Here is a 72,089-nt window from a genome sequence, read left to right as displayed (position 1 = left end):
TTTTACTATATGTATTGCATCATTTATGACAATGTTTTGCTTTATATGATTCTGCTTGTACTACTTTTCGGCAGAACGTTCTTAGCAGCAGAGTTCTTTGATGTTGCTCTCATCTGCGTGTGAGATTAAACTTGTTATCCTTACAAGATCGACTTGGACTTTCTTCCCTAGCGGGTTGTATTCTCTCTGGTGTGAGCGTTCAGGGGCGTGCCTTAATTCTTAATTTTAATTTCCACAGTTCAATAATTTCTGCTTGCAAATATTGATTTTTGTAGTTTGCACACAAGTTGGTATCAGTGTTCCTTTCTGTTATTTAAATTGTAAAGTTCAACTGTAAACAAGTCTCCACACCTTTGTTCTTTAAAAATATTTTTAAATTGCATTAACTCCAGAACTCCACATACTTTAATTTAATTGTTTTTTAAGGTTATATGCTTTCCTTCGAGTATTCTTTGAAGTTGTATTAATTTCAAAACTCAACATTTAGGGATTTGCTTAATTTTGATATTCTGTTCTTTTTTCAGCTTCACAATGTCTTAATTCAAGTTGTTCATAAAGATTTGTTTCAGTTAGGTATTTAATAATTACAGATTTAATTTGTAGTTCCATTTCGCGTTATCCATTGTTTAATATTTGTTCGTTTCACTTAAATTGACTTGCCTGGTCTTCAGAGACCTTCGAAAACATGTTTCTTGACACACGTGACCACTCCGATACAAAGTATTCTTAATAGCTTAGTAATTGACAACAAAAGGGCGAGAGACCTTTCAAAAACATGCTAGGTTGAGACATGTGACCATTCCGATACAAAGTATTCCTGATTAACAGACTTCACATTCTCACGCACCGGGTTTCACTTTCATTAGAAAATCACTGGTCGCTTTGGCTGCAGCACGGATCACACATCCTTCTGTCTTCAGTGTCAGAGCTCCACCTCCTGCCCCTCAGACACTCTGGTGTTGATCCTACAACAACAGGGAATGAGCACCTCGAGCAGAAAGGAAGGGGACAGCCTTCCTGCCTGACTCTCTTGAGCTTGCTCAGTCGGCTCTGGGGATTTGCAGCTTTCACGCTACGCTTCCATGAACAACCTTTCTCTGTGGTTCCCATGGTCTCGGCGTCCTGCTCTCATCTGGTTCCCCACTGCTTGCGCTAGCTTTCCTTGCTGCTTCTGCTCTCTCTCCTTGCACACCCTCTCTCTGTGTTGCTGTCTTCTTCTCCCTTTATACACCAGCAGCCCTCCAACAGGGTGCAGGTGTGCTTCAATTAAGTTTGGCTAACTCTGGTTTAGGGGACATGTAAAGAGCATAATGTTCATTGCTCTTGGTTGCCTCTTCTTCGTCCCAGTACTGTCAAATGTCATTTGGGGAGAACTGGCTTATAACAGCCCATAAATGTTGGGGAAGGGTTGGATTGGTTATTAATAGGGAAAGGGGGATACAATGTCTCGCCCATGGGCATCTCACCCTCCACCCAGATTATCCTCCCTCGTTTCTCTGCCCTCGGGATCAGCTATGGCCTTTCCCTGGCCACCTGCGCAGAGTATCCAAGTGGATTAGGATTGAGAATACCCTCACTTTTCCCACAATAAGATATAAGGTTTTCTTGGGTATGCCGTGTTTACTGTTATTTCATGTTGTACTTTTCTAAGATTGTACAGTCTATGATCAGTTAACTCAGAAAAAGGACAATCAAATGTGTTTCTAATGCCGAAAAATATTAAATCGAGTGCCAGCATAAAAACAGGCACATTCATGCATTTGACCTTGATCTAAAACTAAGAAAAACTCAATTGAGAAAAGATATACAACATTTATCCAAGGATCTGACACAAAAGAACATCGCTCTGATGAAATATCTGAAGTTGACATATAAAAATTGGCAACGAACTCGGAAGTCCGTAAAATACCAGCTCGATGGCGAGAGAATGATGAACCAAATTATATTGAAATCATCAGGTGGCATTTGGTCCTTACTCTGGTAACCTCTTTGCACGACTATTACTAGCAGCATTCAACACCTGGCTAACGGAAAGAAATGTAAGGGATGAGTTTCAAACTGGATTTATTGCGGGGCTAGGCACTACAATCGATTTGATAACCCTTAATGTAGTCATTGAGCTGAGTAAACAACGCAAACAGACGATTTAGGCAGCGTTTATTGACTTTCCTACTGTGTTTGATGCTGTGCCACGTGAATTATTGTACAAGAAATTCATAGGATTATAAACTTCACCCACCAGATCTGAGGTTACAACTGTTTGGAGACTCCCTGAGTCGATCAAGGCCCGGGTGGGCTTCCCATCTACTTCTTCATCACAGGTATATACGTATTGCGACTTATTCACAGAAGGTTGTTCTTGATATTCGCAGTTCAAAGACTCCAACATCCATCGGTTCAGGCTTCATTTTCTTTGGGCAGAGTCGGGCTAGGTGTCCCCACTCTCCGCACTCGAAGCACTGAGGGCCTCTTATTGCAGTCGGTACTGTCTGTAATTAGCAGGGCCTTCACTACTAGGTCGTGAGCGAATATTTTCAGACTCTGGTTTCCTTAATATGGAGTTTGGCCATCTTGTCTGACCGAAGGGTTTGCTCAAGCTGATATTGGGTCGCTGATTATTTACGTACGTTAGTAACCTGCCGTGTCCGGCTTTCTGGTAGGCTGAGGCGATGTCAACAGCCTCATTTAACGAGGGACGGTGATGCTGCTTGACCCATCGTTGTTCAAGACCGGGTAGTGCCTCAACAAATTGTTCCAAGACTATTTTCTCGGTTATTTCTTGTGGAGAGGACGTGGTGGACTGTAGCCACTTCTTAGCAAGCTCCTTCACTCTATAAAACAGTTGTCTAGGAGTTTCGTCCCCTGTTAATTTAACCTCTCTGAACTTCATTCTATAAGTCTCTTCATCATGTCCTAGCCTTTCTAAAACAACCCTCTTCATATCACTGTAGTTTGTATCACCAGCCGGGTTTGCAGCTTGATAAGCGCTTTGCATTTCGCTGGTCATTAATGGGGCAATATAGTGGCACCATCTCTTGGCTGGCCACTGGGCATTCCTGGCTACACGCTCGAAATTAACAAAGAAATGTGCAGGATCTTCGCCAGCCATATATTTCTATAATATGGAGGTTGGAACTTGTGGAATATTTCTTAGATTCGTGACTTCCAGCAGTTGAGCTTGTTGCACCTGTAGCGCTTGTTGGAAAGCCAGCCTATCCGATTGTGCCTGTTGGCTCTGGAGTTGTAGCGCTTGTTGAAGGAGTTGTTGACCCTCACTTAAAGTTTTGATAAGTTCTTCCATGGCGTACTCTTATCCCACTTCTGACACCAAATGTAAGGGACTCACTCGAGATAGGTATATTAACCACACTGAGACAGAGAGTAGGTTTTAGGTTTTGGTTTGATTCCCAACACTTTTATTAACAGCAACTTTTCTCTAACTTTTCTTTTGTGAAAAAAAAGGATAGGTCGTTGTGTCACTTTCTTTAGCCTTTCCGGCTTAACAGCTCCTTTGGACAGGTAAGATGTTCAGGTAAGTGTATTTGTCCTGTACAGTGTCTTATAAGTCTCTCTTTTATTTCCTTGATACTGTTTCATTACTCTTCCGTTTATAGAGAGTCTTTCTCTTCTTCTATTTTGCACTTGTCAATCTATGGCTTCTTGTCCATTTTATTCATCCTCTGTTTTCTCTCATTTACTCTTTAAAACATCCTTTCTCTTAAGACTTTATTCCCTTCTCTCTTCGGCACGGACATTACTGTAATATGGAATAGAATTTTTAATGTAACTTTCCCTCTTTAAACTTCTTATACGAGTAGTCAGCCTCCGACTCATAATCGTTGCTTACAAATGCCCCAGAGACACTCTGCTTTTCAGGTACCTGCATTTGAAAGGTTCCCCTTCATGCTTCGGTCCTCACTCAGCAACACTTGTTTGTATTGCACGTAGCAACTTTCAGAATCAGGTTTGTTTTCTCTCTATAGCTTACAGGTACCTGCATAGAGACTGTTGCTGCCCAATCTTTATTCGAGGGCTTCCGCGTCGTTGGCGTCCTTTCCGCTCCTCGTCCTCCGATCAGCTGCTTTCGTTGTTTTCCTTTGAGCTCCGGCTCCTTGACTCCGCCCCCTTTTCCTTGCAGTGGAGCTTATTTCTGGTACATCCTCCAGCTGGAAGTCAGCTGTCTGGGGAAGACGACGTTTCTTGCTGGAACGAATGAAAGGCAACACCTCTCTCTTTCCGGCACGCCTCTGAGACTGGAGCTCATATTCCGGCAAAACCCTGGTTCCATCTGGTATAACTTCACACGGCAACAAATGTTTGCTTATACAACAGGAACGTAATCTTTACATAGCGCAACGGCGCAACCTTTTTTAACAGTTCATTAATGCTTTCTCGTTATTTTCTCAATATGCCCATTCGTAACCACCAGTCACTGTTTCCTCTTGTACGTCCGCGGTCACCTAGCAATGAACAGCAATTCAGTTCACATATTAGAGAAAAGCACCTCATATAATCCTTCCTGATTAATTACATAAACATTCCCCTTCACGTGCTATTAAGGCATTTGTTTCCTTATAATTATAAGCATTTTAGGAACCAGGCACTAAGACTTCATCACACTCACCCGATATGTCGTTCAGCTTAAGGGTTTGTTTGGAGGCCGTGGGTGGATGACCAGGAACTGGTTGTAAATGAACGGTGAAAAGACAGATGTACTGGTTGTGGGCTCTGCTTTCCCTCTGTCTTCTGGTCCTCTAGTCATGGACCTTTTCCTCTCCCGGTTATTCTAGTGAAAGATCTGGGCGTTAAAATCTTAGCCTCATTGTCGATGTCTGAACAGGTGACATCTCTCTGTCAAGTTGGCCCCTTTGTGCTAAGGACCATTCATAAGGTCCTACCTTATATTCCTCCTCAATTTCATGTTCCCATTGTTTCTGCCCTGGTAATGAGTGATATTGATAACTGTAACGCGCTCTATCTGGCTCAACCTGCCCGTTTAATTCATTGACTTCAGCTCTTGCAGAATATTGCTATAAGAGCTTTGCTTCATCCTCCTTTTGGCTCTCACATGACCCCTTTTCTACGAAAACGTGTGGTGTTTAAATCCTTATGCATTGTTCATAGAGCCTTTTATAAACTGGGAGCTGAATATCTTCAGGCTAAATTCTGTCCCTACATCCCCTCCAGAGCACTTCACTCTTTATCATCTCTGATGATTCAAGTCTCCTGGATAAAATATTCCTGCATAGGCAGATGTCTGTTCTCCGTTGCTGCAGCAAGCCTTGGGAGTTCCCTTCCATATTTTGGATAACCATCTTTATTTTCGTTGTGCCCTTAAGAATCCCCTGTTCTAAAATTGTGGTTCTGCTTTGTGTTGGTCACTCGGCTTCTGCGCTTTACAAGTTTTATTAACATAATAATAACATAACATAACATAACATAACATAACATAACATAGGAAGCACTGGGAAAACCTGTGGAGGAATATTCCTAAACTAACAAGATCAATCCAGCTCAGAGAAGCCTGGTACAAGGTTATGGTGTAGTGCCATTACAACCTGGAGAGGTTGTATCGGATGTACTCTGCAACCCTGCAGGTGTGCTGGAGAGGATTAGCAGGGAGGGGAAAATGGAGACACATATGGTGGGAGTGCCCGGTATTGGGCATATTTTGGGCAGATGTCAGTGCTCAGATAAAGTCAGTGATCACGTGTGATACGGAACCAGCCCCCAGGAAGTGGATGTGTGGGCTGTTTGGCCCAGGGATTGATCTACCGTCTAAATCCCAGCGTAAAGCCTTTATGATGAGGTTGACAGCGGCCTGGTTGGTGATAGATAAGCGCTGGAAACAAAGACTGCCTCCAACGAGCCAACTGCAAAACAACTCGAAACCATCACCTTTTGGTCAAGTTAGAAAACAAATCCTTGCATGCCCAATAAGTCACATTTCTAGGGATTATTTTAACACCTGAATGTAACACAGTAGGCAATCGGAAAGAGATATCACCCAGTAGGCATCATGAATCACAGTGAATGAGTGTGACAGCATCATCAAGCAGGACACAGAAAACAGATTCAGAGTTCAAAATAAAATACTTTACTAATCTAACTGTCAGGATGGTTGAAAACCTAACTTGCTGTATAGTACAGTGGGATTTCCCTACCTAAAAGGGAAGTCTGAGTCAAAGAGTTAAACTTAAAAGTCTGTCTATGTCCAAACCTATACTTGCCCTCACAACTGCAGTTAACAAATGTGTAGGGATGTCAAAGTCAAAAGAAACAGTGTTCAACTTAAAATGCCGAGGTCCTTCCAGCTCACAGCTTACTTTCAGCCCCTTCCCCCAAGCATAAAACAGTTCCACAAAACAACTAATAGTTACCGTCTCTGGACTCAAGCTAATATAGTCTCAATCAAGATTTAGGGTACCCTTCCCCAAGCTTCAGGCACCACAGTTAAAACACAGGGGAAACTTGAGACTCCATTCTCACTCCAGCAAAATGTCTTCTCTGGACTCAAGGTAATATAGTCGCAATCAAGATTTAGGGTACCCTTCCCCAAGCTTCAGGCACAACAGTTAAAACACAAGCGAAACTTGATACTCCATTCTCACTCCAGCAAAATGTCTCAAATCTCAAGGGTTCCCTTCCCCACGGGTTAATTTTGTTGAGCACCACAATTCAAAAAGGAAATAATCTTTGTCTTCTTGTTGATAAGGGGGCAGCCACGCTCACTCACCCCAGGTGCTTTAAGGTAAGGCGAGATGCATTTGAGGCATTGTGATGAGCCACGGTGGAGGGGGGACAGTGAGAGGGACGTCTTCCCGTCCAGCAGGACCCCAGGTTAATATAACCAATTATAGTGTAACTGCATGGTGTGGCCCAAGGCATGGGCAGCATCGCTATTCTGCGTAGATAATAATTCCAGGTAGAAGGGAAGGCCTGCGCGGTAAATGCGGAATTACATGCACTATGCCCGAAACCACAAGGCCACAGAAATCCCCAGTCATGCCCAAGCTCCCATGAGGACAGTTTGCACCCCAACCGCCATGCTGTCTATTCATTGTTCCCGAAAGTGTTGCAAAGATGTGTTTTTCACCAAGAGGAATGTGCCCTAGAAGGCCGCAATCAGAGACCAGCGCCTGGTGTGTATGTTATCTCACACTGGCCAAAGCATGACCCAGCCCATTCCCGGGTGACCACGAGTTAAAACTCATATAACTGACTAAACCCTAAGATCCCTGAATTCCATGGCACCAGGTGTCCCTTGACCACCAACCCCAAAGTATCAAGTCCTGAAATGTTCAAAGAGGATGGACAGGGCATATAGTTGAAGCGACAGTCGTGTGATTTGTATTGCAAGGTGCTGGGAGGGATAAATTATAGTTCAAAATGAGGGTGGAGACGTTGGAGCCGGATGGCTGGGAGGGAGTGTGTGAAATGTGTGTTAAGGTTAAAGTGCCCCAGATCTTCCTGTGTGTTCGTGTTAAACCCTGCCAAGTGCACGGTATGAGTGATAAAACAAGCTGTATGGTAGGAGTATATTTAATTTGTTTTCTGACCTTCGACGTGAGAAGAAGATGAGCCCCGCAGCACCCACATGATGGAAGACGGACGGACTGTGCTGGGGCCAATAAACTGCCATCCCTTATGGATATAGGTGGTACCTGTATAGGGTCCGTCCAATCAGCCGTGCAGGTTTTTACTATATGTATTGCATCATTTATGACAATGTTTTGCTTTATATGATTCTGCTTGTACTACTTTTCGGCAGAACGTTCTTAGCAGCAGAGTTCTTTGATGTTGCTCTCATCTGTGTGTGAGATTAACATTGTTATCCTTACAAGATCGACTTGGACTTTCTTCCCTAGCGGGTTGTATTCTCTCTGGTGTGAGCGTTCAGGGGCGTGCCTTAATTCTTAATTTTAATTTCCACAGTTCAATAATTTCTGCTTGCAAATATTTCTTTTTGTAGTTTGCACACAAGTTGGTATCAGTGTTCCTTTCTGTTATTTAAATTGTGAAGTTCAACTGTAAACAAGTCTCCACACCTTTGTTCTTTAAAAATATGTTTAAGTTGCATTAACTCCAGAACTCCACATACTTTAATTTAATTATTTTTTAAGGTTATATACTTTCCTTCGAGTATTCTTTGAAGTTGTATTAATTTCAAAACTCAACATTTAGGGATTTGCTTAATTTTGATATTCTGTTCTTTTTTCAGCTTCACAATGTCTTAATTCAAGTTGTTCATAAAGATTTGTTTCAGTTAGGTATTTAATAATTACAGATTTAATTTCTAGTTCCATTTCGCGTTATCCATTGTTTAATATTCGTTCGTTTCACTTAAATTGACTTCAGAGACCTTCGAAAACATGTTTCTTGACACACGTGACCACTCCGATACAAAGTATTCTTAATAGCTTAGTAGTTGACAACAAAAGGGCGGGAGACCTTTCAAAAACATGCTAGGTTGAGACATGTGACCATTCCGATAGAAAGTATTCCTGATTAACAGACTTCACATTCTCACGCACCGGGATTCAATTTCATTAGAAAATCATTGGTCGCTTTGGCTGCAGCACGGATCACACATCCTTCTGTCTTCAGTGTCAGAGCTCCACCTCCTGCCCCTCAGACACTCTGGTGTTGATCCTACAACAACAGGGAATGAGCACCTCGAGCAGAAAGGAAGGGGACAGCCTTCCTGCCTGACTCTCTTGAGCTTGCTCAGTCGGCTCTGGAAATTTGCAGCTTTCACGCTACGCTTCCATGAACAACCTTTCTCTGTGGTTCCCATGGTCTCGGCGTCCTGCTCTCATCTGGTTCCGCACTGCTTGCGCTACCTTTCCTTGCTGCTTCTGCTCTCTCTCCTTGCACACCCTCTCTCTGTGTTGCTGTCTTCTTCTCCCTTTATACACCAGCAGCCCTCCAACAGGGTGCAGGTGTGCTTCAATTAAGTTTGGCTAACTCTGGTTTAGGGGACATTTAAAGAGCATAATGTTCATTGCTCTTGGTTGCCTCTTCTTCGTCCCAGTACTGTCAAATGTCATTTGGGGAGAACTGACTTATAACAGCCCAAAGTTGTTGGGGAAGGGTTGGATTGGTTCTTAATAGGGAAAGGGGGATACAATGTCTCACCCATGGGCATCTCACCCTCCACCCAGATTATCCTCCCTCGTTTCTCCGCCTCAGGATCAACTATGGCCTTTCCCTGGCCACCTGCGCAGAGTATCCAAGTGGATTAGGATTGAGAATACCCTCACGTTTCCCACAATAAGATATAAGGTTTTCTTGGGTATGCCGTGTTTTACTGTTATTTCATGTTGTACTTTTCTAAGATTGTACAGTCTATGATCAGTTAACTCAGAAAAAGGACAATCAAATGTGTTTCTAATGCCGAAAAATATTAAATCTAGTGCCAGCATAAAAACAGGCACATTCATGCATTTGACCTTGATCTAAAACTAAGAAAAACTCAATTGAGAAAACATATACAACATTTATCCTAGGATCTGACACAAAAGAACATCGCTCTGATGAAATATCTGAAGTTGACATATAAAAATTGGCAACGAACTCGGAAGTCCGTACAATACCAGCTCGATGGCGAGAGAATGATGAACCAAATTATATTGAAATCATCAGGTGGCATTTGGTCCTTACTCGGGTAAGATCTTTGCACGACTATTACTAGCAGCATTCAAAACCTGGCTAACGGAAAGAAATGTAAGGGATGAGTTTCAAACTGGATTTATTGCGGGGCTAGGCACTACAATCGACTTGATAACCCTTAATGTAGTCATTGAGCTGAGTAAACAACGCAAACAGACGATTTACGCAGCGTTTATCGACTTTCCTACTGTGTTTGATGCTGTGCCGCGTGAATTATTGTACAAGAAACTCATAGAATTATAAACTTCACCTACCAGATCTGAGGTTACCGCTGTTTGGAGACTCCCTGAGTCAATCAAGGCCCGGGTGGGCTTCCCATCTACTTCTTCATCACAGGTATATACGTATTGCGACTTATTCACAGAAGGTTGTTCTTGATATTCGCAGTTCAAAGACTCCAACATCAATCGGTTCAGGCTTCATTTTCTTTGGGCAGAGTCGGGCTAGGTGTCCCCACTCTCTGCACTCGAAGCACTGAGGGCCTCTTATTGCGGTCAGTACTGGTCTGTAATTAGCAGGGCCTTCACTTCTAGGTCGTGAGCGAATATTTTCAGACTCTGGTTTCCTTAACATGGAGTTTGGCCATCTTGTCTGACCGAAGGGTTTGCTCAAGCTGATATTGGGTCGCTGATTATTCATGCATGTTAGTAACCTGCCTGGTAGGCTGAGGCGATGTCAACAGCCTCATTTAACGAGGGATGGTGATGCTGCTTGACCCATCGTTGTTCGAGAGCGGGTAGTGCCTCAACAAATTGTTCCAAGACTATTTTCTCGGTTATTTCTTGTGGAGAAGACGTGGTGGACTGTAGCCACTTCTCAGCAAGCTCCTTCACTTTATAAAACAGTTGTCTAGGAGTTTCCTCCCCTGTTAATTTAACCTCTCTGAACTTTATTCTAGAAGTCTCTTCATCATGTCCGAGCCTTTCTAAAACAACCCTCTTCATATCACTGTAGTTTGTATCACCAGCCGAGTTTGCAGCTTGATAAGCGCTTTGCATTTCGCCGGTCATTAATGGGGCGATATAGTGGCACCATCTCTCGGCTGGCCACTGGGCATTCCTGGCTACACACTCAAAATTAACAAAGAAATGTGCAGGATCTTCGCCAGCCATATATTTCTATAATGTGGCGGTTGGAACTTGTGGAATATTTCGTTGATTCGTGACTTCCAGCAGTTGAGCTTGTTGCACCTGTAGTGCTTGTTGGAAAGCCAGCCTATCCGATTGTGCCTGTTGGCTCTGGAGTTGTAGCGCTTGTTGAAAGAGTTGTTGACCCTCACTTAAAGTTTTGATAAGTTCTTCCATGGCATGCTCTTATCCCACTCTGACACCAAATGTAAGGGACTCACTCGAGATAGGTATATTACCCACACTGAGACAGAGAGTAGGTTTTAGGTTTTGGTTTGATTCCCAACACTTTTATTAACAGCAACTTTTCTCTAACTTTTCTTTTGTGAAAAAAAAGGATACGTCGTTGTGTCCCTTTCTTTAGCCTTTCTGGCTTAACAGCTCCTTTGGACAGGTAAGATGTTCAGGTAAGTGTATTTGTCCTGTACAGTGTCTTATAAGTCTCTCTTTTATTTCCTTGATACTGTTTCTTTACTCTTCCTTTTATAGAGAGTCTTTCTCTATTTCGTTTTTGCACTTGTCAATCTATGGCTTCTTGTCCATTTTATTCATCCTCTGTTTTCTCTCATTTACTCTTTAAAACATCCTTTCTCTTAAGACTTTATTCCCTTCTCTCTTCGGCACGGACATTACTGTAATATGGAATAGGATTTTTAATGTAACTTTCCCTCTTTAAACTTCTTATACGAGTAGTCAGCCTCCGACTCGTAATCGTTGCTTACAAATGCCCCAGAGACACTCTGATTTTCAGGTACCTGCGTTTGAAAGGTTCCCCTTCATGCTTCGGTCCTCACTCAGCAACACTTGTTTGTATTGCACGTAGCAACTTTCAGATTCGGGTTTGTTTTCTCTCTATAGCTTACAGGTACCTGCATAGAGACTGTTGCTGCCCAATCTTTATTCGAGGGCTTCCGCGTCGTTGGCGTCCTTTCCGCTCCTCGTCCTCCGATCAGCTGCTTTCGTTGTTTTCCTTTGAGCTCCGGCTCCTTGACTCCGCCCCCTTTTCCTCGCAGTGGAGCTTATTTCTGGTACATCCTCCAGCTGGAAGTCAGCTGTCTGGGGAAGACGACGATTCTTGCTGGAACGAATGAAAGGCAACACCTCTCGCTCTCCGGCACGCCTCCGAGACTGGAGCTCCTATTCCGGCAAAACCCTGGTTCCCTCTGGTATACCTTCACACGGCAACAAATGGTTGCTTATACAACAGGAACGTAATCTTTACATAGCGCAACGGCGCAACCTTTTTTAACAGTTCATTAATGCTTTCTCGTTATTTTCTCAATATGCCCATTCGTAACTGCCAGTCTCCATTTCCTCTCGTACGTCCGCGGTCACCTAGCAACGAACAGCAATTTAGTTCACATATTAGAGAAAAGCACCTCATATAATCCTTCCTGATTAATTACATAAACATTCCCCTTCACGTGCTATTAAGGCATTTGTTTCCTTATAATTATAAGCATTTTAGGAACCAGGCACTAAGACTTCATCACACTCACCCGATATGTCTGTTCAGCTTAAGGGTTTGTTTGGAGGCCGTGGGTGGATGACCAGGAACTGGTTGAAAATGAACGGTGAAAAGACCGATGTACTGGTTGTGGGCTCTGCTTTCCCTCTGTCTTCTGGTCCTCTAGTCATGGACCTTTTCCTCTCCCGGTTATTCTAGTGAAAGATCTGGGCGTTAAAATCTCAGCCTCATTGTCGATGTCTGAACAGGTGACATCTCTCTGTCAAGTTGGCCCCTTTGTGCTAAGGACCATTCATAAGGTCCTACCTTATATTCCTCCTCAATTTCATGTTCCCATTGTTTCTGCCCTGGTAATGAGTGATATTGATAACTGTAACCCACTCTATCTGGCTCAACCTGCCCATTTAATTCATTGACTTCAGCTCTTGCAGAATATGGCTGTAAGAGCTTTGCTTCATCCTCCTTTTGGCTCTCACATGACCCCTTTTCTACGAAAACGTGTGGTGTTTAAATCCTTATGCATTGTTCATAGAGCCTTTTATAAACTGGGAGCTGAATATCTTCAGGCTAAATTCTGTCCCTACATCCCCTCCAGAGCACTTCACTCTTTATCATCTCTGATGATTCAAGTCTCCTGGATAAAATATTCCTGCATAGGCAGACGTGTGTTCTCCGTTGCTGCAGCAAGTCTTGGGAGTTCCCTCCCATTTTTTGGATTACCGTCTTTATTTTCGTTGTGCCCTTAAGACTCCCCTGTTCTAAAATTGTGGTTCTGCTTTGTGTTGGTCACTTATGGTTCCCCTAGCGCCAAGATGCCTCTGGGCGGCTTCTGCACTTTACAAGTTTTATTAACATAATAATAACATAACATAACATAACATAACATAACATAACATAACATAACATAACATAACATAGGAAGCACTGGGAAAACCTGTGGAGGAATATTCCTAAACTAACAAGATCAATCCAGCTTAGAGAAGCCTGGTACAAGGTTATGGTGTAGTGGCATTACAACCTGGAGAGGTAAAATTCTGCTAATCCCATAAAGGATCTTAATTGATCTTTGCCAACCGGTGCTGGGGCCTTACAAATGCTCTCCACCAATGTGCTCTTAGGTGATACACCATTACTGTAAATGTTATGTCCCAAATACTCAACTTCACTGACACCAATCTTGCATATACTCCTTTGTACTGTGAGCCCTGCCTCTCTCAATCTTCCCAACACGCATCTCAGCGCCCTGCCTCTCTCAATCTTCCCAACACACATCTCAGCACCCTGCCATGTTCATTCTCATCATCAGCGTATACTAAAATGTCATCCTGAAACACTGCCACACTCTCTATGCCTTTCATAACTTCTTCCATTACTTTTTGAAAGACCGAAGCGGCCGAAGCCAAACCAAAAGGCATGCAAAGAAACCTAAATGTCCCTTCAGGCGTAATAAACGTTGTTAAATGTTGGCATTTCTTTGACAGAGGTACTTGGTGGTACGCAGTGGACAAGTCAATCACAGAAAACCATTTAGGCTCTCCCAGTGTGGCCAATGTCTCTGCTATGATGGGGAGTGGGTGTCTTTCTACAAGAATGTTCTTGTTCAACCCCCTGAGATCCACACAAAGTCCCAATTTCCCATTACTCTTGGTCACAAGAACAATAGGAGAAAGCCATTCTGTACCACCAATGCATTCAATTACTCCTTCTCAGTCAGGTCACTCAATTCTTCACAAAGCTGCTGCCTCATGTTTAGAGGAACAGGTCTCACTTTATGTATTACAGGTTGGTCATTCATTTTTAGCTTGATGTTGTATTCAAAGTCCTTAAGCTTTCCTAGTTTATCTGTGAAGACCTCCGCAAACTCTCTTGTCCATCTGTCATCCATTTCTGCTACGGTTACTGGATCTAGAGCACTTGCTTGTATCCGCACTCCCAATTTTCTCTGCTCATCCCAGCCAAGTAGTGCGTTACCTTTTCTTGCTACAAGAATGTCCGCTGTGCACCTCCTGCCTTTGTATGATACTTGACCTAGGAATTGTCCCACCAATTCAATGGCAGATTCACCATACCCACACGGCTGTACCTTGGCTGTTTTCAGAACATTCAGTTCCTTTCCCAACTTGTTCTTCAAAGTATCGTCTGATATAATGGTCCATGGTTATGCCGAGTCGACCTTCATCTTTAAATAGCATCCATCAACTGTGAACTCATCCACTTTCCCCTCTGATCTCCTGACACAGCTGATATTTGAAAGACATGTCTCGGTGTTGCTTCCTGAATGGCTGCCACATTTAGCGTACATGTACTTGACCGGCTCATCACCTCGCCACTCTGTTCCCTCTGCTCTAACATATTAATTGAGGATTCCCTACACACCTTGGCAAAGTGACCTTTGCGTTTGCATTTAAAACAATCTGCAAACCTGGCTGGACATGTGGGAAAGTTGGGCCCATGCTTGAGACTACCACACTTGGTACATCTTTGGTTCCACCCTTCTTTTCTGTTTGTCGAAGCAGACGACTTCTTCATTGGTCCCACTGCACACACGGCTTGTGACTCCTGCTTGTCGACTTTCATCTCTTTTATATACTGTGTGGTCTGTTCAATGCTACGAGCGATTTCAATCGCCTGTTCTAGGGTAACATCTTTAGCCAATAATTTCTCTTGCACCCTCACACTGTTGGTACACCTCAGTAACTGGTCTCTTATCAAGGAATCAGTTAAAGTATCAAAATCACATGTTTGGCTCAATATTCTGCGGGATGCAATATATGACTCAACTGACTCTGATGTTTACTCCTGCACCCATTGAAAGAACTTGTGGCGTTCAAATGTGATGTTTTTCTTTGGCTCAAAATGTTCCTCTATCTGCTTGAGAGCAACTGAGGATTCATCTGTTTCTCCTGCAATCTCACCCTGACTTCTTGCGTGGCCATCAAATACGCTGCACCCTTATGGTCCCAAATTGTGCATCAATCAGGCTTTCTTTCTTGCTGCACTGAACCTGTCTCCCCCAATGGCCACAACATAATTCTCAAATATGCCCTTCCATCTGTCCCACCTGATGGGAGGATGGCCTGGATCGGCAAGTAAAGGCGCAGGAGGCGGGATGGCTGCAGCCATCACTTCTGTCTCACTAGCTGACAGGGTGTGTATCTCTAGTATTAAGTTTTTATGAACAGGAGTGGCGTGGTAGAAAGCAGGATTAAAATGCTTTTCAGCTTCTACAATGCAGAGTTGATTCCTTAAAATGACTGGCAATAATCACAGAATCAGGCAAGTGTTTGTGTCCTGCAGCCTTTCAGTGAATCACTGCCTTTATGAGGTCATCTACAACCTCCTTTAGCTGTACACAGGAGCCTTTTCACTTGTATATAATTGTTCCCAGGCAACCGATGTCACAATGCTCTAGCGCCGAGCGATGTCAGGCCACGCCCCTTTCACTCCTAGAGGCGTGGTACGCGGATAACATTGATGAAATCACACAAGCGGGCCTCGCACTGCTGTGCGCATGTGAGCGCGATCCCCTCCTCCCAAATGGCTCTTGAGCACCACGTCCGCTGTCCCCACAAGCACACCTCCTGACCTGGGACCTGGGGCCTCCTTCTCTCCGCTCCTCCTTCTCCTGTTCGCTCATATGAGATGCTTCTAAGGCAGTGGCACACAAAACAGGATGGCAGACCTCCGGATCGCCGCACGCCTGGACCTAAAAATCCTTGTTGCCAATGTTGAATTAATATTGGAGGCAAGGCAAGATTTAAAAGAAGTTTTATTAAGTAATATAACAGCAAGCAGCAGGCACTGCTTCTTAGATAACGCCAACTCCAACTGAACTAGAACCCCTGTCCGTTCTGGAATATCAGTCAGGAGTAAACATACATACACATAGGAACACTCTGACATCATAATGTCATGACATAGTACATAAGCAAACAGAAACTTAAATACTTCCAAACCTAACAGAAAGCCTGTCTGCCACAACCCACAGCTACTCAGGCTGTCTCCCATTGAGGTTTATTTGACAGATGGGTGGGGAAAGAGTGGAGCTCCAATCCCCAGCTTTCCAATCAGCAGCTGACAATGCTGGGGTAAGACTGGTGAGCCAGAGTGTCGCCAGCTTTCTGGAATGCATATTGTGTGTGGGAACTAGGAAGGGCGATGTGAGGACTTGAGCCAAGAAGGCCATATCCAACTGTGCTGCTGCTCTGCTGAAATAACGCACATATGTATTCTTGAAGAGGACTGATGGTACTGAATGGAAGTCTTGCATTTACCTCTTTGCCATTACGGTCCCTGAAAGGTGGGATGAAGAGGCATCTACCTGCATGGCCGTTCTGTGCAGCAGGGGCGCTCCCGCTCTATACAGTATGTTTGTGTCCTCCCAGTAAGGTGTCTGTGTGTCAATTTGTGGCCCAGGGATTAAAGTCAACACCTTCTGGCGGGTACTGAATCCCTTCATGCGGCGGTCTGCAGAGAGAAGCCTGAAGATTGAAGTAGATACTGTGTGTAAAGGTAAGGTTACAAAAGAAAGCATGATCCTCAACACCTAGGCCATCCCATCACCCCGTGCCACCTGACTCGCTAGATGCTGTCTGCCCCTCATCTCCCACCACCCTCTACAGCTGTACTCCTCCTCTGTACGCCTCTGTATCCTACCGACGCTGTATATCTGTTCTGTTGTTACCTCTGAAAAGTGCCACGTTATGCATCTGTACTGTTGTATACACCTATAAAGCGCTCTGTTGTGTATCTGTATTGTTGGATACCTCTGTAAAGAGCTCCATTATTTATCACAGCTAGGTGAGTGCTCAATAAAAACCATAATAATAATAATAATAACTATAAGAATAATAATCTGTTACATGCATGTTTGAATGTAATGTAATGTGTGAGCATGTGTGTTTTTTTGTGTGAGTGTGCACAAGCAGGCGGAAGAGCTTGAATGCACATGCATGAGTGTGTGCAAGCTTGTACCTTTGTGTATGTTTGTGTGAATATGTGATAGAATGAGTGTGTGTGTGCTTGTGCAAGCACTTGCATGTATGTTTGTTAAGCAGCTTCAGGAAAATAATGAACAGTGGCAACTAAAACTGGCATGTTCTAGTGGCTTGAAATCCCCGCATCATGCACACCATATGCAAAGGCAATCTGTGAGCGCATATGTGTACCTCTTTGTGAACGTGATCTATAGTCACGGCCACTTCGAGGGTTTGTGAAGTCCTGTGTGCAAAAGACATGTAGTGCCCCCTAATTTGCATTTTTATTGTCATCTCCAGGAGTGACAATGTAGAAAATAACATCACAGAGAATGACATTAGTCTTGGATAGTTAGTCTTGGATAGATGGCCACAAACATACCCAAATGCCTAAAACGAGTTCAAGGGTGCTTATTTTCTGTGCAGTCAATAGTATGAGGATGTGATGGCAGCAGGCTTAGCTGTGGTACACAAATAGCCGTCCCTCTCTTGTCTTCCTTGGGCATCCTTGCTCTTTAACTCAGAGGTCCCTGTATACTACAGGTTGTATACTAGTGATGAGTAACCCCTACTTTCTAAGGTTCCAGGGACTATCTAGGGATGCTCTGTCCTAGCACTTCCCTTCTCAAAAATTGGAATGAATGGTTTTAATTGTCAAATATGAAACACCTTAGTTGAGTTCCCCACCCCCCAATTTCTCCCTTTTTCTCCTTTCCCTGGTCTTACTAGCCACTCTGTTTTACTCTCCCTCTCCGGTCCTGCTCACTCTCTCTGATCATCCTCTTCTCTCTCTTCCGTCCATCTGATGACCACTTTCTCTCTCCGCTCTTCCTTCTCCACTTCACTCTCCTTTCCCTACACCTTTTCAAACTTCTACCTCCTCTCTGCTCTGCTTCCTTTTCTCACCTCTATTCACTGCTACCTTCTCCCACCCAACTCTCCTCTCCCTTTTCCACTCTACTCTCCTACCTCTCCTACCTCTGTCTAATGCTCTTCTTCTGCCCTCTCTGCTCTCCACTCTGTTCTGCTCTCTCCACTCTACTCTTCCATACACTTCTTTCTCTCTCTTAATCACTCTGCTTGCGCACAGTCACTTAGTCTACAGCACTAAACTACCACGCTCCACATTCTCCACCAACTATACACTAATTCAAAGCCACAGTCTTTCATTCTGGTACCTCTCTCTCTCACAACCAACACCTCACCTATAACACGCTCCACAACAATCTCTGAATCGCTATGCACCGCTGTCCTTCCTTCGCCTGGTCTCTAAGCCCACCTATGCGCCACCTGACATCACGAACCCCCTCAACACACTTGATTATTATTCCTCTCTCTTCTCTTGTTTTTGTTCTTCCTGGCTTAAGGACTCCATTCTCAGAATCTGGGAAATCTACTCCCCAAAACCAGATCTTCTGGGAGATTTGGGATCACAATGACTTTGCTGTTTCAGATAGTTTCTCCATTTGGATTTGAACCCATGCCATGCTGTAAGTTATCCATTCTCATTGTATACAACAAGAAGCCATTTTGTTTTCTCCCCGGGAGTTGTGGTGAACTTATTGCGCTGTTGGTGCTACTTGAGGCAAAGAAGGCCCAGACCGTCTCCCTCTGGGTCTGGACCGGCATCCGGAAGTTTTTTTCCAGTACGTCACCGGGGCATATAGATATCGACGGTGGGAGAAATATTTTCAGTGGGCCCCCTCACTCCACAGACAAGGCTTAATCTTTTCTCTGCCTTGCCGAAATCGGCGGTCCGTGTGCATTCCCAACAGCCGCCATGTACATTTTATGTTTATAAAGTACTAGTGATGTCTCACGCTAGAGAGCATGATGTCAGATGTTATATGTATCAGAGTTTCATGTGTAACCCACAGATACTAATGTATGTTGTGAAGGGTAATCTGACCCGTCCTAACTAAATCAATGTCTAACACTGGTTTATATTCTTGGGTCCCCACCTTCTCAATCCCTTCTCTAAGTGGGTGTCATCTTGCCTGTTGGTGACCTCTGTATCAGAGCCTGAATGATCCCACGATGACACCACGTGTAACAGAAGGCCTAAAAATGGTGCGTTCAAGGGTGTTTATTTTAAATTAGGTCACTAATATGAGGATGTGATGGCAGCAGGCTGAAGTGTGGCACACTAAGGGCCGTCCCTCTGTCGTCTCCCATGAGTGTCCCGCCTCCCTAACCCAGGTATCCCTGTACCACAGGTTGGAAGCTAGCGATGGGTAATCCCTACTGTCTATAGTTCTAGCTAAGGTAGGGGCCTAAAAGCAAAAGCATTGCCTGTCTAAACTCCCTCCAGGGATTTTCTAGAGGTGCCCTGACCTACCACTCCCCCAGGATTCTCAAATATAGGAATGAATGGTTTACTGGCACATATCAAACACCCTGGTTCAGCCTCTGGAACAATCGCTACCTTTCTTCACATTTCCTTGTCTTAGTGTCCTCCTCCTCCTCTACTCTCTCTTCTTCCTCTCCCTTTCCCGTCCTGTCTCACTCATTCCGATCGTCCTTCCACTCTCTCTCCTCTCGTCTGTCTCTCAGATGTCCCCAGTCTCTCTACTCTTCTTTCTTCACTCAACTCTCCTCTCCATTCTCCTGTTCAACCTTCTCTCCCCTTTCTACTGTGCTGTACTATCCTTTCTACACTCTATTCACCCCTGCCTTCTCCCACTTTTCTTTCCTCAGCCTTATCAACTATATTCTCCTTCCTTCACACTTCTCTCCCCTTCTGCTCTTCAGTCCCTTCTCTCCTTTCCGCTCTGTCCCTCCTCTCTCCTCCCCATTCTCCTCCCTCCACTCTACTCTTCCATATACTTCTTTCACTCTCTTACTCATTCTCTTTGCTCACACCCACTTATCCTACTGCACTAGCTTACCACTCTTAACACACTCTACCAATCATGCACTCATTCACAGCCACAGCCTTTTAATCAGTTACCACAAACTCTCTTACAGCCAACACCTAACCTCAAACATGTTCCACAACAATCTCTGAATTGCTCCACTCCACTTTCCTTCTTTTGCTTTGTTTCTCTGCCTGGTCTCACCCAAACACGCTCACCATGTTTGATTCTTGAGGGATTTTATTCTCTTCCCTTCTCTTTCCTCCTTTATTCTTCACCCATTGGTTCTCTTCAGCATATGGCTGCTGGATCCAATCTACCTCTCTGGTTTTCTGCAGTCTCTTTAATGTGGGCTTCTGAAGGTCTGCTGCCAACGCAAAGTTGCAGTGATTCTAGGAATAATGGGCTTCACTGGACCGGCATAGAGGATCTTATTTCTTCAGCCGAGCCAGTGGTCGTTTCCCATACCGTGTGCAAGCCCCCTCCACAGCCTTCTGGGACCGGTAGCCCTGGAAAAAGAACATGACTGGTAGCCCTGAAAAAGGAAAGAGAGAGCATGGGCAATAATGGGGTGCAGCAGGCATTGGGTGACACACTGGGATATCTTTTCTAACACACATGGCACACATGGCACGTAAGGGGGTTTTAGGGACTGGGACCCCCAAGACCCTTCGTCCCATTTCTGGGAGGCAGAATTTTTATGCTCCCTGATAGGGTCATGACCCTGACCCTAGGACAAAATCCACTGCATCATGGATAGTTATGTTACAAGAATGTAATAACAAGAGAGACTTTCTTTGTGATTAGCTTGTGACTGGTAACTATGATTGTAAATGCAGAAACAATATATAATTTTGGCCTTACCAAAAACCATACATTATAAACGGAACACTTTTTACAGACTCATTTTGGCAGATAATGCACAGTAAGATAAAAAGATTTTCCCAAGATCACACCTTTTTAATTAAGTGGTGAAGTCGAGCTCAGTCTGCAAAATAGGCCCTTGATTGACTACATCTTTCAGCTGTAATAAATACCTTAACCAGACACATACAAACTCAGAAATAAGTTAAACAAGTTTGACTGTAGCTTAATTTTTCCAATTCTGAATGGAAGTATACAAACGACAGAATGAAAAGAAACGAATTAGGCAGTTTTAAAATGGGCTAAAGGTTATTTTGTGGTTCTGCTTAATTGTTGTGAGAAAGAACACAGATTTCAGTAAGAAACTGGAGTTGCAAGGGGGCTCACAGATGAGGAAGTCCCCATCAGCTCTTATCATCCAAACATTAATGCTAATTGCAAGGTCCAAATGCTAGGTGCTGGGGCATTTATTTTTGGAACACATCATCCTCATATCACAGTTCTAGAAGTGGGCAGGGCCACCTGGAGAGCGAATCCCTGGGAAGCTGCACAGGGTGGCCCATTCTTTGTCCGGCCCTGTTTATAAATAAATAGATGAAGTTTACATTGGCACCGTGACAATGCTAGCCCATATTGTGGGTGAGCCATAAACACAGTGATTTACAGTTTGAATGCTGGAATGAATTGTGGGCACGTAATCATAAAAGTGATATAAATAGTCAATGTTATCGTATATTGTAGGCGCAACGTCATGACATTGTTATAAAATTCTCCTGTGTGCTGGGGATCTGGCATCAAATGGATTTTTCATTTGTTAGCCCTAGCGAGCAAATTATAAGTTATTTGACTTTTACCCCATTTTTCTCAAAACCTTTGCTGTACAATAAACCACTTCAATCCCATTATTTAAAAAATGTTCTCTGAGGAGAGACATCCCAAACTCCCCTATGTTGCTTGGGGTTCCCTCCCTATGCGCAATCACTCTCACTCATTACTGGCAAATATCAACCCCATCCTGTGAAAGCCACCAGTCCCCACTGGCGTTCTTAATTATTTGAACCATAAACTGTCCTTTTTATTAGTTCTAAAATGTTGTTGAGCTTTTCATTTAATATGAATGAATGCACCAGATGCATGTTTGATTCATGTATGATTTTGTGAGATTAGCAGTATTATGTAGCCCTTCTTCAAGAATATATTTCTGTAAACGTGTCACTTTGTCCATGATTTATGTCCCTATATTGGATGTTTGGTCCCAAATTATTATAGTGATGGTCCAGTATTTGTTTTGGTACCAGGTCACCATTGTAAAAAGCAACAAGGGGTTAATATTCGTCTACATCATAAAGAGAAAATGCAGACCTTTATCAAAGACAAATATATTTTGCACATAAACAAACCAGGATTCCTCACTAGCAATATATACATTATGCAGGCTTAGCCTCCAGCTCCTTATGGTGGCAGACATAACCTGTTTTATTCAAATAGTTGTAATAAAATAGGTATTGACAGGCATAGCCGCAACAGTACACATAGTTAGTGCATACATTGATGATTGGGCAATGCCACATTGAAATTAGTGTGTCATGTAATAATGTTTACTTTCATTTCACAGCCATAGCCTGTTTTAAATATTTCACTACATGTTTTCCTTTTTGAAGCTGTACCCTGGTTCACAGGGGGTTAATTCTCCTGACTTCCTGGACCTGGGCTGTGACATCACTGAGGTTTCATTGGTCAGCTGCCTGCACTGCGGTGAGGGACCTCAACCACAGAGGGCAGTGTTGTACTAGGAAATTGTGTAACAGGGGAGGACCCAGAATGAGTGACAGCTTTAGGAACCAATTACAGTTCGAAACTGACTGAATTTGACAGTTGGAGCTGAAAGATTCTCTGTGAGTTCAGTTGGTGGCTGAATCTGAACAGAATATGTCCTATGGCTAAGGTTTCTTCTGTGAAAGCCTCCTGGGGCTTCCTCCCCAGGGAGGAACTGAGCCTCTAGAATAGAATACAGATGTTTTATCTTGCTTAATGTTTGACTGGTAGGACAGAGGGCGAATGAGTGGGGTTTAGCCCATGCCTAGCCCCTGGTGAAGGCTTGAAACCAGTGAGCTGTAGGAGAGTCTGACTGGAAAGATGACTGTCTAGGATAGTATTTAGCTTTGATAAAAGGAGAACAGAGTGTCAATTTGTTTTTCTGAGAGAGTGTCGATTTCAGCAGCCCTCTAGCCCCCAAAGAGTATCCCCTCTTATGTTCTTAGAGGGGGGTATTTTAGCAATCCCCAAAACATCCCGTGGCTTTCAGTTTTTTCTTACCTCTTTGTAAATTATTTTGTCTCAGCAGTGGCCGTGTTTTTGATGTTTTCATGTTGAAAGCTTAGCAGCTTTTCCTATGTGCCCTGATAGCCAGCATTTCATCCTTGCAAGTACCCCCCACATGTGCACACTGATAGAACCAGTGAAGTGCTTGAAGCGCTATAATAGCGCCTCCTCACGCTTGCCACTCAGGAGTGTCTATGTAGGGTTGTGCTATCTCGACTACAGGAGGAAGGAATAACTCAGGAAATATTCATCAGTGCCCCATTTAGCGCTGTCAAGTGCTGGGGAGTGTTAAGCACTTTATGGTGCTGTGATGTTCCCTGCAGGCAATATCTGGGTAGACAGAGTGTAGACGAAAGTATTTGAGAATGCTCTTGCAAATTGTGTTAGCAAGTTGCAGATCTGGGATCCCATGTACATTGTTTGACATTAGATTACACGACGCTGTACCTCATGGCAACATTTAATGTGAAATAAAGCATCAATGGCACGCAGATCTGTTAGTTATTTCTCTGTGTAGTGGAATTGCTGTTCATTATTATATTGTACCCTCATGCTTTGCTGTACGGGTTAGTATTGGTGGTCTCATGCTTTAAGGTTTGCTTGCACCGCACCCAGTAACTTAACAGGTGGAGGAATTGTATTAATTTCATTGAGAACTCCAGTCACTTTTGTTCTGTTCCTCTTCTGGTCACCAGCTACTAATGCACCTTGAAAGCCCTGCCTGCCACATGGGCGCTATTAATACAATCTAAAAAGCCACTACCACAAATGTGTGCTCTCCTCATTTTATTTTGTAGAAGTCCCTGTGTGATTTTACTCATGTTACGCTTACCTTCTCATAAATGAACCCCCCCCCCCCCCCGGAATAAGCCCTAGGCGACTTCAACGCTTACAGGTTTATTCCTAGTCACTGTGCATGTAGCAGTATTTGTGGGATATCTGTATTTATATATTGAAATTCATAAACCACATCATCCATGCAGTCATTTTTCAATAAAAACTGCTATAGTCACAAAACGCAAAGCATGCCATTTAAGTGGATTTCCTTTTTTTTTTTAGCCCACCCAGTCTATTCTGACTTTTATTCCTCCATACATTACTGATGTCACATTGTTTTTTAGTAAGCAGAATAAACCTCACCAATGAGCCTTCACTAGCCACATGGGGCTCCCCATCATACCATTTAATTCCTCTGTTTTTCCACCTGATGTCTTTTCCTATAGCCTCTCTTCACAAACCATATTGCGCTGCAAAAAAAAACCTATTTTTTAAAATCTCATGAAACCTACAAGAAAAAGATAAGCCAACAATTTCGACATTACAGAAAATGACAATGTTTTAAAAATCCAAAGCAACATACATTATTGGGTCCCCACACTATGCTAAGAAATGTCCTGTTTACACATTAATATATGTGAAAGACACTATATTTATTTATTTATTTTAACATTTATATAGCGTACTGAACCCTACGGCATCTAGGCGCTTTAAGCTTAAGAAAGTGGTTACATCAAGCACAGAGTGCAGTAGTGTCCAAATACACAACTTTGAAAGCCAGACCTCATGTTGCAAGGCGCTTACTTCAATGCGTGCAGTTACATATGGAAAAGTCCAGGTAGAAAGACAGCTTACAGTGGCCAAGTAAATGCACATCGGAATCACATTCTGTGTGTGTACCAAAGATAATTGGATGAAAAGATCTGGGCGAGGGCAATACTGTGATCTTTCATTTCTCATCCAGACACACATGTTATAGGTCAGATTAACTCTATTGTTAGGGGTAAAACCAGATCCAACCCCTCAAAAGTCCACCAAAACCCATGGTATCCTCGGTACTGACGGGTCATCTTAAGCACTTTTGGTGCACTGACACCTTTGGGGCCTCACTCAACAGAATCAAAACATATAAGAGAGCTAGAGATCTAGAATATCTGGTCTTGGCCAGCCTCCCCCACCCCCAATTAAAATCACAACCCACAGCTTCATTTGCTGCCTCACAGCGATCAGAATAAGCATGGGTAACAAAATGATAGACAAGTAGCATTTAAAGGCCACCATTAGCAGTCTACGTCAAGGGTACTTCTGTTCTAGCATAGCTACAGGACACCTTTCATCAATAACAGCCACAGAGAAGGTATACCAGCCATAGTATAGACGCCGGTCACAGATGATATGAAAACAATTCACATATTCCACAATAGATAGATGACTCTAATTAGTGCTTAAGCATGGATTTAGGAAAACAATTGGAAGTCATGAGAAAGCTACACATACCAAAGCATACATAGTGGATGAAGAGTAAATGCTACCAAGAAGGTGTCAGTATCTAGATAGATTGAGATTTGAAAAGGGACATGGCTTTCATGTAGTGTTGACATTAGAGAGCAAAGAAACAAGGGGCTGTGGTGTTCCATTTATCAATGATCACTATTATAGAGGAAGCAACACTATATATAGCTAGTGAAACCATGAGTGGGACTCATTATCACAAATATGTTAATAGGTGACACTGGGATGTTCACCCACTCTGCAATCTCTGCAATTTCTGCACTTTACCACTTTGTTTTCTAGTTCTTACCATGAGCTAAATTAATCCCATTTTATAGAACGGATTTAGGAATTACACAAATAACATAACCTACCATGACCATTTTTTAAACAAAATGTTATAAAAGCGTATTGTGCAAAATAGGATGATTCTAGCTTTACTGTCTCCTTCATCAAGGGAAGTATATAAGTGCCAGCATACTAATTGATGTGATCTTAAAAGATTGTAAATGGGTTTCTCTTTTGTATTTTAAAGCTTTAAATATGCCCAAAAAAGGCTTGTGAAATTGTTATGTATAAATGTTCAGATAAGCTTTTAAATTGTATAAAAAAGCAAACCGTCATTTTGTGCCAAATAAGCAATTGTCAAAATATGCTTGCCAGAGGCATGCAATATCTGGTCCACTCTCTTCTGTCTAGAACCCCTTCCGCTCGAATGGCTTAAATAAAAATAAAGATCTGGTAATGGGCTAAAGAAATGTGAGAAGGCAACATTTTTCACTGAATGCAGCACAGTAATTTCAGTGATGCAAGATGATTTGTCCAGGATCACAGTATTGTCTGCAGGCAAATGCAGGATACAAGCATGAACGCTCTGGTTTCACAATTTTGAATTTGGATATCTAAATACCTCGTCAGACTAACACTTTATGCTCATCATTAGAGGTGGATGCCTAGGTTTGTTTAAACTCCCCACCTGAACAAACCAATTTCTAGGCCTTCACCATATTGATGCCATGTTTGTTTTTATAGCAATCACTGGTGCAGGTACATTGCTGATAATAGCAGCTGTTGTGCTACAGAAGAAAGTACATATACACATGCAGGTCTGAGTCAGCCCAACTGGAATTTGGTATTGTGATGTTGCATATGAACACAGATCTCTGCAATGAGTGCTTAACACACAGAGCTATCTTCTGAGCCATCATTATGCATTTCAACTTTGGCTATTGCACATGATCCATATAATCACCACAGAAAGGTAAGAATGCTATAGGAGTTATCATAGTGAACACACACAATGTACACCACAGTGAACAATGAAAGCATTACAGGATGAATTGATCAGAGCAGAATGTACTTGTCAACAACAGACAAGCCATAGGTTTAGATCCTCAGCAGCACACCATAAAATATCCTGACCTATGCTATTTAAGTTTGGTGAACAATGGGAGCTGACTTATTTAGATCAGGCAGCCTTGTGGGGCTCTCCCATAAAGACATCTCTGTAGTGATGAGGATGAGTTTGGAACCTTGGGGTGGACCCCTTGCTCACTGTGCCTCGAGAGGCAACGCTTCACCTCACGGATGAGGCCCGACTGGGCTGAAAACGCGTCTGGGTTGCTGTTGGTACTCTTGTTCAGAGGAGAATAGCCTAGCATTTTGGTGCTATACTGCACTTGTGAACATTTTATTTTAGGTTACAAATATGCAATAACCAAAATCATCATATTACACTATACAAAATGAACTATATACAACATTTATTTATTTTTGTATTTGTAGAGTGCACTACAGCCTGCGGGCATCGAGGCGCTATGAGGAAGCGTAAGCAGGCTTGATTCAGGGTTACAGGAATGCGGCCCAAACATAAATACTTAGTACAGAGAGCTTAGTTACAATTATCATCATCATCTGTACATTCAATAACGTCCCCAACAGAACCGCCCTGCCCCCACCCCAGGTTCACAAAAGGTACATCATAACTCTAGTACATTGAGAGAAACTTCCCCCAAATCATCTTAAAAAGTGCAAATTTCCTTTCCCTTCTATACAGCGCCCTCTCCACCTCTGCCAAATTATGCATTTCAGTGATCCAGACATCAATCTTTACAGATATAGCAGTCTTCCCGCCAGATAAGGTCAATTCATTGCACCTCTGAACACCCATTTGATCTGGCATATCGAGAGCCCATCCAATATCTCATCACTTCCCAGCACAAAAGTTTTGAAATCAAAATCAAATCTCTCTTCCAGAACCTTCTCACAGATCGTACCCAGCTCCAGCCAGAATCCTCTCACTCTCCTACAGTCCCATAACATGTGCTCCAGGGTGCCCGTTTCATGCACACATGCTCAACAATAAGAATTGCCCATTACACCTCTCTTCCACAGCTGCTCCGGGCTCCAGAGAATCCGATTCAAAATCTTAGTCTAACGAGATCTTTCCGTGAGCCCCAAGGAACAAAGTCTAACATTCACACACATTCTTGACCAGAGCTCCTCCGAAATATCACTTCCAATCCTCCGACTCCATTCTTCCCTCAAAGAGTCATTGCCTTTGTATTCTGCCACAATCAATCTGTAAACTCGGCTGGCTAAACCACCTTCTCGCAACTTAAGTTTCATGGTGAACAAATCCAAATTCAGCCTCGCCTCCACATTCACCTCACCAATAACGCTTCTGAGTTTCCGATAATCTGAGATATTAAATTTAGAAATGTTAAAGTGTATCTGCATTTCTCTGGCTGTCATCCATTTTCCATTTCTAAAAAGAAATCCACATTATCCAAACTGATGCCCCGGGATTCCTAAGCGTGTCAATTCTCAGAAATTCATTCAATTTCTTCCAGGAACTCCTCAATCCCGCAAATAAGGGATCTTTTACACAACCTGACCTCCAAACAGAGGTTAAAATCGCCCTAGGCGAGAAAGGACTATTATAGCTAGTCTCAGCAATCACCCATTCATCCGGTTCGGGTTCTAGGAAAGCGGCCAAGAATTGGGAAATAAACCCCTAACCCACCCTTTGACAAAGGTAATTGCAATTTACAAAGTTTTAATCTCGGTGGTTTTTGGACCCAGAGGAAATTTTGAAGGAGTCTATCAAGATCTTTCCAATACTTCATGTCAATATTCAGTGGAATCATGCTCGGGCATAATTTATCCTAGGTATTGAGACCATCTTGAGAGCATTGACCTTCCCCCAGAGGGAGAGATGCAATAGACTCCATCGCTCCAAATCCTGTCTGAAATCATTACAATTTTTTTTTGGGAAGTTCTCCTTTACAAAATCAGTAATCCTCAGCATAATCCATACCCCCAGATACAACAACTTTTCAACACACCACTTAAATCTCAAACTTGATACATACTGGTTATCACAATATGGCACAAGAGGCAGCACTTCCGACTTAGCCCAATTTATTTTGTAGCCAGAACATAGATGAAAAGATGACAATGCAGTATGATGTGATTCAATTATGTGTGCTTATAAATACCTGGTACTTATTTGTGCAACCTCAAGCAGTGGACAGATTGAGTTGACCTCTTGGCTTTAGGCTTTACATCTTCTCGGTTTTAGGGGTCCTTGTGTCGTTTCATGCTTTTCCTTTTCCCCCACCCATTCCCAGCATACAGTCTAATATTTGTATTGTATTGTTTGAAGCGTGGACCTAACTCAGGCGCAGCAGAGCGCTCTACAGTGTGTGGGTAACCGGTATTTAGGCTGGCATCTTTTAACAATAGCGCAGTACTGTGAGGTCTGTGTGTCGGTATGTGCGTCCATTGGAATTAGTCCTAGGTCAGGTGTTGTTAAAGGAACCATATTTTGAGAGATTTCTGAAATTGGAGATGGAATAACTTGTTTGGACATGCCGTCTCATTCATGTTTAAGGCGCCTGGTTTTGTGGTATTTATTTATTAACCATTTCCGTCGGTACTTGTCCATATTTATTTTTCAGTCATTTCTTCTCTATTTATCCATATTTACTTTTTGCTATTTAAAGAAATAACTCATAACAGGTATTTTTCCACATTTATTTACATGAAAAAACACAGTAGCACTTGGATGCCTTTAATGGCAAGCTCCCAGGGCTGCATTCTTGCACATCAAGTCAAGGGCTTCATATCTGCAGCCATTGAAACAACTTAAAAAATGATTAAGTTCCTTTCGCAACCTTCCTCTTATGTTGCTTTACGCAGCCATTGACCTGCTATGCATGTGTGGAAACTTAAAGACCCAACCAAGAGACGTGCATTTCCATTTTTATCTGGTTTTTGCAAATAAATACTGATAGGAAATATAGTTATTCCCGTAATAATCTGTAAAAATCATTTAAAAAAACGGAATAAAGGGAGCCCTATTCATGTTACGCTTTGTTGTTAGTCTCTGCAAAATATCATAGGAGGAACCCAGATATTAAAACGGGAGGGCAGTGCCGGGAATACAATACAATCATTGACACATCAACGCTCTATCCTAAAGGAAAAGTGTGTCCTTTGCAGAGCCTGTTTAAGTGGGAAATCTTTGCAGGTTGCTGGTTTACCCTATGGATGTGTTTATGTAAACCCCTGAGACATGTCATTCATATTAGGATTATTTTTTATTGAAGGTAGTATTTTTGTATGAGTCAGTTAAATATATTCTATGCTACTGATTTCAAAGGGTTGGCTAATGGTTGGATTTAATCTGGAATTGATTTTTGTATTTTCTGTGTAATGATATATATATATATATATATGTATCTTAAGACTGTTTTTTCTTTAACAGTGCGAGTGAGAGGCACTCCCCCGTTCTTTGAAAATCACCAGGAAATCAGTTTTCATTTTTTGAAAAAATGTCCTCTTTATTATGCAGACCATGCACAGCACATGACTGTCAATAAAAACCATCTCAAATGTGGTGCTCCATAATGTATGGCTCCAGTCGATGCGTTTCGCGGTTTCCTCACCGCTTGTTATATATGTGTAAGTCTATTTTTATTTATGTATGTTACTGGTTGTGCAGTGTCTTAACACAGTCATTGTCACACTTTATAAATAAATGAACAACATAAAAAACTATTTTCCACTACACAAAGAGCCAGAAAAAAGTGTTAAAACCTAAACAGTCTAGTAGTACATACATTTCTTAATCCATGTTTTCTACTTTTTTATGCACGCAACACATGTACTGTCTCATCCTAACTATTAACATCAAATGTTAAAGTATACAAAAACTTTGCACAGATGATATAATAAAAACCTTTAAAATATGATAAACATGTCATGGTATTCTTCATTTTAATGGTTCCTTGTCTCAAACAAGCAATCCAACGACATGTCTCAGCGTGCATAATGTAACTGAGCTCTTGTTGAAGCGCTGTATATCAATCAATCAATATTATCTTTATTTCAGCCAGACCCATAAAAGATTGCACACACAAATTTCAACACTGTCATTCAATACATAATTAATAATAACAGTTTAAAATGCAATGGCCAGAATACATACATTGTTAAAGAAGGATTTAATAAATACATGTAAAAAAATTGTTCTAAATTTTGTTACAAAATGAAAAGGAACCATAATCCATAAAACCTGTTAAATATCACTCAGACATAAAGTATAAAAGAATAAAGACAGCTCAGGATGATTTCCTGATGTTGAGATTGGAAACCACAAATGTTCAGTATTAAAGTTTAAGTTTTAAAGTGCTGTAGTAGCAGCAAATAAAGAAAGATAATGCATAATGCTCGCCTTCTGTCTTGTTATAGAATGTAACCAGGTCAGAGGTCTGTGATGTATAGCTAGATCTCTGCTTCAAGAGGGGTCCTCAACTATGGCCAAAGCATATCCTTTCACACTAGGCAGTCAGATTTTCCCTCTGATCCAGGTGGCGTGAGGCAGCACCGGCAACAATACTTGTTTCTAGCCCGCCAGTTGTCTAGTTCAAAAGGATTTCTTGAGTCTGACAGTACCTTGTTAGATTAGGCTATGTGCTACTGCCAAACTATTTTGATAGGCCATGCTATTGAGTAATAAGGGGTTAACCCATGCTATGTTACTTATTGCAATTCTATGGTATGATGTGTTGTTATACTATGCTGTGTTTCCTTTTGTTATGTTTAAAATCCAGTGCAATCATAGGTTATGCTGTTAAGTTATATTTGACATGCCATGCCTTGCTATGCTATGTAAAGTGGAACGGAGTGGTGAAGAGAGAAACAATGAGGAAGATTGTTCATGAGTAGTGAAATGCAGGGAGAGTCATAATGAAAGAAAACAGCTGCTGAAACAGAAGAGAAACGATGTGTGCAATAAGGGAGAGGTACGACCCAGGATTGAAGTTGGCTCCACCTACTATGATATTGCTGTCTACATCAGACATGCCTACTACAGCTACACGGCAGCTCTGCAGGCTCATGACAGCGTTGACCTTTGAATTCTTGTCTGCTTACGCCTCCTATTAAAAGGGCCATGAGCTACCTCCTCAGTACCAGTTTGCAGTGTAAGGAAAACATGGCATTGCTATATTTAGATTGTATACATTTCTATTTGCACACCAAATATCATATTAGCAAAATAAAATAATGCACAGAAAGCAAGGCCCATACCTACCTTTGTTTTATAGACAACAAAAAACAACCTTTAGGCATGCATGGACTCAATCCTAGCCATCAGCGATGACTCAGTGACTGCCAACCTCAAAACATAAAAGCACTTGCATCCATATACTACATTTAGAAGTGGGCATCCAAAGTGCACAAAGTCAGTATTTCTATATGAATGGCTCTTGAGTGAATGTAAAAAAAGGTCTGCGCATTTCAAAAACATCGGACAACTAATCTTCCTCTCCTACAAGTTCCACTCGAAGTTATAACCGGGAACAGGATGTCGCACAGGGCTTGTGACAGGGTATTCTGTAGGGTGCCCAAAAGGGACTGTGTGAAAGGAGTGTTTGTCCGCCCACCCTTCCCAGACCTGATTCATGTGTGCAGCCATAGAACCAGTGCTTTTGGCATGTGTGGCTTTGGTGAAGACTTTTGCTTTCCTTCAAGTTGCCTCAGTTCCAGTGTTCTATGGTGGAAGCGCCAGTGAGAGAAGCACTCATTCGAGTCTCCCAGCTCCACCTGGCCCTTTTTTCTATTTCAATATTTATGTTCGGCCTATCCTCTGATTATAGAACATGTCTCAACGCTATAGTTTCAGGCATGCTAAGTGAACGGCAGCCATGAGTAATTTTTAGGCCTAGCACTGTCTTGACAACATAATGTGGGGTATTGCAAATATACGGCACAGACTTCTGCACAAGCCAATGGTTGTCATAAGAGGAAAAGTATTTTTGAAAAACAATTTGGTCAATAATTGATTACGAAAATCTATTTTATTGAACTAGTTTCAAAGAAAATATCTTACTCTAGCTACATAATAAGTTGACGTTTGTAGCCGATGCTGGCTGTGAATTTCTCTTATGTTCCATATTTGATATTTTGCCATGCTTGATAAGCGTTTCTTCTGCATTAGACTGCAAAAGACTGCCCTCTAGGTGAAACAATTTTTACTTTTATTCGGTTTCCGTTGAGGGCAGATTTTCTTCTAAAAACCCAAACTCCATTGACTTTTGTTGTAGCATTTTTACCACTGTGATCGTGGTGTGTGAGGAGTGGGTATGGTTAGTAAATAATGGTCCTGAGGTCCTCCTGTCAGTTTCTTTTTATCTTCTTCAAATTTTGTTTTTGTCTTTAAGTTGTATAGACATTTTAGGTCCCTGTTTTTAGAAGAAAATCTGCCCTCAACGGAAACCGAATAAAAGTAAAAATTATTTCACCTAGAGGACAGTCTTTTTATGACATATAGCAAAGTATTTCTGACCAAAAATCCTTTGTTATCTTTTAGCAAACTAATAAAATAAAATTACCCGGATCTCATTGTGAGACTAACATTAAAGGCCAATCATTCAAAATGGAACTTTCTAGCTAAATAAACAGTTTGCATTTCAGAACATTCCCTCCTGATGAGCCACCTGCAAGTGGTGAAACGTGTCGAGGAGTTACTTTCTGAGGATTTCTGTACAAAGTGATTAAGGATTTGTCACCAAGTTATGATCCTATTATTGGGCTGAAATTTGAGACTTTTTCATAAAGGGGCTTGTTAAAGTTCAGCTAACATATGCATAATAAGTAGACAGAGCCAGTGAGTAGGTGTATGGATTACAAAGAGAATCCAATCCTTTTATTAACATATAATTCTTTTCTTTTATAAGATTTTGTTGCAAAAAGGATACGTCTTCAGGGAGTTCTTTGCGTCTTCGGCTTAGGAGCATTCAGTTCAATATGTTCAGGTAAGTTCTATTCCTCTTTCAAAAATTATTTGGCTCTAACACCTTGTTTCTTCAGAATATTTCTTTGTCTTTCTTTGTCTTTTGAGCCTTTCTATCTTTTCACCTTCAACAGTTCTTAGGCACCTGCTGTGTCTTTCCTTTCTCTGTTTTAAGTTCTATACTAGAGCTTAGTACCATGTCTCTTTTCTCTTGTGTGACAGTAGCCTCGTCTCAGGCACTTAAAAGTTCCTTCTCAGTCTTTACTCACACTGTTCTTCTTCTAACTCTAAGCTTGTGTTGCCTTGCTTTCCTTTGTCAGACAACCAGTTCAACAATTCACAAGAGAGACTTTTTAGTTCTCCTATTCTCCCCTAGTATGCTCAGGTAGTATGTTTATAATGCAGCTCGAGTTGTGGATTACTCCTCCCCTTTTATCACTTGGCATACAGCACCTTATGTAATCAGAACCTTCCCAGCTTTAGCCTCACTCTTGCATTCGTTTTGATGCGCTTTAAATGCAGACTGTACAATTGTTGCAAGAGGATGGATTTCACCCACCACCGATGGCACTGACAGTTTCTCCCCTTTGACAACGAATACCTGCTCTCACGTTGTTCGGCTCGCCGACAGCATAGTCCGGCTTCTTCCCGTCTTCCAATCAGCAACAGCAACCTCGTACCTCATCAGCTGTTCCTTTGACGAGCGCGGCGGCGCCTCGTCTTTGCTCCTCGATCGGTCGGCTGATCACAGCTTCAGCTCTTCTGCGAGCGCAACGGCGTCTCGCCTTTACTCTGTGATCGATCAGCTGATCACAACTTCCACTCTTCTGCGAGCGCAACGGCACCTCGCAATTAATCTAACAGGAAACTGGTACCCACAAACAGGGTTCACTTTTACTCAACTTCGGGTGATTCCAACAGCTGTTCGGGGCTTCTCTCTGGCTCTCAGTAAGCCCAGCTGAAACCGTTATTTTCGACCTCCTCCGCCTCAACCCCTGTCTCCTAGCAACAAAACAACAGAGACATGTCCAGATTAGAGGAAAGCCCATACTACACAGCTCTCCCTGTGTAAACACTAAAAAAGGACTGTATTTCTCCCATACACAAAGAGAAGTACTTCCTTGTTTGCAATGTTATAACTGCAGACGTAATTACCCACTTCGTCACAGGGCTTCAACAAGAAAGCAAAGAAAGATTGATTGCACGTTGAGACTTTTTTTCTTTACCAAAGTATTTGCTGCAAATGTCAATTAAATATTTCAGCGGTGCAGCTCCAATTTTCTCTGGTGTACTTGCAAGTAGACGCACTCAACACACTCATATGGGAATGGCGGGGTCTCCCAGCAGGTTTCCGATGGCAGGTGATGATACTACAGGGCAGACTCCATCGACAGCTTCAGCCGACAGTGCAGTCTCATCACCAGTGACAGTTGATGCAGGATCGGAGCGAGAGCAGTAGTAGCCTGATTCAGCTCTGCAAGATCCTGTTGCCTTTTGTAGTAAAGAGAGATCGTAGTCAGGTAAGCTTATAACGTAGGTCTTTATAGTCTCTTAGGTATCATGGAAGAGACACTGGCAGCACCCCACCTGGCAGGCATCTACTCCAACCGTCAACTCACGAGCACACCCACGTCATCCCTCACACCAACATTCCGATCCTAGGAACGCGCATGCAATCCCACCTGATAAACATCACACTAGTTACAACACCTTTCAGTGCCAGTATCACTTCCGTCCATGCAGAGGACGTAGATGCATTTAAATTATTATTAATGGCTGATTACACCAAGCAACTAAATTACCCACAGTTAAGGTACTATGCTATCCTTTGAGCATGTTAAAAGTGAGACAAACAACCAGTGAAATGGCAGGCAACCTTTTATTCAAAGCATTTATGACATTCTCTCTGCAACTGTGCCCCTGTATGATTCTTGTACACAGTTGGTAGCCTGATTTGGGAGTGCATGTATGGCTATTTCTTACAAAACACAACATGGTCGATTACCCTGTTCATCCATATGCACATCCAGATGACAATCTCTGTTAATGACCTGCATTATTGCTCTTTCTGCTTACAAGCTTGTATGTGTCATATGAACTTATTGAAAACCTGTGAAGACAGAATAACTTTAGAAGAGTTCCGGGAATCCTGCACTAAGAACATTCCTGATTGAAGTAAATTATTAACTGTATATATAAATGGCCATCAATGTTTCCTGATGCTGGTATTTGTCTTTACTGTTGAAGATTTGAATGCCACATGTCATGTATCACAGGGCCCCAATGCTCTTCCTTGAAGTGAAAGCAAGAATACTTTTTTACATGCACCTGACAATATGCCTGTACTTATCTTTATTCATAGTGCGCTTACGCCTAAGAGCTGAACAAAGAACAAAGTGGTACAGTAATAGTAATGGAATATGACAAAGAATCACAACGTAGTATTAAGAGGATGAAGAAAGGAGACATGTTTTGAGTCTAATACAGAAAACAGGCAGTGGAAGTAGAGCAAATTAAGAGAGGCAGGGTGAAACAACGGTTAGTCTGCAGGCTATATGGGTGTATACAAGACTGTATTTGTCTTTAAGTAGTTTAGCCAAAGACCCCCAACATGTCCACCATCATCACGATCTCCAACCGTCACTCCCTATGATAAACAATCTCTCAGGACTTGCCCTGATCACATTCCAGAACCCTCTCCCAGATCCCACATGGGAGATGCATTACAACACAGGCAATTCCAATACTTAGGAGCAATCAGGGATTTTTGGGCATGGCAAGAGAGTGCAAAGAACTGCGAGGGAAGTAGAAAGAAATAACAGAAGAGAAATAGGGTGGAGAAAGGTCATGGAGAGATTAGAAGATAATACATAGGAAATTAAAAAGAAGGCGAGACTCAAACGAGAGCCAACACAGAGAGAGGAGAGCTGAAGAAATAGATGAGCGTGGAGGAAGAGAAAAAATAATACGGATAGATACATGATAGACTGAGCACAGTTGGGAACGATGATAAGTAGGGAGACCAAAAAACGTGCAGTAAAAAAGATGAGAGAAAGTTAAGGCAGAAATATGACGAATATTACGAATGTTGAGTAAGTGAACTTGACTGGAGCCGGCATTGGTGTTAATGTGGTGAGAAAGGGTAGAGTTGACGATTATTCGCCGATTATCTGCGGTACCAGAGAAGAATAACAGAATATGGGGCAAGAAAGAGCTGGGACAGGAGGAAAAAAGTGAAAGAAGAAAGAAGACAATGTCCTTCTTAGAGGGGTTAATATGAAGGAAACGAGAGTGCATCTATTGCTGGATAGCAGTCAGGCATGAGGAGAGGGAAGTATGAAGAGAACAGAAAAGTCAGAAAAGGAGAGGGGAACTTGTGTCGGCAAAAAAGTGAAATGAAAATCCAAATATAATAATTACGCAGAAAGAGGGGAAGTATAGAGGGAGAAATAGAGGGGGCGGAGAACACCCCTGGGCAACCCCCATACTGCAGTGATGTAGGAGGAGAGAGATCGCAAGACCAAGAAACATGGAAGGTGTGTTTAGAAAGCTAATGAAGAAAGAGAAGAAAGATCCACAGTGATCAAGTAGGATGAACATTGAAGAGTGTTTCAGGTGTCTAGCTTTAAGAAAGAGAGTTGGTGACATAAAGCAAAGCAGTTTCTGTCGAATGCAAAGGACATAAACAAGATTGCTGGAGGGGAAGGAGAGTGACTGCATCTAGTATTTGTCCACCTCATAGATCTGTGTCCATCTTCTTCATGCTATAGAATCAGGCTTTCCTAAGGTACAAGTTCCCTTTAATTGGGGTGATATTTGCAGTATTTTAAGATTAGTTTCCAAATCTTATGGTCCCAAACCTTCTTCTGGTTATTATTCACAAATGGGTTTTTTCAAGTTTGCCTAATTTATATCCTCCTGATCAGCTTCTTAAGAACCCTGCAACTCGGCTATATTTTCCTACCAGAGTCCTTCTGTGCTACACTAATCTTGGGTCTTTTTTTATGGGTATCAGGTAAGGGTAAATCTAATATCATATTTAGTAATCATTCAAATACCAACATGTTTTTTAATCATTCAGCCAACGCCGAATATGAAGCTGAATAGTTGCTTTATTTAATACATCACGTTCCAAACCTGAAAAAACGCTTCATTAAAAAAAGTATTTTAAGAATGTATTCCTATGCCACTTTGATTTCTCTTTATTTATATTAAAACATCATCCTTATTCAAAACATACAAGCCAGAAAATAATAGATTAACAGAAGTATAGTGCATAAGCAAAAGCAGCGATTCTGAAAGTGGCAGGCTTCACAAATGCAAACTGTCAGTTTGCAATATACAAAATTGACATTGCAATTTGAAATTGCCACTGCGAACATTGTAGCAACATTGTAACCTCTTGCAAGTTGTGTAAAGCAATAAACTGTGCACAACAAGTTGAATAAATGGTTTATTGCTTGTAGGGATAAGCTGGGTAGTAGAGACCCCCAACCATCTGCACAAGTAGACTGACTCCTCAAAGAATAACATTCTAACACAAAGCTCAGGATTGCTCTGATGTCATCAATAGCTAGGATTCCATCAGTAGAACAAGGAATGGGAATCAGATAACACATTAACATATAATAGAAAAGACATCAACATAACAAGTTGCAAGATAGGTAAGGTTGGCTGTGAGTTTCTCTCCATGTAGCTCACATGGAGAAGTACCAATGATTTCTGCTGGCCGCTCGCGCAATCTCAAAGCATTTAATGGTGACAATTTACAGTAGGTGACTAATTGCAAAGTCGAAGCAGTCCATGCAGGGCTGCTTTTACAGTGCATCTAGCAATCTGGCTTAAGGTGGGCAGGCAGTGATCTCCCAATACAGTACATTTTCTGAATTGTCCTTTTAAGGCGCAGATGTTGCCATACAATGTCACTGTGAATGCAAATGCAGCATTGGAGACCTGCTATTCCTTGAAGGCCTTCACCTACATTTCCTCTTTGCAATGCCACCCACCTGCAAAAGTGGCCTCATCGCACATTGCTGCTTTGCCCGGCACAACATTAAAATGTATTTAACAGGGCGAAGGATTGTCAGGATCACCGCACTACCATCAGGGCAGCCCATACACCTGTTTCCAGATGCTAGACCCGCTAATTGCTCAGGGAGAGCACGCTGAACTCTCAGACTCACTTCCAAACAGGAAGGCTGCTCATCAAGATCAATAGAGTTGGAACTGGGTCAGTTACATGTGTAAATCTACCCAGTCCCTAAACGCCCTAAGAAGGCACTTGTACTTTTTAACGTTTCTCATATCTAAGCCTTAAGTAACCTTGTACTGTTGCGCCCAGCTACCCAAGGGCTCGGTGCGCATTACCAAATAAACAAACAACAACAACAAAGCTGGCATGCGCATTCCAGAAGGGAATTAAAATACTTCAGCAGACAAATCAAATATTCCCCTTTCAAGGAAGGGCCTCTAAACATTAAATGAGGGCATATTGACTCTCCTCTTTTAGAATCAGAAATTAGCAATTCAGTTTTAAATTTGCAACATTTTTGAATGATTAGTTAGGATGGCCATCTACAGATCCTCATAATGCATCCTATAATGAACGCCTAAGTTGAACTAAGGAACCAGACCAAGAACTGCACTACACCATTTTAGGAGACTTTCCCCCTTCGACCCCCCCATTTACCCCCCCCAGCCTGTCGGCTGTTTGCAGAGGCTTCCAGGTATAGATAGAGAAGGGTTTTGGGCGTGGCAGTTTGAGGAAAAACAGTAAGAGAAGACTCTCTGAGCAATTCATCTGTTTCTCTTGCAGATCTCTGCAACCTAGTAGAATATCTGGTTTAATATTGTATCCACTAGCCCTTTACCCTTGCGTTGTGGAGAGTGTAGCAGATAGTCTGAACTGTCACGGGGGGTGTCTGTGGGTCCAGCGGCTATAAAGGACCACCGTCATTTGGGGCAAGACCTCACCACACGTTATCCTTTGCATTCCCCTGTTCCCTGTTAAGGGTAGGTTTCAGTTGGGAGTCCAAAGGAGTTGGGGCTGATCCTGTGTTAGTCACCAGTACATCCTACAAAATGAATACAGCACCTATTCTGATGCTGTACTTGTGTCCTTGCGATAGTCATTGCGACTATCCTAACAAACCAAGATACTGATATTTGTTCACAACCAATAATATACAATTGGGCCCAAGTGATAAAGAAAGCGCTGTATGATTGCTTGAGGTTGCCATCTTGAGGCAGATGAAAGCCGATTCTTCATCAAGGGTTTTCCCCCAAAGGACATGATGCCGCTAACACGTAGGTGCCGCCCACAATGATCTCAGTGGCAAGTTTCATCGGATGAACTATGCCGAGATAACCCCCAGGTGTGTTGGGACAGTCCTTAAGGGAGGTCTAAGGGGTCTTACCAAGTCCCCCAACAATCATCTGTGCACTGGAAATTGAAACTTCCCAAAACCAGGGCCACATGTGTTGGCAGTTTTGAATAGCCTGGAAGGAAGAAGGGCAACATTAAACACAAATCCTGTCAACATCGGACACAATGTGTATCTTTGGCACTTGGCTTCCGACGTGCAGCCTTTTACCCGTGTGCAGTGCTGCCTCAACACACTGGGGAAATATCAAAGAAAGCCTCTGGAAAATGTAAAAAGAGAAATGCCCATTTACCTGCATAGCTGCGGGCACGTCTGAAATCAGGCAAACAAGACACAGGAGTCAGGAAAGCAACAAAGATCACCACAGTGTCACACACTGACACATACATGTCAACATTCTCTGGCACCTGGGAGGGAGATCTTGCCAAAGAAATCGGGAGAGAGGAATTTTGCCATAGGACTGTATTGGGGATTTAAATACTTTAGTTGGGAGAAAGTAAAAAATGGCAATATTTTTTAATGGAAAATCGGGAGTATCCCGCCTAAATCGGGAGGGTTAGCATGTATGCTTACATGCCTCATGTCCTCTACACATTCAGTCCCGACTGACTCTCTTCCTCTACCCTCCAGGACACAGTCACTACAGCAGGGCTCATTACCGGTGTCTGGAAGTAGATAATGATCACATCGGTGTCTGGAAGTAGATAAGGATCACACCGGTGTCTGGAAGTAGATAAGGATTACACCGGTGAGAGAAGTAGATAAGGATCACATCGGTGTCTGGAAGTAGATAAGGATCACATTGGTGTCTGGAAGTAGATAAGGATCGCATGGAGAATGATCCAAACGACAAGGATGACAAGGAGAAGGATCTCCACGAGAAGGATGTCCTCGAGCACGGCGGTCCAGTTGATGTGCCTGTTAAAGTCGTCTCTTACACGCACAAAAGCAAAGGCGGCGGCTCTCACAGCGTTTCTCGCACTCCTGCGCTCATTAGGCATCTTTCCAACTGTAAAGTGGCCGAAAAATGCGTTGCCTGCTTAATGCACATGCGTGGTGTGCATCTCGGGATAGAGACGCACACTAACCAACCCTACTAACAATTTCCCTTTCTGCATACACCTCTCAAACTCCAAACCAAACACAACCAAACCTACAGCACAACAAACCGCACAAACTTCACTACACTGCAACAACAAAACAAAAACACACATAGTCTTGCACAACAGTACACGACGTCTACCGGCCGCAAACACCCCAGGCCCAGCCAACGGACCAACCGGGCTGGGGCTGCCAACAGCACATCACTGCTCTCTTGCATTTTTCCTGCTTCGTCCCACTAACTCATCCTCCCCTCCTTTTCAGAACTGCCAGAGCGCTAGGGGACCACTCCGGTGGTGATAGTGCACGGTACAAATGTCCTTTAACATTAACATTAACATATCCACAATACACCAGTTCACATTCTCTGACTCAGTCTACTTTCCATCACAATAGGAGATGCAAAGCCTCTCACTCTTAAAGCCACCATCATACATCACCATATAACAAAAGGCGCTCTGTCTCGCTCTGCACATACAGAACAGTGATCTCATCTTTCACACCAGTCCCTTTGAGGCAGACTGGCCGATAGTGGGATGGAGAGATTTCCAAATAGATACGTTTGCTTAAGAGACCAGTAGCAGTGGGGAAAATGCTGCCTGTCATGTTGCCACCATCTGACATGTAACTGGTTATTCCTCTTCTATATTGACCTAGAAAAAGGCACCTTATTGCTGCGAAAGCCATTCAATTTTAAGGAAGTGATCGAAAATCTTGTATCTAAAATACTGAATCCACTTTTTGTTTGAATTTCTCCTCCACTATAAGATCTTATTAACCAAAATATTGGCAATTGATAGCTTGTATAAAATAAACTTCTCGTTTACTTAACATTTTGCATACCTTTATTTTTCATTCTTCTTTTCAGTTTCATACTGCGATCTACTGACCATTTATATTCTTTCACCTTGAGTTATAATTGCAAAGTTTGATTTCTTAGAGAAAACACTGTATATACTCACCATCATACAACATTATTGATCGTAAATGATTTTATTCACAACATATAACTAATACCATTTAAACTTTTAAAACAATTAACAGTCCAAAACCCTATCTTTTTTTTTTAAGTCTGTGTTTGAATCCAGTCTGATTGCCTTGTACTTGTGTTCTTATAGTAAAATGAACGAAACATGGAATGCTAGACATGAAATATAATCATTTATGCTCAATGTGATATTTATTTCTGCAATACCTTTTAGTTTTTGTGTATATTCTGTACATTTTTTGTAGATTATGTTTGCACATTTATGCCACATATTTTTTGTAGCATAGATGTTTCTTGTACGCCCTGCTCCAATCTAATCACACTTGTCCAAACTGAAGGCTTGCTTTGTCCCATGGCTACATTAAGGCCATGATGCCATCCCCCAGCTTGTTGTTGGTTTTTGATGTTCCATGAAGTTTTGCTTCATAACAGTTCCACTAGTCTATTTTTATGTTTGGTTGCATTCTACCATAGCGTGTTTGGGTTCTGATCAATGTTTCCTCTATGTAATGTAAAAAGTTGGTCAGTTCTGATTCGTTATGCTTAAAATAGTGCTGGTTAATTATTGTCATGTAACCTTGAATGACCCCCTCCTTTGGTAGAAATGCTAATGAGCATAACTGTTTGATGTGGAATTGAAACTCACTATCGGAAATGTATTTATTCTGTAGCCCATATTTTTGTATGCTCCTCCACATGCTCTGGCTGAAATGAAAAAAAACAACCTTGGATTTCAATTTTTTGGGAAAGCAGACAAAATACTTTTGATTGCTGCCAATTGAAAATCCATGATGCATATTTGTGGTTGGCTCCCCGAATTTGGTATAAGTGACTTTAATTGCCCAAATGCTTCTTTGTATGCCCTTTCAGTTTTATTGCTCATCAGGATATATACCAATGGGAATAAAAATCACAATCAACTTTCCCATGTACATGATACAGTTGACTGTACGGTTTCGGGATGTTTTTAATGTGCCATTCATCATCCATGTTGTGCTCCTTGATAGTCTCTAGATTTTGATCAGATGCAAGTATCAAAAAGAGATTTTCTGATGATTTTCTGTCATATTGTAAACATTTTTCACCTTGTTTTGTGACTTTCAGATTTTTTGGGTGTAACCAATTCCTCCATATTTTGGGGAATTTTCGATTCCTTACTTTTGATGTTTCTCTTATAGATTATTTGCTGTTTTAATGACTGCAAACTCAGCATTTCTCCAGTAAGATGTGGCGGAAGCTCACCCAGATTTTCTCTTGCCCATGACCTGCAGTGCCAACTTCATTTAGTGCTTTCCGTTTCATATTATGTATTTTTTCCTTTACTTTTACCTTGCATGTATTTGGTTCATGATCAGGGATGTCATTCCACCAAAATGCCAGGGGTAGCAGAAGTGACATCACACAGCCTTTGACCTCTGATGACATCACAGGAAATGATCTAATTTGACCCCCAGCCCGTAGTGACATCACAGGAAGTGGTGGAACATGACATTTCACCCCTTGACAAAACAGGAAGTGGCATCACATAGCATTGTTCCTAAGTACACTAGGAAAAATATGGTTACGATATCACTATAATGTGATATACATTTCCTACAAGAATGGATCACCATATGTATCGTGAAATTCAGTGTGAATAGGCCCATATTACCAAATTACTATGAATATATGCAGATGTCCAAGTCCAAATGATAATGATATGTTATTATATAGCACTTATGCTTAAGCACTCTATATAGAAAAAATATACATACAATTTAACCCAACCTGTCTCAGAAGGAGGAAAGGTTGATTTGAGGTGTTTAAGAACAGACTAAATCATTGACTCACCTCCTGAACTGTGCCTGAAATAAACCTTTAATGCGTCTAGAACTTATTGTACCAGAAAGACAAATGATTTGTTATTCCCATTCTTTCTTATTTAGGATCACTGCTCAAAGTGTTACACTTGTGGAGCCCCTGTGGAGCCCCTGTTTTTTTTTTAAAACAACTTTATTTAGCTTTTCCGAAAATACAAGTTAACAAAGTAAAAGTTCAACAAATTAATAATCAAAGTATCAATAAAACATGACAGTTAAACTTAAACAACAAACTCAGATGAAAGTATAACCAAAATGATAAAATATTACCAATAACAGTCTGATTATCACACAGTATACACGCATTATATAATTATAAGTATTTACAATATATACAAAAACAAAAGACACTAGACACTACAAATACCCCTCCCCCTACCACGCCTCCCATTCCAAATTAAAACATACAATGCAATTAAAATCAGCCCTGACAACATTCAAGCATAAATCTCATTAAAAATACTCCAGTGTTCTTTATAAGATTCCTCTTTATGCAATGTATCAAACTTAATTTTCTCGAAACGTGATAGAAGCTGTACGTGCACTATCCATGTTTAAGAGGCCTGAAAAAAAAGTCAGCCACTCCAGAATAAAGAGCCACATGGTGCTGGCCAAAGCCCAGGAGCTTACATAAAAAAAAAGAAAAAGATATTTTTTTCTTTTCTTTTAGGGGTAGCAAGTGAGACATCAGGGGTCGCAACTGCGACCCCTGGCAACCACCAAATGACGTCCCTATTCATGATTATGAACCGTTGCACATTTAATCGGATCATTTACACTACTTGCCCTTCCTCTACAGTCATTATTTCTATATAATACACACTTCTGCCATATTTTTTCATTTTTTGTGCGTTCTTGACCATATATGTATCCTTCATGACAGAGTTACCTTTTTCTTTTATTTGATATAATATACTGTTACTGCTCCTTTTCTTTTTTATTTCTAGTAAAAAGTAAAATTTAAATATATTGTTTTATTCAAAAACATAACGTTTCTTTTTGAATTTCACATTTTATGAATCCTTCTTTATAACCTTTTCAAGACACATACCTTTTATTTTCTCAAACTGTTTTTCTTATATTTTCCATTCGCGATATGTAGTGTGTATATTTCAACATATTTTTATAAGCTTCCAATCGCACTCTCACTGCCAATGTTCACTTTCGCTCATAAAATACACTACGCACGGTATTTACTTCCTGGTTCGTGTCATAACACTGTTTCTTCTATACGATCTTGCGTGATTATGCGATTCAATCGTAATTTTACTTCCCGAAGACACGCTAAGGACAGTAAGAAAAATTATAACCCCTTACTTCTCGAGCAATATCCCATACAAACAGATTCTTCACATCTATCCCTCTGTACTACAGGCCCAGAGGGAACTGGAGAGATGGATTTCCTACATTAATTTCTGTGAGAGTTATCTTAGGCGAGGGCACTACAATCCGCAAATCTCTGTTACCCCAACTACCAGGTCTCAACTACCTGTTGCAAATTGTTCAAGTTTCTCATAGGATGAAACACTGCTCCCCTCTCATTCATCCTCACCGTTCATTCTCTCCAAAATAAACAAAACATGCATTTTAGTCAGATTTTTCATAAGGAATGCTGTCAGACATGGTTTAATTCCATTCCCCTTTGGAATCCTTATTCTATCTTTGCCTCTCGGAGTTGCAGCATTGAGCCGAAGATGGAGCCGAATAGCAAGTAAGTATTCAGCCAGAGGCAGATGGCATTCTTTCAGCAGGAATTTGGCTGAATACTTCCTTGAAGCCGAAGGGCAATGAAATCTGATTAAAGGTATAGTCGGCATTGAGACTAATTAGATTAATTGATCGGTTGGGTTTGGGCAAGATTCAAAATACATGACAGCAACCTGTAGAAATGAAATCAATTACTGTTTTTTAATAAAACCAGTTTGTTTGTGGATTAATAAGGTTTGGGATGAGAAAACAAGTAAATTGGAGAGAACTTTTGCTAAGATTTTACATTGTGGATTAATAAGGGAAACGGGTATATCCACCTTAAAACACTGGGTGCCCGGTTCTCAACTGGGTGGTAATTGTCGAAAATGTCTAAGAAGGGCTAACGACATTTTCGGTAATTACACCCTATTTTAAAGGCGGTGCAATATTCTGAAGTCGGAATGATTGCGCCACTTTAGGAATATGGGTGCTAGTTGCTAGGAAGGGCTGGAAACCGACCTAGCAACTGGCACTCTCGTTAACCATGCCTTTGCATGGTTATTCTTGTGGCACTCCTCCAATTTCGCAAGTGCTCGAAATTGGCGCTGAACTACGGTATACAATTGGTGCCGTACGGAGGAGTGCCACAAGAAGCAGTTCTGAGGTGGGTGAGATATTTGCTACCATACTTGGCAACGTGTGTGCCCAAAAAGATCAATACTTTTGTTGGCACCACTGGAGCAATCTTGCACAATGTATAAAATGTATGACTTATTTACCTAACTTCAGGAAATTGCACCGAGCTGGTAGGCAACGTTTGCCACTGCTCTGTAGCAGCTGCATGGGCATTACATATTTATTCCTGCAGTGCAAGATGAATAAATGACTGACATGGAGACTGATACCCGCACGATGTGTGATGGTGGTACGCTTTTTGTCACTTGCCTTCACTGGTGCGTCACCTAAGGCCTGTCCAGGCCAGAGTGCAGGGCAGAGTCATGTAGCTGTCAGGTGGCTGAATTGGTCTGAGCCCAAAAGATTCACTTACCCGTCCTCCGCACAGACACACTATCCCATACTGTCCCATGCTTTGTCATGGGTCGTGTCAAGTGGAGTCACATGAATTTGGTGCCCCTGTAAAAATCAGTACCCTAGGGGTGGCAAGTATGTGCTACATTTGTTCTGTTATTAGTAGATGGTGATATGTTGGTGGGTAACAGCAATTATGACATGAGCAGTGCTGTAAAATGTAAGGGGAAGCCCGAAGTGAATTGTGCTGCATGTGGCAGGTACCCTGTACAGGACCCCTCCATAATTGCCCCCTGCCCCCTGCAGACACAGGAGGTGGGACTTGATGGTAAGGTCATGGGCTGATGTAAGTAGCAGGTGCACCAATGTCCACGTAGTTAGTAGGTCTCATGTGATATTTTTTTAAAGTTTTATAAAGAGTACACATAAGAGAATTCATGAGTAGTGTATGTATGTATGGGACATATAATATACAACGATGCAGGGCTACTGGTATGGTGTGGGTGTAGTGGAAATATCAACTTTTTTGGGGTGATGGAGGTATGTTCTCTCTGAAGCTTAGACGTAAGCAGTACATAAATAGCACTTCATTGTCACATAAATAACACATCATTATGAAGTAGGTGAAACGGTTCGGAGGAGCCGGGTAGGGGATTGATTCACTTGTTACAAATATTTCTATGGAACTGGTTTGACATTCAGCCTGTGTAGCGTTTTTGCTGTCTGGATTCTTGTTCTGTTGTGGTTCTCAAAACCTCAGCACAAGTGCATGTTGACCTATGTTTCTGTGTTATGTGTAGGAACAAAAAGAAGATCAGCTGGAAGTGTGAGCAGGAAGAAGCAGAGGCAGAGGACACTGGCAATCGTACGCGTGCAGAGAGGCACAATGTGCGGCCCCATGAAAAGTGCGGAGGAAACGCAATTCACAAAGTCCAAAACTACAGCAGACGAGAAGACCATCTCCGGGTCAGGAAACGTTTAGTTACAACACCGCACGAGAAAAGAAGCCCCAAACCACCAGAAAATAGGGCTTCAATGGGCACAATGCTGGCAGCAGTTATGTCAGCTATTACACCGTTTTTAAGACGTTGAAATAAATAATATACCAAGCAAACTTCAGAATAAGTTTGATTTTCCACCTGAACACGGTGAGTCTTGCCCCTGCCTGCTGCTTCTGTCTGCCGGTGCCTTTCTTTGTGTATTTGGAGGCCCCCGAGGCCCCTGGCAAGCCGGCTCCCACCCCGCGCCCTCTTCCTGCCTCTCCCTCTTCCTGCCTCTCCTTCCCTCCCACCTCCTGTCCCGCCCCCCTGCTCCCATTGGCTAGAGGCCTGCTACTGTTGGTGTAGCGGCAGAGCGGCACCGGCTCCATTTCCACATGAGCACAGAGACCTGCCCCTGCCTGCTGCTATTGTCTGCAGGCACGTTTTTTTTTGTGTATTTGGAGGCCCCGAGGCCTCTCGCACGCCCACTCCCACCCCGCGCCCTCTTCCTGCCATGGTAGCCTGCTGTCTGTAATCTTTGGCCAAATCACAAGGTACCTCCAGAAAGACTACTGCCATTCCACCTGTAGTGAAATTGCTTGCGGTTCTACATTTTTTTACGCAACTGGGTCGTATCAGGGGACTGTAGCCATGTCAACAGGCCTGTCGCAACCAGCTTTTTGCAAAATGTTTAATGTGGTGCTACAAGCCCTTCTGCAGCACATGTCGAATATCATTCACTTTCCACAAACAGCCGCAGAGTTGGCCTCTGTTAAATGTGCATTTTTCTCAATTGGTAGCTTTCCGAACGTTGTTGGAGCAATTGATTGCACACATGTCCGCATAGTACCGCCGCGTGCAAGGGAGCAAATGTTCAGAAACAGAAAAATGCACTACTCTCTGAACATTCAGATGACCTGTAGTGCTGACTTGCAAGTCACACATTGCTACGCCAATTTCCCTGGGTCTGCACATGATGCATACATTTTACGCAGCAGCAACCTCCCTGTGGTGATGTCAAGTATGTCGCCAGACAACAGCTGGCTGCTGGAGGATGGAGTTTACCCTCTTAAGCCATGGCTCATGACCCCAATTTTGAATCCACACAGTGCAGCAGAACAGAAATACAATGCCGCACATATCAAAACAAGGAACACAATAGAAAGTACTTTTGGACTTTTGAAAAGTCGTTTTAGGTGTTTACATGTGTCTGGAGGGGACCTTATGTATGCACCTGAGAAAGTTTGTAAAATTATTGTGTTGTGCTGCATGCTACACAATTTAGCAATTCGCTGCAGACTACCAGAACCACCATACTCAATGTGGATTGTGCGATGGAAGGTAGAGATGTGCGTCGTAATGTTATTGAACATTTTTTCTCGTGAAAGCATGTAAAGAAATTATTCCACAATGACTTTTGTAATAAAATTACATATGTAACTTTCCATTTGCATTGATAAATATTTTTTATTGTTCCACATGCGGAAAGGAGAACATTTTTAAAACACAACTGTACATGCAAAGGCATAACCACAACTATTTAACAACGTACACTATGTGCAAATGTGTGCAAAAAGAATTAGTGCAACTGCAATAAACAAGTGCATGTGACATACCTTCACAACTTGTGTGTGTGTGAATCACACCACTTCCCCAAATTTTAAAAACAGATAACCATTAACCCAAGAACTGCCATGGCCAACCAGTGTTTCTGAACTTCGCCAACTTACCAAAATCTTCCAACAACCAAATGGGAAGCATCTGACTTCACACAGTGTATGTTTTTTTCTGTCATTTTTTATTTAGTTTCCTCTTACTCTGTCGCAGAGGTCTTCTAGGCAGCACGACTTCATCCTTGGTAACATTCGAGGTAGTGGGTGCATCGCATGATTCCCCCATAGCAGTCTCCTCTTGAGATACAGGGACAGCCATGCTTGCTGTTAGTAGTGTGTACTCCTTTTCCTGCACCTCCAGTAAGTTAGTCAGTTTCTGAAGGCACAATGCATTCACCTTTGCCGCAGTTAAGCACATGTGTAATGCCTCCTTCAATGCATTCATAATTTGAGCATTTTCCCTCATTAATTCACTCTGCATTTCTGCACTCCTGCTCACTGCGCTGGCCACACGATCAACCGATGTCCACACTTTTCCCATATCACCCTTCATGTCCATCAAGGCCCCCGCCACAGTCAGCATGTCAGCATGAGCCACCGAACTGGCTTTCCTGAATGCAATCAGTTCACTCTTCAAGTGGGCACGAATTTGATCCAAAGCTAAGGTCTGCTTTTCTGAGAAGTGAAGCAAAGGATCGTCATTCTGTATACCTTCACCACTTGTTGTCTCAGTGGACTCCTCTGCTTGTGTTTGGGTGGGCAGGATGTTAACAGGGATTGATTGTGGAATGGTTGCTTCCTCTACATAATGGACCTCATTGCTATTGTCTCCATAATAATCATAGAGCATTAGCTCTGTATCATCTTGTACATCTTCAGACTCTGCGACATCTGTATTTTCAGGAGGTATTGCAGTCACTGCCTCTGCAATGGATTGCACTGTCACATCACCTCCTCAAGAGGAACCTACACAAAGCAAGACAAGAATGTAGACTTTAGACTGCTGATGCATCAACCACATTCCGATAATGGTCATTCACAATTAATGATAACTGTGACCAGTCCTTCACATGTGGTAGTGTTTGCAAGAACAGACAGTCCTTTACCAACACAATTGTATATTAACACCATGGCATACCCAAAGCACTGAAACAGACTCGCTTTACTAGAGTTGGCATGCACAAAAGTGAAGCTAATGCCCTCACACAAAGTGCTCTGTCTACAAACTAATTGCATTGTCAGGTTTAGGCCTTTCCCCCACTATACAGGACTCTCAAATGTACCTTTAACCCCCAACATCACCCACTCATGTGTCTGACCTGGGCTTCTTGAGCCTTGTCAGCCACCCGTGCACACTCACATTCCATAAGCTGGGCCCCTACAATTTTACAACCACAAAGACTATGGTCGCCAAGGGCATTCAACCAAGGAAAAAGCGCACTGAGGCCACACAAATGGGGAAAGAGCGTTATATAAATGACCAAAAACGATACAATACAATACAATAAAGGACTAGTTCTTCCACTTATCACTGCAAAGCGTATCCATGCCTCCAACACCCTCCAGGCTCCCGGGGTCCATTGCTGCAAGCACCTTCAATTCTGTAGATGTGTAATTTGGCTCATATGGAGAACCATCGCCGGGGCCCTTGCAGTGTGAAATATATTAACAACATCTTTGCCCTTTGTTATAGAACACAATTGTCCGGACCAGACTCATTGATATGATTGTTGGGGACTAGATTTCTTAACTTCTAGGAACAGAAAAGGATGTTCTAAGTACCTGTACATATCATTTATATGTAAATTCAACGTGTATAAAAGACCACATCTGATGCTTGGCACTCATGTTTGGTGTTTGGACAGTTTTTTCTTCCATAACATTTTGAGTTCCAATTTATTTGAAGTTGTGCTCTAAGTCTATCTTTAACAGGTGGCACAATGGCTCTACACAGTGGCTCAACCCCTCTTTTTTTCTTCCTCGAGACAGGTTTCAAACGAAATTTTGTTAAGTGCATCAAATGCGACGATGGTAGGCGTGGCAATATAAGTATTATGTGCTTCGTCATGAAGAGACAGATGTTGTGTGGAGGTTCTTGCAGGTGGTAAACTCTGTTTCGAGGCACGAAAGTATGATGTTGCCTGAAGCATGTTTACCATTTATTCAGATAAGGTTTCTGAAGATTTGTGTTGCCACAGTTTTTTTTAAAAATCGTAATGGCGATGGGCTGAGGTACGAAGCGTAATGTGTTGTACACTGCGGTTTTGGGTGAAAGGGGAGAGTCGCAGTGGGAGAGTGGACAAACATGATCAGAACGCGCGCTTACCTGGGTTAATATCGCTCGCGTTCCCAGCGTTTTAATTGGTTCACGGCACCGCCAAGGGTGATAATGTAGATTAGACTGTCAGCAGGACAGAAGATGTAGGACCAGGGCCTAGAAAATGACATCGTTTGTTTGTTTGTTTGTTTTTATTATTTGTAGTGCGCGCCAGACCCGAGGGTATCAGGGCTCAAGGCATAAGAATATGTTCAGCTTGGTTACATATAAGAAAAAGTAGTACTTAACAAGAGTCAGATAATACATATACATTTACATGAAAGACTATCTTCTTGATCGTATTCCTCTGAGGATGAAGGTACGTCCCCTATGTTTTTCGCCCCTGGGGAACGGGGTACGAGGCAGGGCACTGCTGATTTATCAAGGAAAGAGTCATTGAGCCTGTTAAAGGCATCAGCTGCCTCCTGGGGCTTCTCTCTCTTCCCCATATCTGAGCCCGGGGGAGGTGGGGTAGAAGAGTGCTTCCTCTTCCGGGCTGCCTTACAGGCCAAAATATTCTCGAGGACCTATAGCCTGTCCTGTATAGGCTGAACTCCCTGAGCTACAGCTCTGACTAGGGAGTCTCCCAAAACTCTTTTACAGCTTTGGGAGAGGTCTATTTCTTCCTCCTAAAGCTCCTGCTCTTGATCATTATACTCTTCCCAGTATTCCTCCCCTCTGTCACAGGCCATCTCTGACTCACTGTGAGGGGCTGTGATCTAGCACTCTATAGGTCTTGTGCTTGACCTGTCTGCTTCAGTGTCACTGGCAGAGTGCTTTCTTTTTCTCTGTTTGTTTTCAATATAATATATATTTTTTATTTTTATAATTCGCCTCTTAAATCGCAAAGACCGTTCTTCCGACGTGGATCGGATATCTGTGAGCTGTGGATCTGTGCTGTCAACCATTACGTTCGAGGAAAGAACGTTGGGGGAACAAATGCCTGATCGTCATTCCCTCTGGCATTATTATCAAGACGTAGCAAGGTAAACCGTATGATCCGTACGCGGTGCAACAAACGCTTGTAAATATAAATACGCGCATTAAATATTCACGCTGCGAGTTTATCATGCGTGTTAAATGCAAGTATAATAGAATATCTCCTCGCACCAAGTAATCATTACATTTATAAGACATAAAATATGCGCATGCTGATAGAATGGGAAAGGGGTACTTAGCTGTCGAGATCAGCAAAAAAAGAAGAGGAAAGCACCTAGAGACTCAGGGACTTATACTTACCAAGGAGCCCTCATTGGAGAACAGAACTGAGGCTAGGGACTACTGAGCCTCTGAGACTCTTGGGAAATGTAGTTTAGGTTCACCTTCACAGCTCATTCTGTTTTGTTTATTTTTATTTTTCAAGCCAGTTGGGCATACTTTAACTGTTGATAAAAAAAGAAAACAGGATTAAAAGTGAAGTTTTGAATTGCTGTTGAGCAGTGAATAAAGAAGATAAAGCATAATGCTCGCCTCCGTGTCTTTAATAGAATCAAGACTTCCTGCGCTTGGCGCATGGGCAATCTTCATTACTTGTCATTCTCTTTCAACCAGTTGGTCATATTCTGTCTGAATTTGGTAAAGGTTTGGTTTTCTCTCAGAGGAGGTAGGAAGGAGTTCCACAGTTGTGCTGCCTTGACTGGGAAACTGGATCCCCCAATGGTGGAAAGTTTAAAACGTGGTACAAGGAAACAGTTGGAATTGGCCAATCTTGTAGGTCTATTGGATGTTTTTCTGTTAATCCTTTCAGTTAAGTAACGAGGTGCTTTATTATTTAGAGATTTATGAATGATGGTGGCCATTTTTAGGCGAATTTTATCAAATGTGGATAGTTGTCTCCTGGTAGAGGAGATGTGTTCATACCTTGTTATATTTAGTGCGGCTCTCGGGGCGTTATTCTAAAGTACCTGTTTTTTTTGTCTGATGTGTTTGCTCGCACCGATGTACAGGTTGTTACAATAGTCCAGTTTGGAGTGTATGAGAGCTCTGGAGAGAATTAGGCAGCTATTAGTGGAAAGAAATTATTTGCCTGCTCTGATTAATTTGCACGTGTCTGCAGAAGAGGATGCTAGGGAATTCACCTGTTTGGTAAATGTTAGAGTGGCATCTAAGTAGAAACCTAAGGTTTTCACCTCAATGGCCACTTTGATAGCGTTACCGTCATTAGTAAAATATGCGTAGTCCGGACTTAATTCGGTCAAATGGGCAGTAGTTCTAAGGATGATAAGCTCTGTTTTATCATCGTTCAGGCAGAGTCCATGGGTGGCCATCCATGCCTGAACGATACTATAAATTCTATTCACCAAGGCCAGGTCCCTTGCATAATCTCCAGTAATAGGTAGGAGGATTTGAGTATCATCTGCATAATTTGTGTAGGCTATACCCAAATGGTCCAGATCGTCACAGAGGGGCTTAGTGAATACATTATAGAGGGTCGGCGTGACACAAGATCCCTGGGGTACACCACAAGTGATGGGGATGGGGTGAGCTGTTGCTGAGGGTGAGAAGACTCTCATAGTCCTATTGCTCAGGAATGACTCTATCCATACTATGGCTTCCTTGGAAAAATGGGCTGCTGAATCCAAGTGCTGCATATGACCCTGTGGTCTACCAAGTCGAATGCAGCCGAAAGGTCTAGGAGGAGGAGTAGTGCTAGTTGTCCATTATCTCTAAATTCATCTATTTGGGCATTAAGGTCGATTAGTGCTGTTTCCGTGCCATGTTGAGGACGGAAACAGGATTGGCGACATCCTAGTAAAAGGTTAGATTCCACGAAGTTCTGAATTTGGATGTATGCCACTTTATCTAAGATTTTTAAAAGGAATGGCACAGTAGTTATAGGCCTGTAATTTGTAGGTATAGTCGGGCCAAGGGTTTGCTTCTTAAGGAGGGGAAGTACCCATGATTCTTTCAGGTTACTGGGGACAGTACCTGATGTAAACGATGTATTAATAAGTTTAGAGATAAAGGGTGCAAGCTCTTTGGCAGCGTCCTTGATGAGTTGTGCTGGGAATTGGTCGCCCTTACAATTGGACGGTTTGAGTGCAAGTATGACCTTCTCCACCTCGATGACAGAAACTTTAGAGAAGCTGAAACGCGTTTCTTGTTTGCAATGTGGCAGCTGCCCTTTATTGGGCGTATTCAAATGTGTTTGTGAAGCTTTCTTTTGAGCTATCTTGGTTTGTAGGTTAGAGACTTTGTTGGTTAGTGCGTGCTGAATATCAGTGCACCAAGTTTTGCTTTGTCTTTTGTGCAGTTTTCTTGAGGTAGGATAGGTGTTTCTAATTCTTTTAGGATTGTGAAAAGTTCTTTCGTGCTAGATTTGGCCTGTGAGATTCTCTTGTTATATGTCTCCTGTTTAGCCAGGAGGATGTCTTTCTTGTATTGAGTTGAGATATTAATAAGGTTTGTTTTATTTTCTGCTGAGGGTAGGAGTCTCCAAGCAGTTTCACATTTTCTTTTGTCTAGTCTTAAATTTTTAGGTGTGGGGTGAACCATGTGTTGAGATGTTTTTTAGGTTTACTCTTCCTTAATTTGTGTGGGGCGATATCATCAAGGGCAGTGGTCATAATTTTATTATATTCCTCAACTAGTAGGTTGGGGTCCATATTGTCAGGTAGGGAGTTAAGATTAGGTAAGATGCGAGGAAGTATTTTGTCTACCGTAATATTTTGTTTGTTCCTTGTTAAGAGTGGATGGGGCAAGAGATGTTGACTGAGCTATGGCTAATTTAGTTGCCAATGTGAATGTCAGAAGATAATGGTCGGTCCAGATTTGAGGGGATATAGTAGTGATAGATATGTTGCAGTTGTATTTTGCAATCCAATCAAGGATCCTACCTTTGTCATGTGTAGGTAGGTTAACTTTCTGGGTGAAGCCTAGTTCTTTCACAATATTAGCTATAGCAGTGGATTGAAGATCCTTAGTATCGTTAAATCCCAAATTAAAATCTCCTAACACTAGAGATTGAGAAGTATTTTTTAGGTTGTCTGACAAAGAGGTGGAAATATCTTCAAAGAAGGTTCCAATCGGGCCTGGTGGTCTGTAGATGAGATGAATATCCAAAGTTTGGGAGTTGGCAGTGGGTATTTTAACTGATAGGCATTCACAGGATTTCAGAGTAGGTGAGGAGGCTTTAGAGACATAGCTTTATTTTACATAAGCTGCAGATCGCAGTTAATCTTTTACCTCTTACTCTGTCGCAGAGGTATTCTAGGCAGCACGACTTCATCCTTGCCAACATTCGAGGTAGTGGGTACATCCCATAATTCACTCTGCATTTCTGCACTCCTGCTCACTGCGCTGGCCACACGATCAACCGATGTCCACACTTTTCCCATATCACCCTTCATGTCCATCAAGGCCCCCGCCACAGTCATCATGTCAGCATGAGCCACCGAACTGTCTTTCCTGAATGCAATCAGTTCACTCTTCAAGTGGGCACGAATTTGATCCAAAGCTGAGGTCTGCTTTTCTGAGAAGTGAAGCAAAGGATCGTCATTCTGTATACCTTCACCACTTGTTGTCTCAGTGGACTCCTCTGCTTGTGTTTGGGTGGGCAGGATGTTAACAGGGATTGATTGTGGAATGGTTGCTTCCTCTACATAATGGACCTCATTGCTGTTGTCTCCATAATAATCATAGAGCATTATCTCTGTATCATCTTGTACATCTTCAGACTCTGCGACATCTGTATTTTCAGGAGGTATTGCAGTTACTGCCTCTGCAATGGATTGCACTGTCACATCACCTCCTAAAGAGGAACCTACACAAAGCAAGACAAGAATGTAGACTTTAGACTGCTGATGCATCAACCACATTCCGATAATGGTCATTCACAATTAATGATAACTGTGACCAATCCTTCACATGTGGTAGTGTTTGCAAGAACAGACAGTCCTTTACCAACACAATTGTATATTAACACCATGGCATACCCAAAGCACTGAAACAGACTCGCTTTACTAGAGTTGGCATGCACAAAAGTGAAGCTAATGCCCTCACACAAAGTGCTTTATCTACAAACTAATTGCATTGTCAGGTTTAGGCCTTTCCCCCACTATACAGGACTCTCAAATGTACCTTTAACCCGCAACATCACCCACTCATGTGTCTGACCTGGGCTTCTTGAGCCTTGTCAGCCACCCATGCACACTCACATTCCATAAGCTGGGCCCCTACAATTTTACAACCACAAAGACTATGGTCGCCAAGGGCATTCAACCAAGGAAAAAGCCCATTGAGGCCACACAAATGGGGAAAGAGCACCATATAAATGACCAAAAACGATACAATACAATACAATAAAGGACATGTTCTTCCACTTATCACTGCAAAGCGTATCCATGCCTCCAACACCCTCCAGGCTCCCGGGGTCCATTGCTGCAAGCACCTTCAAATCTGTAGATGTGTAATTTGGCTCATATGGAGAACCATCGCCGGGGCCCTTGCAGTGTGAAATATATTAACAACATCTTTGCCCTTTGTTATAGAACACAATTGTCCGGACCAGACTCATTGATATGATTGTTGGGGACTAGATTTCTTAACTTCTAGGAACAGAAAAGGATGTTCTAAGTACCTGTACATATCATTTATATGTAAATTCAACGTGTATAAAAGACCACATCTGATGCTTGGCACTCATGTTTGGTGTTTGGACAGTTTTTTCTCCCATAACATTTTGAGTTCCAATTTATTTGAAGTTGTGCTCTAAGTCTATCTTTAACAGGTGGCACAATGGCTCTACACAGTGGCTCAACCCCTCTTTTTTTCTTCCTCGAGACAGGTTTCAAACGAAATTTTGTTAAGTGCATCAAATGCGACGATGGTAGGCGTGGCAATATAAGTATTATGTGCTTCGTCATGAAGAGACAGATGTTGTGTGGAGGTTCTTGTAGGTGGTAAACTCTGTTTCGAGGCACGAAAGTATGATGCTGCCTGAAGCATGTTTACCATTTATTCAGATAAGGTTTCTGAAGATTTGTGTTGCCACAGTTTTTTTTTTAAATCGTAATGGCGATGGGCTGAGGTACGAAGCGTAATGTGTTGTACACTGCGGTTTTGGGTGAAAGGGGAGAGTCGCAGTGGGAGAGTGGACAAACATGATCAGAACGCGCGCTTACCTGGGTTAATATAGCTCGCGTTCCCAGCGTTTTAATTGGTTCACGGCACCGCCAAGGGTGATAATGTAGATTAGACTGTCAGCAGGACAGAAGATGTAGGACCAGGGCCTAGAAAATGACATCGTTTGTTTGTTTGTTTGTTTTTATTATTTGTAGTGCGCGCCAGACCCGAGGATATCAGGGCTCAAGGCATAAGAATATGTTCAGCTTGGTTACATATAAGAAAAAGTAGTACTTAACAAGAGTCAGATAATACATATACATTTACATGAAAGACTATCTTCTTGATCGTATTCCTCTGAGGATGAAGGTACGTCCCCTATGTTTTTCGCCCCTGGGGAACGGGGTACGAGGCAGGGCACTGCTGATTTATCAAGGAAAGAGTCATTGAGCCTGTTAAAGGCATCAGCTGCCTCCTGGGGCTTCTCTCTCTTCCCCATATCTGAGCCCGGGGGAGGTGGGGTAGAAGAGTGCTTCCTCTTCCGGGCTGCCTTACAGGCCAAAATATTCTCGAGGACCTATAGCCTGTCCTGTATAGGCTGAACTCCCTGAGCTACAGCTCTGACTAGGGAGTCTCCCAAAACTCTTTTACAGCTTTGGGAGAGGTCTATATCTTCCTCCTAAAGCTCCTGCTCTTGATCATTATACTCTTCCCAGTATTCCTCCCCTCTGTCACAGGCCATCTCTGACTCACTGTGAGGGGCTGTGATCTAGCACTCTATAGGTCTTGTACTTGACCTGTCTGCTTCAGTGTCACTGGCAGAGTGCTTTCTTTTTCTCTGTTTGTTTTCAATATAATATATATTTTTTATTTTTTATTTTTATAATTCGCCTCTTAAATCGCAAAGACCGTTCTTCCGACGTGGATCGGATATCTGTGAGCTGTGGATCTGTGCTGTCAACCATTACGTTCGAGGAAAGAACGTTGGGGGAACAAATGCCTGATCGTCATTACCTCTGGCATTATTATCAAGAAGTAGCAAGGTAAACCGTATGATCCGTACGCGGCGCAACAAACTTTTGTAAATATAAATACGCGCATTAAATATTCACGCTGCGAGTTTATCATGCGTGTTAAATGCAAGTATAATAGAATATCTCCTCGCACCAAGTAATCATTACATTTATAAGACATAAAATATGCGCATGCTGATAGAATGGGAAAGGGGTACTTAGCTGTCGAGATCCGCAAAAAAAGAAGAGGAAAGCACCTAGAGACTCAGGGACTTATACTTACCAAGGAGCCCTCATTGGAGGACAGAACTGAGGCTAGGGACTACTGAGCCTCTGAGACTCTTGGGAAATGTAGTTTAGGCTCACCTTCACAGCTCATTCTGCTTTGTTTATTTTTATTTTTCAAGCCAGTTGGGCATACTTTAACTGTTGATAAAAAAAGAAAACAGGATTAAAAGTGAAGTTTTGAATTGCTGTTGAGCAGTGAATAAAGAAGATAAAGCATAATGCTCGCCTCCGTGTCTTTAATAGAATCAAGACTTCCTGCGCTTGGCGCATGGGCAATCTTCATTACTTGTCATTCTCTTTCAACCAGTTGGTCATGTTCTGTCTGAATTTGGTAAAGGTTTGGTTTTCTCTCAGAGGAGGTAGGAAGGAGTTCCACAGTTGTGCTGCCTTGACTGGGAAACTGGATCCCCCAATGGTGGAAAGTTTAAAACGTGGTACAAGGAAACAGTTGGAATTGGCTAATCTTGTAAGTCTATTGGATGTTTTTCTGTTAATCCTTTCAGTTAAGTAACGAGGTGCTTTATTATTTAGAGATTTATGAATGATGGTGGCCATTTATAGGCGAATTTTATCAAATGTGGATAGTTGTCTCCTGGTAGAGGAGATGTGTTCATACCTTGTTATATTTAGTGCGGCTCTGGGGGCGTTATTCTAAAGTACCTGTTTTTTTTTCTGATGTGTTTGCTTGCACCGATGTACAGGTTGTTACAATAGTCCAGTTTGGAGTGTATGAGAGCTCTGGAGAGAATTAGGCAGCTATTAGTGGAAAGAAATTATTTGCCTGCTCTGATTAATTTGCACGTGTCTGCAGAAGAGGATGCTGGGGAATTCACCTGTTTGGTAAATGTTAGAGTGGCATCTAAGTAGAAACCTAAGGTTTTCACCTCAATGGCCACTTTGATAGCGTTACCGTCAATAGTAAAATATGCGTAGTCCGGACTTAATTCGGTCAAATGGGCAGTAGTTCTAAGGATGATAAGCTCTGTTTTATCATCGTTCAGGCAGAGTCCATGGGTGGCCATCCATGCCTGAACGATACTATAAATTCTATTCACCAAGGCCAGGTCCCTTGCATAATCTCCAGTAATAGGTAGGAGGATTTGAGTATCATCTGCATAATTTGTGTAGGCGATACCCAAATGGTCCAGATCGTCACAGAGGGGCTTAGTGAATACATTATAGAGGGTCGGCGTGACACAAGATCCCTGGGGTACACCACAAGTGATGGGGATGGGGTGAGCTGTTGCTGAGGGTGAGAAGACTCTCATAGTCCTATTGCTCAGGAATGACTCTATCCATACTATGGCTTCCTTGGAAAAATGGGCTGCTGAATCCAAGTGCTGCATAGGACCCTGTGGTCTACCAAGTCGAATGCACCCGAAAGGTCTAGGAGGAGGAGTAGTGCTAGTTGTCCATTATCTCTAAATTCATCTATTTGGGCCTTAAGGTCGATTAGTGCTGTTTCCGTGCCATGTTGAGGACGGAAACAGGATTGGCGACATCCTAGTAAAAGGTTAGATTCCACGAAGTTCTGAATTTGGATGTATGCCACTTTATCTAAGATTTTTAAAAGGAATGGCACAGTAGTTATAGGCCTGTAATTTGTAGGTATAGTCGGGCCAAGGGTTTGCTTCTTAAGGAGGGGAAGTACCCATGATTCTTTCAGGTTACTGGGGACAGTACCTGATGTAAACAATGCATTAATAAGTTTAGAGATAAAGGGTGCAAGCTCTTTGGCAGCGTCCTTGATGAGTTGTGCTGGGAATTGGTCGCCCTTACAATTGGACGGTTTGAGTGCAAGTATGACCTTCTCCACCTCGATGACAGAAACTTTAGAGAAGCTGAAACGCGTTTCTTGTTTGCAATGTGGCAGCAGCCCTTTATTGGGCGTATTGAAATGTGTTTGTGAAGCTTTCTTTTGAGCTATCTTGGTTTGTAGGTTAGAGACTTTGTTGGTTAGTGCGTGCTGAATATCAGTGCACCAAGTTTTGTTTTGTCTTTTTTGCAGTTTTCTTGAGGTAGGATAGGTGTTTCTAATTCTTTTAGGATTGTGAAAAGTTCTTTCGTGCTAGATTTGGCCTGTGAGATTCTCTTGTTATATGTCTCCTGTTTAGCCAGGAGGATGTCTTTCTTGTATTGAGTTGAGATATTAATAAGGTTTGTTTTATTTTCTGCTGAGGGTAGGAGTCTCCAAGCAGTTTCACATTTTCTTTTGTCTAGTCTTAAATTTTTAGGTGTGGGGTGAACCATGTGTTGAGATGTTTTTTAGGTTTACTCTTCCTTAATTTGTGTGGGGCGATATCATCAAGGGCAGTGGTCATAATTTTATTATATTCCTCAACTAGTAGGTTGGGGTCCATATTGTCAGGTAGGGAGTTAAGATTAGGTAAGATGCGAGGAAGTATTTTGTCTACCGTAATATTTTGTTTGTTCCTTGTTAGAGTGGATGGGGCAAGAGATGTTGACTGAGCTATGGCTAATTTAGTTGCCAATGTGAATGTCAGAAGATAATGGTCGGTCCAGATTTGAGGGGATATAGTAGTGATAGATATGTTGCAGTTGTATTTTGCAATCCAATCAAGGATCCTACCTTTGTCATGTGTAGGTAGGTTAACTTTCTGGGTGAAGCCTAGTTCTTTCACAATATTAGCTATAGCAGTGGATTGAAGATCCTTAGTATCGTTAAATCCCAAATTAAAATCTCCTAACACTAGAGATTGAGAAGTATTTTTTAGGTTGTCTGACAAAGAGGTGGAAATATCTTCAGAGAAGGTTCCAATCGGGCCTGGTGGTCTGTAGATGACATGAATATCCAAAGTTTGGGAGTTGGCAGTGGGTATTTTAACTGATAGGCATTCACAGGATTTCAGAGTAGGTGAGGAGGCTTTAGAGACATAGCTTTATTTTACATAAGCTGCAGATCGCAGTTAATCTTTTACCTCTTACTCTGTCGCAGAGGTATTCTAGGAAGCACGACTTCATCCTTGCCAACATTCGAGGTAGTGGGTGCATCCCATGATTCACTCTGCATTTCTGCACTCCTGCTCACTGCGCTGGCCACACGATCAACCGATGTCCACACTTTTCCCATATCACCCTTCATGTCCATCAAGGCCCCCGCCACAGTCATCATGTCAGCATGAGCCACCGAACTGTCTTTCCTGAATGCAATCAGTTCACTCTTCAAGTGGGCACGAATTTGATCCAAAGCTGAGGTCTGCTTTTCTGAGAAGTGAAGCAAAGGATCGTCATTCTGTATACCTTCACCACTTGTTGTCTCAGTGGACTCCTCTGCTTGTGTTTGGGTGGGCAGGATGTTAACAGGGATTGATTGTGGAATTGTTGCTTCCTCTACATAATGGACCTCATTGCTGTTGTCTCCATAATAATCATAGAGCATTATCTCTGTATCATCTTGTACATCTTCAGACTCTGCGACATCTGTATTTTCAGGAGGTATTGCAGTTACTGCCTCTGCAATGGATTGCACTGTCACATCACCTCCTAAAGAGGAACCTACACAAAGCAAGACAAGAATGTAGACTTTAGACTGCTGATGCATCAACCACATTCCGATAATGGTCATTCACAATTAATGATAACTGTGACCAATCCTTCACATGTGGTAGTGTTTGCAAGAACAGACAGTCCTTTACCAACACAATTGTATATTAACACCATGACATACCCAAAGCACTGAAACAGACTCGCTTTACTAGAGTTGGCATGCACAAAAGTGAAGCTAATGCCCTCACACAAAGTGCTCTGTCTACAAACTAATTGCATTGTCAGGTTTAGGCCTTTCCCCCACTATACAGGACTCTCAAATGTACCTTTAACCCCCAACATCACCCACTCATGTGCCTGACCTGGGCTTCTTGAGCCTTGTCAGCCACCCACGCACACTCACATTCCATAAGCTGCCCCCCTACAATTTTACAACCACAAAGACTATGGTCGCCAAGGGCATTCAACCAAGGAAAAAGCCCATTGAGGCCACACAAATGGGGAAAGAGCACCATATAAATGACCAAAAACGATACAATACAATGCAATAAAGGACATGTTCTTCCACTTATCACTGCAAAGCGTATCCATGCCTCCAACACCTTCCAGGCTCCCGGGGTCCATTGCTGCAAGCACCTTCAATTCTGTAGATGTGTAATTTGGCTCATATGGAGAACCATCGCCGGGGCCCTTGCAGTGCTCTTTGCTTTCCAGAAATTTTTCTCGAACCCTGCGGCGAACATCATACCAGCGCTTTTTCATTTCATCTACTGTGCGTAAGGTGTTTGATACTGCGTTAACTTTCAGAGCAATGCTATCCCAAAGGCGTTTTTTCTCAGACAGAGGGTTTCTGTGGGGCATTGCACCAAATAACAGCACTTCGTGGCTTAATACCTCGTCCACGAGGATGCCCAGTGCCACTTCACTGAACTTGACCTTTCTTTTGCGCCCTCCACTTTGAGCATCAGCATTTTTCCCACCAGCCATGGTAGCCTGCTGTCTGTAATCTTTGGCCAAATCACAAAAAGCTTACACAATTTCACAAAACAAAATTCCGAAATTGCACACATACCAACACCTTAATGTTGCACTCCTGTGCAATGTCCAAGGTCCAATTGCAGCCCAAAACGCCCCAAAAATGTACACAAAGGTCCTCAAATTGCACAAAAAGATTATTTGTTTTGGCAAAAAAACACCAGTTTGCACTCCAGTGCACTGATGTTGCTGTTGAAATTGCCAATGCTGCACCTACAGCTCATGAATTTCCCTCACAAACAACTTTCCAAAAAGGCCCACACCTTCTCACTTTGCACTCCTGTGCACTGCTGTCCTCTTAATATGGGCCAATAATGGACAAAAATGCATTAAAATGCACTGAAACCGGCAGGCTGCCACAACCGTCACTCGACGTGCAGGGCTCCAGGCAGCACGTGCTTTTGTTTTGATCTTCGGCAGCAGTTTCGTTAAACAACGATTTCCTCGTTATTTAGTGAAAGTGCTGCCGAGAATCTTCATCCGCCTGTTTCCGATGGAAACAGGTGGATTTTAACGAAAGCACTGTCGTGCTTTCCGATGACGCCCAGGCCCACTTCAGAATAGCAGTGGTGCCTGGGCGTCAAGAAATGGCGCAGTGAATTGTGCTATTTAGCAAGTTCACTGCGCCATGATGAGAATCGGTCCCCTGGTGTCTTTATTCAGTTTTGAAAATCATAAGCTACAAACTTACAAAAAGCTATTGGACGATTCCCTGTTATTAATAAAGCTTGGAAATTAATCAAATAATGTTTGGCTAGTAAATTGCAATTTGTGTTATTTATTTGTGGTATTCAGCACACTTTGTGATCAATTTGTCCAGTTTTATTAGGAGGGCTGATATAATATTTTGTTTCAAGTCTTAAAAATATTTCAGAAGATCACAAGAGAGCTTTTGAGCATTCTTCTTTTTTGATTAATATACTAATGGCCATACACTAACTATGTGTATGTATCTAATGCACTTGTATAGTTGAATGAGAATAAAGATCTCCAAAAATTAAATTCTGCACCAGAGTCCTTAATAATTGGAATACGTTTCTGATTCTTTAGTAGCAAATAGTTCAAATGCCATCTATTCATAGTATAAGGTGTGAGGAAGAATTCACAGCATTACCTAAGCAAGAATTGCCAGAATTAAGTAAAACAAGTACAGCATTACAAAAACAAATATATACTCAATAAATGTAGAGGACCTGTAAACCTGTGAAATAAATGTAAATTCAGACATATTTGGATTGAAAGTCTCTAAAAATCTGTTAGGTAATTTTCTTCAATACACCTTAATAATTCCTTCTGAGACATGGCATTACGTTTGAAATCCAAAATACAATATCCAATTTGTTTTCAATCCCAACATAGAATAATGCCAATACCACTTCTTACTAGTTTAATACATTTGTAGAAACCAGGGCAAGACGAGGTGGATCAGTAAACACATAGAACAGTTAAATGTGTATTGCCAACAATCATGTCAAGAAGAACCTGTCTGCCTTTAGAATCACTAGTGCACTTAGAAATCTGAAAGTTTAATTTCTTGTTAATTGATACAGGTTCAGCAATGTTCCTTGCCCAAAGCCTTTTGAAGATGGGAAAATATCTTTTGGCTCTTAATAGAGTGAACACCTCTGATATTACAGGATATCAGACCACAAGATAGCAAGCGTATCTGGCCTTTTCACACATTCTTATGTTAAAGACACCACTTTTTATGTATCCGTGCATGTCAATACATTTTTTGTCTATCTTTGTGGGAGGGCGGGTGAGTGCAGAGGGCAGTGGGAAAGGGTGAGTGTGGCTTGACAGAAACCAGAAGACCTATTTCTATTTTTAACAGCACAGATCAAACTGCAGGCCATTGCTGATCCGTCCAGCACGGCAGGCACTGATCCTGCCAGAAAGAAGCAGTAGATGGGGAGATGATGACTTGTTTCTTTTTGTTCCATTTCTGTCTTCAAACTGCCCCGTTCAGGGTCTGCAGCTGGTAATTGAATGAAAGACATGCATGAAGTTGGTGCCATGCATCATAAAGATTAATTACAAATGCCTGGTATTTAGTCCCCTTGCTACTTAACCATGTGATCAGTAATAAGAGGGAAAACTGTTCATTACAATTGGCAAGTATCCTTTGGAACAAACAAATGATGCTGTTGTCATGCAGGCTCTCATTGCGTGATCGTACATCATGACAGCCCTCTTGTGTCCAAGTATCATCATGCTTCATCTATGTGATGCAGGCTACAAGTAAATGTGCAGCAGAACATGTGTTAATGTATAATGAATTGTCTCAAGTCAGATGTCTTTGACACAGAACTGTTGCTAATGATTTAGAGTTACTTTAAAGTTCAGGCACACGATGGATGCATTTCAAATATTATAGATCTCATCTGGGCCACCGCAGGTAGTAATCTTAAAATTCATTACATTAAGCAAAAGTACAATCCTGTGTATTTGCAAGCAAATAATAGCATAAATGAGCAACAAAAAACCCAACAAATTAGAAGCACAAGGATGACAAAATGATTAAAACAAAGCATGAATATACAAACCATTTTAGAACACATAGAGCAACTAGTAGCATCAAAGTAATACCTACTAACCATTAACAAAGAATTCAGAAAATCAATGGAGCGGGACCAGAGATTACCTGATCACCACAAGAAGCTCGAAGGAATTGATTCAAAAATATAAAATGAATAATAATGTTCTGCATCACACTGTAATGTTTTTTCCCAGATGTGGATCCCGAGCCTGCTGGGCGTAGAGACTCTAGCTACTCCTCACTGGTGATGCCCAATGAGTCCGAGACATGGCTGGGGCTGCTGATGGTCCTGTGGAGTTTGCGCTGCACTGCCCTTTTTGGGATGGGCCAAGCCTAATTTATATATGGTCTTCCCCTTCTGTAATGGCTTGGTAGGCGAAGAACAATGGTCTGGAGGGATGCCCAGAGCTGTGCCCGTGGTTATGATTGATTCAAAAACATCCAGCCATGACCTTTTGGTTTTGCTCAAACCACAATGAGAACATCAGCCAATGTTCGTTGTATAAGAAGCAGCTTAGACAAATTGGACACAGAATATTTAAATATGATATGCACATTCGAGAAGAGAGTATTATCAAAAATGAGATAATTAAACATTAGACTATATATAAGTCCTACTCCTTAAGGTGAGCTAGGGAGGTCTCTGTACTCTTGGAGGAGACCTAGATGTGTCCCTTGATTTGTCCTTCACATGGGCGTGGTGAGAAGGTGGTTGGGAATCACTCCAGTTTGTCAAGAAAGGATGTTTAGTGATCCTGAGAAGAACTCCTTGACTGTGAGCAATACATTTACGTTGCTCTGAAGTGAAGCCATTAGATGTTGGAATTCACTCTGCGGTAGTGTAGAGGTATCCACAAGATCAGGGGAAGGAGCTTGACACGAAGCTAAACATTCTCTTGTATGACCATTGGGTGAAGAGACCAACATTCTAGCCAGATCTAAAAGGGCACATCTGTAACCCAGGTTTTGAATCACTTGCATTTGTTCCTAGTTTATTATGACACATTGTGATTAACAAAGATTCTATAACCTTCAAACATCAGAGGGGGATTTATTGGCCATTTTAAGAGTGTGTCTGGTATGTTGGTACCTGAGAAAACACTAAATAAATGGACGAGGATGGTTGTTATTCATTGTACTTCAGGTGTGATATGGTGGGTGAAAAATGAAAGAGCGCAAATTTGTATCATTTATTTTTGACGGTTTGTTGTTGTGATTTCATTTTTATTAGCTCAGAGTTTGGCTTTCAAGTGAATATGTGGAGAAAGACACTGCTCTGCCTACAGCACACTGAAGCTCCTGATGTGGACTATAAAACTGAGAGATTAGCAATCCTGGTTGAATATGCAGCTTTTTTCTAAGCATTTAGGCTAGATCAGGCAGTGATCTAATTAATGACTCTCACTGAAGAAAGATATTTAACTAAAATGAAGTGTGCCGACATGAATGCCAAGTGGGCCAAGTCTGCAGGATTCACTCGTCAGATCTCTCGAGTTCTTCAACAATCTTTGACAAAGATCAAAGGTGAGCAAGGAGGCCTACATCAAAGGGCTCCAGATGCAGGTGTCTTTTAATATTAGTGTACATTGCACCAGCCATTTTGCTTTTGTTCTTTTATCTGACAGGAAGCACAGCATAGTGAAACCATGCAGGATAAAAGGGCACCTATTGAAATACATCAGGAGTCTATACCTTCATACATATATCAGTAGCTCTTCTAGTCAGGTCCAAAGAACAGGGCGATTACTGCTGCTACAGTTCCGACGACACCGCACTGTGACTCACACCCATTTGGCTGTCAGCCGCCCACAATCAGTCCAAAATCAGTGGTGTTTCTTTGGTCAGTCTGCCTGCTCTTTCAGCAGTAGTTGTCTCCACAGAGGACAGTGTGGTACTTGGTAGGTGTGTATCTAGAGTGTACCCAGAGAGCGTGACATGGTTATGAACGAACTACAGGTGTGAAACTAAAAGGATTTGACATTTGGGGCTCAGAAAATCCTTTTTGAGTGAGTTGGTGACTAGTGCCTAAATATAACATATGGTTTCTTAAGAGGAAATCAAAATATGTTCCAGAATGAAAGAGCTTCTTTCTCCAAGAGCAGGGAAGCCTTTAACATTCATTAAAGATAGAAAGCTGAATTGGATGTCTCACAGTTCGCCTAGTAGCTTTATACGAAGGAACATACTTGGGGCTTATCCATGTATAGCCACTGGTGGAGTTTGGCAGTCTGCTAGAAAGATGTGTTAAGAGACAAAAGGTGTAGGCTATTTGAATTTGTAAAGGGTGTAGGTTTCTTTTAACCTCCCATCCCCTCAGATTCTGGGTTCTGGAAGAGTGTGGCCTTCTGTAAATCTCAAAATCATTCCTTTTTTTTTTTTTTTTTTTAAGTTTCTCACCTCTGCACAATTAGTCTCAGTGTGATCTTGCAGGATTTATTCAGTGACCATGTTCTTTTTTAAATTCACGGTTTTACCTTTGTACCTTTGCCTATGCATCCCTAATAGTCAGCATTTTGTGTATGTCTTCACAGATGCTCTCCGTTAAGAATGGTGTAGTCCCTGAAGCGCTATTGGAGCAAGCCTTTTGAGAGCCTTACAGCTCCCTGTCAAATGTGGTGGTGTTTTCAGAAAGCACTGTTCGATATGATTGCCATACAGGTGCTCCCTGCCAAAAATGGCAGTGTTTTTGTAAAGCGCGATCCTTGTGAGTGTCCTACATGTCCACCCTATGGAAAAATGTTTGGTATTGAGCATAATCGCAGCATCATCTTGCGAGTGCCCGACAGGTGGTCTCTGCTATAAACAATGTGGTGCTTGTAAGTACTATCATAGCGTCTACTTGTGTGTGCTCCATGCAAGGTAGTTCCATGTTGTGGCCCTAATGTTGCTCTTGGATCTCAAGATACCCACTGCTGTAAATCAGGCATATTTCACATTCTGGATGAGCAGTACTTCACCTTCCGACAACATGGGCAACAAGAAAATAGCAAGAATTAGCACCTATTTTATTTTTAAAGAACCTTTGACTACAGCAGTAGAGAATGATCTCACAGATTATATTTCCAAAAATGGGATATCATTGTTACCGCAGACTATCACTTCAGGGAGCAGGGATAAGCTGTAAATTAAGGCCTCAAGGAGAAATGGCAGGAAATAGGTTGATTAACAAATTAAACACAGATTTAAAAGATAGTATTGTTGCAATTTTGAAATCAGAGGATGATGCCCCTTTATTCAGGTCAAGAAAAAAGTGTTACTTTTCAGAAAAGGCAGTACGGGAAATGACAACGTTATAATTCATTGATGAATCTAAAGTGCAGCTGGAACTCTGGTGTACAAAAAATGAATGGTTTTAAATTACACTCACCTGCAAGAAAGCAAGTGGAAACAGACAATCCAACTAAATACACTTTAATGCAAACTGTGAGGGAGGGGGTACCCATAAATCAGGCAATCTTAAAAATGCTAGATTAGTGGTCTCAACTGTAATGACTATCTCTGAACTAAGTTTGAAAATTCAATTAAAAACAATCGAAGATAAGATTTAAGATGTAGTCCAATGGAGAGCCTTTAATCTGCCTGTTCACGAGTATGACGAGCAGCCCAAAGCTACACATATGTGCTGCACTCCTGCTACTGCTTGCCACAGGTAGTGTCAGGCAAATGAGCCTGTGAGTTGTGCACAAGCTCGAATAATCTGCAATACCTCATTACTTAGGTATACAACCGGAAACCTTGGGAGTTTAGAACAAAGTCTCGAACCCATAACTGCTTGTTATTGTACGTTTGAGCCTTTGGTGAACAAAGACACTTTTCCAATTAGTAAAGTGGCTCAATGGATTAAGACGAGAATCATGGGTCCCTCTATCAACCAAACATAAGTGTTAATGGCAATGTGGGTTGCTTGGGTAGGTGCCAATCCCAAAACATGACAGAGGCTTACTTATTTTGAGAATAAGATAGTCAAGCCCTCAGGCGATTTAAGAATTTTGTTATTGGCCAAATATTTTTTACCACACAGTTCTTTGGCAGAGAAAGAATGGCTGCATAGTGACTTGTTCAATGGAGGTACTGTGTCTCTAGATGTGTTAGCCATATGCTTGTCTCGGGGGTGGGGTGGGTGGAGGGCTTTTATAACATCATTTGTGTCAGTTACACTCTCGTTAGACTTGCCTGTGCTAGCTTTGAACACAGGGGGCTGGGTGACTAGCCACAAGAAGTATGTACTGTGTCTTTTGACTGTCCTGCTGGTGTTTTTTTTTTTGAATACTCTGGTTGTGGGAGATACGTTCCAGGAGAAATCTGCTGTGTCTGTTATCAAGTTCTGCTTAGTTGATCTGCCCTCATGAAACATGACCATTATAGGCACACAACTATGATAGCTTTCTAACGATCAGCCACACTGATACGAAAAGCAGTAAGGGATGCAATTCTTGAGATCTTGCTGTACTATTGGCCCTTGAAGTGTAGTTAGAAATAAAGATAAGGGTAAATACGGAGTGGTGCCACATTTTGGGGGTAGAAAATAATACTTATTGTAAGTTGTTTGCGGGGACTTAACACTTTTTCTAGGAATTAGGTCCTATGTCTTTACCTATCTTTGCTAATATGTCATGAATCTGCCATGACATCTGTTATTGCATTCATCTGTTACTGTCTCTTTACCGCCACATTTCTATCTCAGCTGACACCTCTTTTTCTGTGATGTAACCATGCTTACTCTCTCACTGCTGCTGCATAATGGGATACTAATATATAGCATGCAACTAATATAACTTCAAAATAAAAAGGAACTACAACTGTCTGTCCAGTACATATGACACATTATTGTTTACATGTCTTCTAGAGTTTAATAATATACATTTGTATGCAAATTCCCAGACTCATAGAGTTAATTCCAGATTGTTATTTTTGTATTGCGCTATTTGGCTTGTGGAGCCAAAAGTAGCTCCTGGTGGTATCCAGTGATTGCATCCAATACAAACCAATGAATGCCAAAACATTGAAAAAAAAAGCATAAAAAAAAGCATTGAATTCATTGTTTTCATAGGTAAAGTTTTTATTTTAATTATAATGGGTTTTAAGGGATAAAAAATGGGGATTGAGGGGGGCCCAAAACCCCTTTAAAAACTGTTTTAAAAAAATGCATTTGATGCTTTTTTTCTGTCGCTTTTTAGGTGCTAAGGCATTCACTGCTTTGGCATTCGATGCTATCACTATAAACCCTCCTGGTAGCTGTTTATGTCAAGATAAGATAACGAGGTTCTACTAGGCACTGTGCAGGAGCTAAGTAGCTCCCAGCAATTTCAAACCCTGCTACAGAGTGAGTTGAGCCTCATTGTTTGTGAAACTGAATTGTTTGTGTGTGTCCTTCCTTTTTTGTACTTTTATCTTTTTTCCTTTTGTTTCCTGTCTTTTTATGCTTGTCATATTTTCAATGTGTATGTTTTGAACACAATTTTTAAAAAAGGAACCTTGTAAATGGTATCTTCATTAACATTATATACAGGGTAAAATAAACAGTCAATATTATGAATTAAGTTTTCAATTTGATGTTCTTACATTGAAATAGATCATAGGATTTTCACAAACCAACACTTTTTGTAACACACACACTCTTCATTTTGTTTTTATCGGCCTGTAATATTCAGAAACGTACGTTAAGTGACGAAAGCAAAGGCCTCAAAGTGGAGCAGAGTCCCTCTGCAGTCAGCTGTGCTTTTTATTAGTACAGCCATTTATTATGTCCAATATTTACAGAAGAGCCAAAACACATATCCTCAAGTGGGATCAACCGTGTACATTGTCTTACCCCAGAATAAGCAATCATT

Source organism: Ambystoma mexicanum, chromosome 4p (assembly GCF_040938575.1).
Source record: "Ambystoma mexicanum isolate Mex_15411 chromosome 4p, UKY_AmexF1_1, whole genome shotgun sequence".
NCBI lineage: Eukaryota > Metazoa > Chordata > Amphibia > Caudata > Ambystomatidae > Ambystoma > Ambystoma mexicanum.
Note: the sequence above shows the minus strand (reverse complement) of the source record.